The sequence below is a fragment of the Thermobia domestica genome, chromosome 18, assembly GCF_964235325.1.
Source record: "Thermobia domestica chromosome 18, izTheDome1.hap1.1, whole genome shotgun sequence".
Classification (NCBI taxonomy): Eukaryota; Metazoa; Arthropoda; class Insecta; order Zygentoma; family Lepismatidae; genus Thermobia; species Thermobia domestica.
The window spans coordinates 40,318,167-40,390,255 of record NC_137471.1 but is presented as its reverse complement, the minus strand read 5'-3'; the positions used below and the strand labels follow the sequence as shown (position 1 = coordinate 40,390,255).

General features: G+C 34.4%; 1 protein-coding gene across 2 annotated transcripts; it reads right to left on the bottom strand.

Moving 5' to 3' along the window:
- Positions 1 to 20,690: 20,690 nt before the first annotated feature.
- LOC145675560 (uncharacterized) lies at positions 20,691 to 68,911 on the bottom strand. Of its 2 annotated transcripts, none has more exons than XM_081746066.1 (2): positions 67,912 to 68,691; positions 20,691 to 26,680 (listed from the first exon to the last, which is right to left on the bottom strand). In XM_081746066.1, exons 1-2 carry the CDS (start codon positions 68,274 to 68,276, stop codon positions 25,504 to 25,506), a joined length of 1,542 nt encoding a protein of 513 aa, XP_081602192.1. In that variant the 5' UTR covers positions 68,277 to 68,691; the 3' UTR covers positions 20,691 to 25,503. The 2 variants fall into 2 exon arrangements, with proteins under 2 accessions (XP_081602192.1, XP_081602193.1); XM_081746067.1 differs by lacking the exon at positions 20,691 to 26,680 and adding an exon at positions 36,994 to 41,102 and having other exon boundaries at positions 67,912 to 68,911.
- Between the last annotated feature and the right edge of the window lie 3,178 nt (positions 68,912 to 72,089).

The following is a 72,089-nucleotide window of genomic DNA, read 5'->3' as shown; positions in this document are numbered from 1 at the left end:
TTCCTTTCGGACTTGTAGGCTGCCGAAAATATGAAAAGATGAACTTTAATGGCCTATAGCGCCAAAACTATGAGACCTACCGTAGTCGTGTCGAGACTTCACTTAGGAACTAAAATGTGCACTATCCAAAAATGCAGGTCTCAGAATCCTGCGGTACTCACGCAACAATTTTTATAGAGGGAGCTTTGCTATGGGCATATAATTTGAAGTACTCACCAACTACCTCTTTTTCATGTTTTCGGCAGCTTTTAACTCCGAAAGGAAGCATTTGTTCACCTAGGTTGATCTATACTTTTGTCTTATCTTGGTGTCAGGTGTCACCTCCCAAGCGTTGTCGGTGTTGTTTTGAAACACTCTGCATATATAAAATTGTTTTAAATTAATTTTCTGGGAGAAGGGTCTTGCAACAAGTGCTCGGGAAATTCCCGTAATTGAACGCACAAAGTATCGGAAGTGAACTTCAATAATAAAACCATTTATTTTACGCGAGAAGATATTTAATTTTATTTTAAGACATTTTGAAACATTTATTTTATAAAACATGAGTTATAGATTGAGTTGTTCTAAATTAAATTAATATATTTCCGTTAAATTAATATATTTGGTGTTCATATTTGGCGAATGTCACTGAGGGTATTGGGTTGATTTGTTCTACATTTGTTCGTTCGTCTGCCTGTACCACACATACAACAGGGTATCACTTTCCGTCTTCTAAGTTTATATTTTCAGGGTACGATACAAACTAAATCTCCTGTACAGATCTTGGCGACATACCTTACCTAAAATTTCAAAATAGCCGGTATCCACGCCGCAATTTTCTGTTTTTCAAGTTAAAATTTTCAGAGTAGAACCACAAGACACTCTACATTACCTGTATATATTTTGGCGGCGATCCAACGTAAAATTTCAAAATCACAGTCATTTTTCAAAACAGCAGTGAATAGAAAATCGTTGCAAGTTGTGACAATAATTATCTTGAAATATAAATCACATTTTAACACTTTTACCCCAAAGACATTGGAATACTTTAAAAAACAGAATTAAACCCGAAGAAAAATCAATTAAGCCCGAAAATACCCGAAAAACCCCATATGGGCCTAGGTGGGTTTGGCTTTTTCAAAAAAAGTCGAGGTTTTCAAACCCTGATTATATTGTATTTATTTTTTCCCGTTTTCATACAAATTGTTCACAACGTGAACGTATGAGTTGGAAACGTCACAAGAACATTGAATGTGTACGTATTTATACATTTAAATCTACATGCAATAATAAAATAGCGTCAATTTAAGTAAAAGAGATACAATTTTTCATTATTGTAATTTACATACAACGATATAAAACAATACAACTGTTAATAAAACCTTACATTATACATATACTAAAATATATATACACTTTGAACCTTATTTACTACAGACATTTTTAATATAAGTGATTATGGATTTGCGAGATATTCTTCTACAGAATAGAAGCAGTGCTGGATTTGATTGCTTCATTGAAACCGGATGTTTTGTTTTTTTAAAGTGGAAGGAAGCTTGTTATAAATATTCACTGCCATAGGAAAGTACTATTCTTATGCGCTTTTAAACGTGAAGACTACATTAAGATCCGACGCTTGTCTTGTAATATGCATATGAATATCAAGAAATCAGTTCAACAGGAAATTGCTTGTACCTGTCTGTATATCTTATAAATTTTAGAAGTTCATATAAATATAAACATGGAAGAGAGAAAGATTTCGAAGAAATTTAAATGGAGGTTTAAAAGAGGTTCGAGAAGAACTACAGTGCTAATAATTAAAATCAACCAAAAGTCATTCTAGTAGTGCTTTACTTGTAAATATAAAATACAGCTTGTGTACACTGTATAGAAATACGGCGCCGGTAGAAAATAGTATCTTATACAGTTGTCTTTCATATGCACTTACATATTTTATCCGTCGTAAAGCATTTGTAATTATTTTACACTTGTAACGCTTCACTTATAAACCTAAAATACATGTATATTACTTTGAATTTAATTCTATCGCCTGCAGAAATTTATTTTTTACAAATGTGTCTTTTCATGCATAGTTTTGAATTTTACCTGTATATCTTCCAAAATGTGGTGCGCCAAAAGTAATCCAGCACCTGAAATTTGAAGGTCTGAGTGACGACTGATTGATCCTCGCACAAGCCAAGCCGATTAACTTAAAAACTTGAAATTTGGACAGTACATAGGATTTGTGACGTATGGTACCACTAAGGAAGATTTTTTTTGTAATTCTACGGGAAATGGGGAATAAGGGGTGAGAAGTACTTTAATAAGGTGGCCATATCTCTGAATCTCGTAGGCTTAGATGCTTGAAGTTTTATTTGGACTTCTCATTTAAAATAATTTGATGGAAGAAAAAGGTCGGATACGCGGAAAGGAGTGAAAAGCATTTTAATAAGATGGTCACATCTCCGAATCCCTTAAGCTTAAAAACTTGATCCTTTGTATTTAAGCTCCTCATTCAAAATAATTTGTACGTGATTCGCTGATTTTTTTATATTTTAGTAAAAATTTGAAGAAAAGAGGGGTAAAGGAAAAAAAAAGGTTTCGGTTTGAAGGTTAGAAACATGGAATTTGGTATTTGGACTTCTAATTTAAAATAATTAGATACGTAATTAAGCTTTCTTTTTAAATATATGTCCTAGAAGGAAAGAAGAAGGGTGCTGACGGCGATGGAGGGAGAATGGAGCTGGTAAAAATTAGTAGACACGTTTCCGAGAGTTTTTGAAAATTCCGTATATTAGAGTGAAAGGGGCTTAAGTGTTGGTCTGACAGCGAAGCGAGTACGTTTAGAACTAGTTGAAACTTTTAGAAAGTACGTAGTTTATCTCTGCTGCATGGGGTCCTTGGTTCGATCCCAGCTCGCGCCAAGCGGTTTTTGTGGTAGACAAACCGTGTGCGTGTTTTTTCTCGGGGCTGTCCCGTTTCCTCCCACTTACTTCATTCCACTATTTCATTCATTTCTCATCATCAGCCCCTCACTTAATCTCGATATATAATCGTGGGACGTTAAACTAAATGTTTCATTTCATCTTTATTTCCATGTAAAAGTACCTGCTTCTTGAGTTAGGCATAATATTTTCAATCTGTGAACAATGCTAAACTAGTGTATTAATATAGGTTACTGACGTTATAGTGTCTACAATTCTCATATTTATGATGTGATGGACAAACACCGTGTGCTTGGGTTTTCTCGGGGTTCTCCCGTTTCCTCCCACTTTCTTCATTCTATCATTTCATTCATCTCTCATCATCACCGTCTTCTTTAGACTAACCGGCATAAACGTTGGACGTAACACTCAAAAATTTCATTTTTTTCTGATATTTATGAATTCGGATAGAACAACTTCGTGTAGGCTTTGCTTTGGAAGTAATTTGGAAAGACGTGACTTGTTCAATGCATGCCGGAACGTATCTCTCATTCATGTTGAAGTTCGCGAATAGTTTGAGTTTTCTGCATTACTACTCCCTGAATACAGCGTGGGTGTAAAGTCAGTTCTTATTTGTAACAATGTATATTTCTAAAAGTAAACAACATATCACAGTTTTATTTTCATCGAATACATTATTAGAGTGTACCACTTGGTTATGTTATATTTCAACGTATACACCCGCATTTTCCACAACTTCTAAAATGTTAACAGTATTACACGCCAGGTAAAGCTGATGCTAGTTTCTAGGATAATCTAGATTAAAAATAGGCATTGACTTTACAACCAACGTGTATATTCTGAAACTGTTAAATTATTCCTTGTCTTTCTGTAGATTTCGTAATATTTTTTATAGATGCGTAGCTTTCATCAATTCCTAATGTACAACTGCAGGGTTGGCTGTTTTTTTAAATACTTTAAATCATGTGAGCTTCATGGTGACGTCTTCACATATCGCACCATCTGCATTACGTTTATCTACTTTTCACCTTTTAATCAAGGGGTCCCGTGTTCAATTCTCGGTCGAACCACAACCCATCTTTCAAGTGTAAACCAAGTAGCGATTCAAGGTGTCCCTTTAAGCGAAAGTCTTCTCCGTGATAACCTTGGTATTTAATAAGGATGTTAAGCCTACACATACGAAACGAATCCAAATTATATATTTCTACTTGCCTGAATACCTGTTGTTTTATAAAGAACCCAAGGTTGCTTAAATATATTGATAGAAATTGGCAAAATATATGAACTGCCTACGTAGCTTCCAACATCAGCTTGGATTCGACTTTGTTTTAATTTTGTTGAATGTTATCTACATAACAAATTTGTAATTTAATATGATACGTTGACCTTAAAATTTTACATACAAATACATTTAAACTAATAATAGGATTTTCCCAATGGCTAAGGCGGGAGTTTCCCGATTTATATGTAATTTTGTATAATGTTTTTACTTGTGTAACTGCTTATCTTTTTGTAATTCTGAAATGACTGTTGACAATTATATTAACAACTAGGCCTATGTAAAGATCAGTACAACGTATTTTTATCAGGAGTCCGTGAGTGAGTCGGCAATCTCATTTGTTACCAATTAGTCCCGGTTTCTTGTCGAAATAGACAATTTCTCTTGGATGTAAGCCGAGAAACGGTTTGGATTCCCTTCCAGCATAACCTTGTTGTTGCATAATAACACCAAGACGAAACAAACTAATTTCCGTCCAAATCTAATATAAATACATAGAGTAAATTATTTAAACCAAAAAAACCTGGTTTTTTGTTTTTTTCAATAAAAGCCATGGTTTTTGCCAACCCTGTACAACCGCTTGAAAATTAGTATGTAACTTTCTTTTATTGGAAAAACGAAACGTTAGTGCAAATATTAATTTTTGAGGATGCGCCAACTGCAACTGACTCGGTGAGACTGTCGTCTAAAATCAATGTAATTTGTTTAAGGGCATCAGTTGTATGCTCTAAATTTCCATTACTATTACTTGAATGCTTAGTGTGTATTTCGTTACAGGTTTAAGAAATGAAAAACTTGGAGGTCACAGCTCAGAAGCCATCACAAGAAACGTAATGAAAAAGACAAGTGTAATAGCTGAGCAATTTAGTTGGCACGGTGCAAAAGGAAAGAGCTTTCACTCATTAATCACTAACACAATAATAGGTAAGAAACTCTCCCTACTGTTCTTTAATCTCATTTTCAGAGTGGAAAAAAATATAGAAGTTGTCATTTGAAGAGGGATACAATATGTTTAAATTCTTGTAAAAAAAAAAAAAAGGAAAAACTTTCTGGTGTTCTTTTTATTTTGTTTCGCTTTAAATACATACTATTGTGCCATGAATACTTCTCAGAATCATCTTCCTGTTAACTTTATTTCCCAAAAGCATGTACTACAAGCGGTGTTATAACATTTAAAATACTTTGAAAATCCTTATTTTAGCAAAATGTGCAATTTTCCCATCTTCAAGTGACCGCTGTCACAAACATTTTAAATCTTTTTGTAAGTTTAAGATGTAATAATTGATCTTTAATCTTTCCCTGCTTTATTATGTTATTAAACACTGCCTATTATTTTTTTTTCAGAAACTGTGTAACACAAGAGAAACGTAACTAACGATGAGATCGCGTAGATTATTGGGATATGGCTACAACATGTCATACAGGGACGAACAAGAAGATCAGTTAAGAATTCAGCTGCAGTTCCACAGAACTTTAACTGACAATTCGCAGCGTCGAAATTATAGTTAGTTGTGGTAATCAAAAGTGACATTATAAAGAAGCAAATATATATTTCTGGTTATTCAGCAATGTGATATTTCTTGAAAGTAGCAAAAAGTGGCATTTTGTTAAAAGATCTATTCCCCATGCGCCGTTGATTTGTAGAACATATTTTCAGCAAACATATATAAATATTGTTGTTGATTTTTATTTAATTAGTGTCAGTGACATAATTTTCTAGAACAAGTGTTTACAAGTTAAAATGTGAATTTCTGATATTTGAGAAGATTGTTCTTAATGTATAGAAACAAATAATACGAGCAGCATGAAGATGCTGCTGAAGAGAATTTAAATAAATAAAGCCAGAATAGTGTATATTTATATTTTTATTTAACTACTAACCGATATAAACTTATATATATGTATATTTATTATAGTGGACAGTGTAAATTATAACTACATAATGTTAGCTTGCTCTCGTAATTTTAAGCTGCTTTTATTATTATTATTATTATTATTATTATTATTATTATTATTATTATTATTATTATTATTATTAACTCAAAATCTTATTTACACACAGAATGTTTCTGGGTGTTCCACTGCTACTACTGGTATGTGGCCACGCCGTCTATGTATGTTGGGGTGTCTTATGTAATTTTGCGAGGTTGAGACTGCAAATTAGAGCCTTCACAATCATCGCGTGCCAGTTTTCAAAGCGGCTATATTGGATTTATTATTTTTAAGATAGGAAAAGGATTGCCAACAATTGTTTCTTGATATGGATGTCTAAACTTCAATCCTTTTCGTATTAAAAAAAATCCAATACAGCCGCTTTCAAAACTGGCAGGCGACGATTGTGAACACACTGATATGCAGTTTGAATATCGTAAGTCACATAAGACCCCCAACATATATGCACGGCGTTTCCACATACCAGTAGTACCAGTGAAACACCCAGAAACATTGTGTGATTTTGAGTAAAAAAAAAAAAGCTTAAAATTATGAGAGCAAGCTAACATTATGTAGTTATAATTTACACTGTTTATTATTATTACTATTATTATTATTAATATTATTATTATTTTGTTTTTATTTATTTATTTATTTATTTTTTGTCTGAGTGTGTGCGCCGCTATGGTTCCTCGTCATGAAGACAGAGTGAGGCAAAGATGTCTAAGCAGGTAAAATTGTACAGAAGAATCTTCTTTTTTCTTCCAGCTGCTATGTCACAGCCTGGCCGCCTTGTTTTCAACCCACTATTTGTTCCCAGCAAGAAGCCGTTATATATGCAGAGTGACGCAAAAGTCCGGAGCCCGTAGGCCAACTCTGTTACTATTGCAGGTATGGAAACAAGGTAAGATATGTAAGGACTCTTTTAAATTCCAGCAACACTTTTGTTTTTGTACTAGTGTACCGCTCAATAAAGAAAATGCGTTACCATACATCATGTCGGGCTACACGAATGAAAGAAGGTGTGGTTTGAAATTAGTTACACCGAGAAGAATTGAAAGGAGACACAGTGAATGATAAACATGCAAATGCAATATCCACGCCAGTGGCGTAGCAACCACGGTGTTGGGGGGGGGAGGAAGAGAGCAGATACGAAGGACGCGAAATTGGGTCTTGCACTATATTTTTCATTGTCTTTCCGTTCCCTTTGGTCCAAATAATTTCAAACCACACTTTCTTTCATTCAGTGTTGTCCAACAGTGGCAGCGTTGTACTTTTCGTTATTATTGGAAGGTATACTAATATAAAAACAAAACTTGCTGCATTTTAAACATTTCCTTCTGTATCTTATCTTGTTTTCGTATCTGCAATAGTAACCGAGTTGGCCTATGGGCTTTGGGTTCTATCATGTACTGAAAATATTCTGTAAATATTTTGTCATGTACAGAAAATATTCCCTAAATATTTTGTCATGCACAGAAACTATTCTCTAAATATTTTCTGTGATGTACAAAAAATATTCACTAAATATATTGTCATGTAAAGAAAATATTTTGGCATATGTAGGAAAATATTGTCTGCGTTATTGGTAAACAATTTTAAAATATTCCATGAGAAACATTTTAAAAAACATTCCGTTAACATTGTATAAAACGTTTCAAATACCTTTTCAGTAATGTTTGGAAATCGTACAGGAAACATTTATTGGAAAACTTTTCTAACGGCGTTTAAAATATTTGTACAACGTTTTTGAGTATATTCAGGGAATATTTTCAGTATTATGTGGAAAACGTTTTCAACAACAAATGGAATAGATTTCCTTAAGGGAAGTAGGATACATTTTCTAAAGGAAAATGATGGCACGTTTTAGAAACGTTTTGAAAATATTTCATTGCTGTGTGGGAACTGTAATCCACTAGAGAAATTCGTCATTATTACTTTGAGACACTCGTCAGATCATTGTGTGGAATCTCTGCAATGGTGTGTAATATACAAATCTCCTAATTTATGTAGAAAGTAATCCAAACGATCATGATCTTGTATTTTAACGCACGCTTGTGTTATTACTGTTTCTGAACTATTTTCTTTGAGTTGTTCACGCTGACTGGAAATTTTTGCTTCAAGAAAAAATCAAAGGTAACGATTTTTCATGTGTCAACTAATGATAAGGAATGTCTTTTAATTTAACAATGTGTTTTTCTAACGAGTACTTTCTGACCATGCAAATATACGTGTTGTGGGCCTTCGCTGTGGGATCCCAAATTCTAACTTTGTTCACGGAATCAAATCCTATATTCTGATTATCGGAGAAATTCCGTAATTTAACTACACAATTGTTTTCCGTAGCGGAAGTGCAAATACATAACGCACACATTTCTTTACATCTATGCGGAATTGGTTTTGCAATGCTAGCTACTATCTCAGGAGGTGAACTTCTCAGGTTAGAATCACTCAAAGAATAGTGTTGCGTGATTACGGGTTCAAGAACGGATTCATGCGCTTGAGAATTGAACGACGTGTTTTCAAGAACTATTAACTTGTCTGCAGCGGTAGTTTTGGATTTAAATTCATTAACCAATGTGTTACTAAACGATGCGAAAACAGAAAATAAATGTGGGCGTGTCGTGCATACTTCTAAACACGGATATTGTATATTAAACTATGTAGAACCGGCAACACTGTCTTCGTGTACGTTTGACCAGATATGGTCATCCTCCCTCATTCTGCCCTCATGAGGGCCACCATCACCCTAACCTCATCCTCATTTTAGTAGTTTAGGGTGAGGGCGACAAAGTAATTGAGGGTGAGTGTGAGGGCGTCAATGGAGGATGAGTGTGAGGGCGTCAATGGAGGGTGAGTGTGAGGGTGTCAATAGAGGGTGAGTGTGAGGGAGGGTAAGGGTGTCAGTTGAGGCTGAGTGTGAGGGAGGTGAGGGTGAGGGTAAGGGATCATAAAATTAATTACCTTGCAATTCTTCATTTCTGGAAAATATGTTAGAAAATGTAATGTAGTTTTTTTCTTAGAATTAATCGTCGTTCACAGAAAATCGTCAGATCAATATTCCATCAGTTTCATGCGCTTTTCATGCGCGAAGACAAGATGTTTCTCATAGCTTTATTATTTTTCTATATTTATATATTTTCACTTTATAGAAATAATAATTACGAAATATATAAAAATATCTACTGGAAGTTTTTGGTTACCGAAAATTTCAAAGTTTAACGAAAGTAACCCATTAAAAATAAGAGAAGTAAGAGAAGTTAAAAATATATGGAAAATAAATGTTTTTTTTATATATTCTATATTTATATATATTTTTATATATAAATATTTTTATATAAATGTTTTTTTTAACTTATATTTAATTATCAAATAAAAAGTTATTTCCTGCTTTTAGCTATATACGTACTTTTAGACTTCCAAACTACGCTATGCATATGAAAGGGAAGTCTTATAGAACGGCTGTGTCCGTCTGTGTGTCTGTCTGACAACAGGTATCACATCAAAATCGGTAAGAGCTATTGACAAGCGGTTTTCGGGAATCGATCCAGCATCCCAATAATAGGTTGCAGCTCCTTCAATAACCTCCTACTTAACAGGTACCCTCAAATCACCTTGGCAGTCAATCTGTTAAACCGGAAGTGGTAGAAATCGGAAATTTCTGGTTTCAAATTAAAGACCACGAGTAAAAAACGGTAATAGCGATCGGCAAACGGTTTTCGGAAATAGGTGGATATGAAAGGAACCACCTTAACTCCTGCATTTCTACTAAAACAGGAAGTGGTAGGATCCACTACTACTTCAGGTTTCAATATTTATTTTCATAAACTTAAAAAGGTAAGAGCTATCGACAAACGGCTTTCGGGAATCAATTCTGCATTGCCAGAATAGGTTCCATCTCTTTCAACAATCTTACTTAAACGGGAAGTGGTAGAAGTCGACCATATCTGGTTTCAACAAACATATTCATAACTCATAAACGAATATAAAACATAGCTAGCGATAGAGAGTTTTCAGAAATCGATTTAAGGTCTTAAGGGGACAAACCACCTGTACTCCTGTATTTCCACTAAAATCGGAAGTGGTATAAATTCACTACTACTTACCTAGGGATGTTTAGGAATGTAGAAATCTCGCCTACAGATTTCTGACACAAGTGACACCCAATCACCTGACCACGTTCGAAGTCCACGAGTTCCGCGGAGCGCCCCAATCTGCTCTCTCACGAAGTCTCATGACTACTGAGGTCGCTCACATGGAGTACCTGGCAGTAGGGGGCAGCACAATGCATGTTATATGAAAAACGTATGCTTTTGGCGGGGGTCCGAATACTTTTGATCACATAGTGTACCTGTGGCTAGTAGTTTGATAATTAAAAATGAGGGGGAATGCTTTGAATTTCCTGAGTGAGTATTTTCCTGAATGTGGGTGAAATAAGTTCAATTACATTCTCAGGTAAACACAATTTTATTTTTCCATGTGGGCCTGTTACAAAGTATTCTATTTTGATAGTAATCTTTTCTTTTTTTCAAATGCTGCCGCCCATTAAACTTGCCGCCCTGGGCGGTGGCACGGTTCGACCCCCCTCGCGCCGGCCCTGCTACATGCTAAAAAATGAAAGGTTAACTACACGTTAAAAAAGAAAGATTTAATTAAGATAAAATGACTAGCACCTGGTGTTACAACACAAAGCCAGTTAGCTCTGTTCTTCACTTTAAAATAAATCAATCGAATTCAATGAGGCCTTTTTCTCGCCTATTATTTTCTTTCTTTTTATTTCAGTTAGCATCCCGTTCAGCGTAACATGGGATCCGAACCACATGAGGTCCCGTCGGAAATCGAACCCGTGTCTCACGCGCCACAGGCGCGTACGCTATTCGTATAGATACGAGAGATCTCTCCTGTTAACCGCCAATCACTTTTAAAATAAATAATCTTATCAGATTTATCCTAGGGCCCAGTGGTTCCAATCGTTTTACCTGGCGCTCCCCCTTCGTAATTCCTACATACTTTCCGACCTCCTTCATCCATGCTTGTTTGTCATACAGTTTGTAAAAAAAATAACTGCATCACTTAGATTTAAAGAATAAATTTTCTTATTTGGTTCATATAAATTGTATGATACAGGATAACATATTTAAAATTTAACCAGCATGTTACTGGATGTTTATTATAACTGCTAAATTAGTTCAAACTCATTTTATCTACAATCATTCACAAATTTATGTAAAATGAAATACCCCTAGAACACACATAACTATATTACAAAAATATTTTGCAACAAACTAATTGAAAAAATTATCTTATAAGGTAACATTTAGCAAGAAGAAATATTTTTTTCTTGATTTCCAAGCGACTGAATAACACAATATCATCCTTTTTAATAGTGTCCTTCATTCAGTTCTTTGTTTGGCCTCCTTTAGCCTTCCTGACAGCCTGAATTCTTCTGGGCATACTGTGAACAAGATTACGGCATGTTAACATGTCTAAATCATAGTACCAAGTATGTACAATTGCTGCCATTAGCTGGTTCCCGTTTTCCAAACACCTTTTCCGCAGTTTCTTGTTCATAATATGCCACAGGTTTTCGATAGGATTTAAATCTAGTGAATTAGGACGCCACCAGATTCTCTCTATATCCATCTCCTTAAACCAATTATTGACTGAATGAGACCGATGGCATGAGGCATTGTCATCCTGAAAGTAGAATTTGTTCAGATTTGTCCCTGTAAAATAAGTCCTAGCTGTTGGAATTAATTTATAATCAAGAATTTGTATGTACTTTTTGCTGTTAACTGAACCATTACAAATTTCAATTTTTCCAATTCCTCGCGATGTTAAGCAACCCCACAACATAACACTTGCCGAGAACTTCTTTGTCTCAGATGTACAATTATCATTTAATTCCTCCCCCCTACGCATCCAAAGCTTCACTTCAGCATCGTTTCCAACAATATTAAACTTCTTTTCGTCCGAAAAAATCACACGATCGCAGTCTTCCTCTGTCCATTCCCCGTACCTTTGCACAAAAATGTTCCTTGCATCCTTATGTTTCTTTGTCAGTTGCGGTTTTCTTCGCGCCTTTTTCTTGTCAAATCCAAAAGATTTCAGTCTAGACACTACTGTTGAATGGCTCACTCTAATACCTAACTCCATTTCCATTTGTGCAGGCAGTTGATGTGAACCCATGCTTCTTTTCTGCAACACCAGTAACTTCAATTTTTGATCAACACTCGCAGATGTTTTCTTCTTCCTTCCACAGCTGTTTCTAAGCGAACAGTGTCCAAATTCTAGTTGTTTCTTAATGATTCTTGACACTGTAGAATGATGAACGTTAACTTTTCTACCAATTTCTGTTTGACCTACTCCTTCCTTGTGTAGGGCCAATATTTGTCCTTGCTTGCGAGGTGATGTGTCTTTCAAGTTCACGATTCGTCAAATCGATAACAATCTATTCGCATTAAATACACTGCTTATATATTTATAAACTTCAGAACACTATAAAAGCAAACACTGCAACACCAATCAGGCAAACAATCATGCAATAAGAACAATGTGCATTACTTTATCAATCTCCACCCGAGCTGCATATGCAGTTTTTTAACGACACTAGCCAACAACAGACCCACCTGGTGACAAAAAGGGGAAATAAATAACAACAAAACAAAAGACTGTGTAAGAGAACTACACAAGATTTGTTTTTATGAAAATCTATGAATGCATATCACTACTAAAAATAACTACTGTTATTCTTTAGATGTCCTGCCATACTTTTAGCAAGTGATGCAGTTATTTTTTTACAAACTGTATGTACTTCTTGTCTGGCCTTTTCTGGGATTTCTGATGCTGCATTTTATTTTCAAATCTTCAGTAATAATAATAATACTATGCTATTATATAGAACAGTAGAAGTGAGTGACTCATTATCAGGCAGACCATATTATTTCTATAGGGAGGAATGTGCAATTTACATAAAATGCTCCTTTTGTCACAAAAACAAGGGATAAGGAAGGATTTTCGGAAACGTGTATCCTAAAAGAGTAAATGGTAGTTTTTTTTCCAAGGTACTGTATCTCCCAGATTTCTGAAGTTAGGAAGATAAAACTTGGAACACCAATTTACCATAAAAAGTAACTTTTTTTTAGCTTTTTTGAAAATTCCACACCTTAGAGGGGAATTACACGTACGTACTATTTTACACGTACTATATTGAGCACATTTAAGTTTGTCGTGTCCTGATTAATTTAGTTGCTTGAGGGTAAGTGTGAGGGAGTCATTTGAATGTAGGTGTGAGCAAGGGCGAGGGTGAAGACGTCGATTGAGGATGAGGGCGTTAATGGAGGGTGAGTGTGAGGGAGGGTGAGGACGTCAATGGAGGGTGAAGTTGAGGGCTTCAATGGAGGGTGAGTGTGAGGACATCAATGGAAGATGAGTGTGAGGGAGGGTGAGGGGAGGGCGTCAATGTAGGGTGATGAGTGAGGGAGGGTGAGTGTGAGGACGTCAATGGAGGAGATATTCATTTCTTCTTCTTCCTTTTAGATCAGAACTTGTTTGTATACATATTAACAGTTCTTCATTATTATTACGTAGTATATTCGTCTTTTGTTTCTTCTTAATTTTCTTCTTCGTTTGCTAGTTCCGACTTTGTGAACTTATAAATAATTTTATTATCATTTCTTCATTTGTTTATTATTATAGATAAAATATATTTTAAATTGTTTTTAATTTTTTCATTTCAGAGAATAAAAGAACGACGTCGTGTGTGTGTGTGGTCAGCATCGTTGCACAATAAGACTCCTAGCCACGTTTCCTCACATTACCGTCATCGTCAATATGAACACTTTGTTCATAATATAACACTATTTAGTAGTATCTTTAAATAGAAAATGAAAGAACACTATAGTGAATATTAGAAAAGTGTGTAATGTGACAGTTTAATATGAAAATTAAGTAATAGTTATAGTGAACATTAAATGTTATTCAAAAACTGTGTTAAGAATTGTTTTAAAAACTTTTTTAAAAAATGTAATGCACTTATCTTAATTTTTCTCGTTTTCTTGTTTAAATATTATTATAATCTTCAGCAAATAGATTGTATTTTTCCTTTTGTTTTTAAAAAATGTGTTATTGGTTTTCTTCCATTCCCTAATAAATGTTTTTATAAACAATTAAGTAATTAAACATACATATAATAAAGCATATTTTGTATCTATTTTAACTTTTTGAGTGAAAGAATTTCATATTTAAAAATAATCCAGAACTTTTTAATTCAATGAAGAAATCATATAACTAGAAATAACAGTAATGAATTCTAACACTTTATATGTCTTTCCTTGGTAAGTTAAAACAAGTATGTGAATTCAATATTATTATCATTATAGTTTTAGTGGTAGTAATATAACAGAATTTTGTTTTAAAACTTAATTATTTATTTTAAAAGTTTTATTTTTAATTATTTCATTATTTAATTACCTTAAAGTTTTTTTTTCAAAATAAGAAATCCTTTCATGCTTAAGAAAGAGTTCTATAATAATGAATTCGAATATGAATCTTTTTCTTATTTTAGGAACAATTTAAGTATGGGAATTCATTATTATAAATAAAACTTATAGCATACAGGGAAACTATGTAGAATTTTCTTTTCATAAAACGTAAAACATTAGTAAGCTAATATAAAGGTGTATAGGTGTATCATATTTGGATGTATTAAATCAAGAGAAAACATAAATTTATTAGAAACCAAAACATTTCAATATCACTCTATTTTATTAGTATTGAATGCACTAAATGTATTACTACACTGCTTAGTATAAGTGAAAAATCATTTTCGTTTTCTTCTTTATTAACAGAAGTCCACCTCATCGATATTCTCCGAAGGTTGAGTATCGTTTTCTCCCCATTAAGGCTGTATTTGTACAGTGTCAAATTATTCATACCTTATTGAATCTATGAGCTTTGTTTGCAAACTACTTTCATTAATAAATTTAATTTTTGATTATCAACGTTCACATGCCCGTTCTTACTATTATCAAGAGACACACTTGGAAAACCATTGTTCATTACATTAATAATACTCTGTTCATCCCCACATGTATGAATTCTAGCCAGTCCTCTACATGTAAAAGACTTCGATTGTACATACTTAAGAATAGTACCTGTACAGAAGTCAATATATTCACGTAGCACGACACTGCAAGCCTTACTGTTTTTCACACGATGTTCGATACACGGTAACGTTTCCCAGAAATAAAGCCAATGAATTAAATTTAGATACACACTGTTTCAAGGATCATGTAGTGTTTTTTCTTCTCTAACATCACAAATTATTCACACATTTGTTTTCGCACAACCAGTTCGTTATTCCATCCATCAAGTTTTATAGATGTAATTTGATCTTGAGAATTTAAATAGTCCGAAACAAACGGCGTCAAATTAAAAGTTTCTCTCGTACTGACAATTTTAACTTCACTCCAAACACAAGTCCTTTACCAACGGAGATCACTGGTTCAAATGTGTCACTATCCAGTCCAATAGAAATTAATTTTGTTTCCATTGAATTAATACCATATTCAACATTCAATAAGTACTCTTTCTTAGTATGCATAGTTGATGAACAAGCACTCAGACATGTTACTCCAGTAGCTGATCAACAGAGAATAACGGCACTATCCATACAGATGACTGCGCATGCATGAAGGGGAGGGCGAAGAGGAAAAGTCATCTTGTTTCTACATGCAACCATACACTTATGATGAATATATACCAGCTCAGTAAATTCAAGGTTATGCATGCTACGTATAGATATATTAATTTTCATTCCATTATATGTTACACATACACTTCCAGTTTGCGAATGTAATAATATTGCAACATTATCTGCATCTAATATTTGAATACTGCGTCCTGATAAAATTATTTTTGCCTTCTTCAAATGTTACGCATGGTTTCCTTCCATATATCGTTGTAATTATTTCACAGTTTACAATACGAAATAGTACAACAATCTCCAGATCGTGCATCTTTGTAAAAGGTTCCAATGATGGCATATTAAGCCTATCTAATAGATTCATTGACGATGACACCTTTAATTCGATGCTTTTTTTCTTTCACTACAGCTGCTAATGGAATGACCTACGAAACAAATATGTACGCTCTACGTTCCGATGTTCGACGTTCTACATTCTACTACATCATACTGTCATTCGCAACTTTTCATCACGTGATGTTACTACTTCAGGCACACGACGTCACAGTCTCATACCCATACATATTTATCACTTGACTCTTCCGTGAAAAAACGTCATGAAACGCAGCCATGCTACGCTATGATACCAAGTACGTGGGAAGCGAATGCTAAATTCGATGCAGTGTGGTGTCAAATCCATTTTCATGGGAACTTACTTTCGTCGACTGTTACTGGCACCTATGAGTATATGTGTGTGTGTGTCCTTACTATCTACCACTTAACAACAAACTGGTTTACGACGGCTCTAAGGGTCAAACGTCAAAACCGTCCAAAGAAAATTACTACTACTGCAGTTTGACAGGACTTTTAAAAAACAATCAGTGATTTTTCCCTAATTTTCCGGTTCAGGTGTACGATACGGACATGTGATATCGTTGGAAAGTACAATAGTTGATGTATGATAATAGGAAGAAAATCAATATTTTAGTAACTGTTAGTGAGATACAAAAATTATTCTGGAGGAATTTTGAATTCGGATGAAATTGCATTTATTGCGTGAAAATTATTTTTATTGTGGAAAATGTGTAAAAAATATCTCAAAGCATTAAAAAGTCTACCAATCTCTCGAGAATCAAAATAATGCAGGCAAATTATCTCTAATAGTTTGCTATTTTAAATATTTTACCTTAAATTGGTAGTTTTGCTTTTGGTTTATCGTCCTCTAAAACCACTAAAGGTTAAATTTGCTTACATGTGTTAATTAAATTTCAAACTTGTTACTTGTACAGATTGTCAAACATAGTTTCAACTTAGATATTTGTGCTCATTTCGTCTTAATATTAGTAACATTAACATTAATAATAATAATAAATTATATTCACTTGGTAAGCAAAGGATACGTTAGTTACGACAAAACAATAATATTAAAGTCCTTCGTTTAATAATATCTTTTCATCAGGTGGCAAAGCTGTTATTTGAGTGAACAGTTCAGTGGAACTACTTCATTGTCATTTCGGACTAAGGTCAACCTGTTGAGTTGAACTTGTAGAATTACATGCTATCGAGAAGTGTACTTTCGTAGCGGAATATTAATATATATACTTCAACTAGACAACCATATTGGCCAAGTTTTTACTATAATCATTTCTTTGAAAAAATTGATTTATAAGGAGAAGGTTCCTCGAAACAGTTTATCAGCAGGAAGCAGCTCCTCACGGACTGAATTGGTTATAAACTGTGGTAGTACTGAATTTAATGTCCTCCGTAGCGAAGCTTGGAGAAAACGTGGTAGACAACGTCTAACCATTAAAATATTATGGGCATTAGATTTAGGTCTTTTGCTAACTTAAAAATTACTATATGTTATTTTCTTTTTTTTAAAAAAAAATAAACTAGATCCTTTTCTAGACTGCTTGGATATGAGTAGAAAAATTGTACAGCGTCTAACGAAACCCTGAACATTGTCTCTATTGTGCATCTGTATTTGTTGTATTAACATATACAAAGCTAGAAGTACGAGCCGTGCAAGATTAAGGAGCCAAATACTCGCTATGTTGAAACTTACATTACGCTGGCTGCTCGGTCTATTACAGGGTTGTTAGATTAATTTATTTTAAGCTCGATTCGTAAGTGCCGGAGACACTGACACTTTCCTGTTGTTGTTTATTCTAAATCATCTTGGAGCTCCCTTTATGAAATGTTAAACTCTAATGAGGTTCCGTTGAAGTAGTATTGGATTTTTTCTATTTTGATGTTCGTTTCGTCTAATATTCGAATAAAAATATCAGGCGCAGTGTGGAAATGATATATTGAAAAATATACTAATGTATAGAGAGTGACACGTACAAGTTAGGTGGTTAAGGTGAGTTTATTTTCTGTGTAGATGAGTTTCTTGATAAATCTAGTATGGAATAACTATCGTAAAAGGTTTCGATAATTTATTTTCAAGTTTAGCGCCCCTTTTCAGCAATAAGTTTATACAAGAATACAGATTAAGGTGGAATCGGATCCACCATAATGACAAACTTTTTAGCGCTGTCCGCATGTATATCGAAATTAGCACAACGTGGATCAAAGGTGCACGCGCTATCCACTATTCCAGTGGGAAGAGTTGTTTCTAAAATTTCGTTAGCAGCTCACTCGAAGGAAGTATCATACTATTGTTACAAATCACAGAATGGATCTTAATATCTTATAATAAAATAATTTTCACTAAACTTTGATGACCTGCGAACGATTTTTTTCTTTTTAATTTCGCATACACCAAACCAATCCGAACTAGTATTGGAAATCTACCTGTTGTAATTTACTATGCTGTTGCAGATAAATATCGCTTGGGCAAGAAAATATGATTTGAATATAAAATCATGTTATAATTACACTTTTTGCTTTCAATTTTGCGAAATGTTGTATTATTGCATCCGTATTCATTTTATTGAGTATGTCTTTTTCATTGTTCAAAAGAGGTAGTAATTGTAATCGTTCTTGAGATACAGTTGAATTGTAATATTTTTTTAATTTTAACTGAACTTGTATCATGCACAACAAATGAAAAAGTGTGTGCATTAATCGATATTTAATTTGTCATCCATCCAGTGGCGGATCTTCAAAATCAAGTCCTTCTGCAAGAATTCTTTTCAGGGCCCATAAAACAATTTAGTATTTTTATGTCATTTCAATCCCAGATAGCAAAAATGACTTGCAATAAACTTGCAGCAGATTTGCAATTCAAGTCTGGCAAACTTGCAGCAGACTTGTGATGCAAGTCTGCAAGTTTGATGCAAGTTTAATGCAAACTTCCTAGTTGACGCTCTTCGAACTTGCAGTACGCCTACAGTGCAAGTGTATGGTAAGTTTGCAAAGCAAGTTTCAGTAAGGGGTTTACTTGCACAGCAAGCCTACTGCAAGTTTCGACTTGCACTGCAAGTGCACAAGAAGTAGGCAGCAAGCTAGTGCTGGTTTGACGCAAGTATCTGCAAGGATACCACTTGCACTGCAAGTCTACAGCAAGTTTGTAGCAAGTCTTCTGCAAGTATATACTTGTATTGCAAATCTACAGCTGGTCTTCAGCAAGTGAGTGTAGTAAGTCTTCTGTAGGTATATACTTGCATTCCACTGCATGCCTTTTACAAACCGAACATTTACTGTATACGAACAATCACACAGTATAGTTTTCTCAACAACTTTGTCAAACAATACACGTTTTAAATATAAATTATCTTTACATACTGGATACTTATGTAATTATCTTAATTATCCACTTGTTTTAATGCTTCACACACTTCGCACCTGCTACAAATGGTGGCCTGGCAGGGAGATTTCTAAGATTAGACTTTTGTGCCACCTGTTGGTAGAAACTAGAACTGACCACACTTGCTACAAAGTTGCAGCAAGCCTCCAAGGCAAGTAAAATCTAGCATGTGAAAATCAAATTACGACATTTGCGGGTAACTCTTTCAAAAGGTCTGTAGCAGGTGTACAGTACACGGAAAGTATAGCAAGTTAAAATCAAAGATAGTGAAAGACTTGCTGCAAACCAACATGCTATTAGGTATATAGGTAAACATTCGAAATCAGTCAATGAGTAACACAATGTTAACACAAGTATTGGCGCCCCCAAGATTTGTTTTTTGGGTCCGAATGTGTTTCGGAGTAACTTGCAAAATGCAAGTACTTTTGTGTATTTTCCCCCTGAAATTGTGCAAATTTTCTTAAAAATTAACTTCTGACAGTTCCAGACTGTCGGAGCCCCTGCGTTGGTGAATCTCGGATCACAAGCAATTAGTGATTCAAAACTCAACTTAGCAATAGGACTATTACCAAAGTTTAAAAATATCGTTCCATCTGAATTTAATAGGAGAGAATGGATTGATAATAATCGTTACACTGTTATATTGAAAGGAGCATAGTAAAATCTTGTGGATTTCTAAACTAATGTTATCTTATGGAAAATACCGCCCCGTCTTTTTAATGATGGGGTATGAAAAATTATTGCTATTAAATAATAGGTTATCATAAAACATATTGTTAATGTGTGTTGAAGAATAGGGTATAATAAACCTGTTGTTAGGATTGTAATAAAAGCCAGATATTTTTCTCTGGCGGCATGTATATAAAGAAAATAGTGGAAGAGGGTATGAGAAATTTGTATGTTGCCCTTTGGTAGTATGTAAATAAAGGAAAAGTGGAAGGTGTGAGAGAAGAAACTTCTATTTTATTATTCTGTAAACAAAGGAATAATTTGAGTGGTTTATGGAGAAAAGTATTTTGCTAGAAAGCACTTTGTTCTCCTAGGGTCCTTTTTCAAAAGGACGAGGCGGCTTTTCTTCGCACGCCATGTTGAAAAGAAAAGAAAATGTTTAATGTAAACATATATCTTTTTCCCAGCGCTACTACAACTAAGCGGTAAACATGAAAAAAATAATATTTTTGTATATGTAAGAAAGGAGTTTGGGTAGCACAATACACATGTATTTTTTGTTCTTTATTTTGACTGGAAATGTATACAAGCGATAAACATAAAAAGAATAATAAACTTATTTTATATAAAAGAAAGGATGTATGTAAGAAGAATATACAAACAATTTTGGTCAATGATTTCGACATGAAATTGATAATTGTAAATAAACACAATCCTGATATAATTAATATAATTGGTAATTATAATAAGAATAATAACAAAGTTATTGATTACAAAAGAAAGGAGGGCACATGGGTACTAAACACATATACGCCCTTATTGTTTGATATAAAAAATTTACCCGCATTTTTACCCCCATTGCTTTTAAGCGATAAAGGATAATAAATTTATAATATGCAAAAGAAAGGATTCATAGTAAGAATACATATGTTTCTTTTTCCCCCAATCATGACTGGAATGTTGTTACCACGAACAAAACATATGTGCATGTATATAGCCACAATGCAATTAAGCTTGAATTAAATAATGCCTGATAATAATAAAACTAAGTATCGCTGTTATATTATATTGCTTTAATGTGTATGAAAACAGCCACCCGTGAACTTACCGTACGCATACCTTGAATCCACAGAAAACACTATACGAATCATAGGATGTTGACATTATTGGATACTGTGAAAAACTTGTTTGAACACGCACCCTGGCGGCCTGTCCCCGAGATACGGCGCAGCGTGGCCCGTGTTGAACGGTTCACGCTCGGGCTCGTGAATGGAAAATACGCGCAGACCTTCGCGGATGTGTGACCTTCGTGGAAAAGAATGATGTTGTGTACGCTTCACGTAATTGATTTCGTCAGTATCGATTTTTCTTTAAATTCTTTACTTTGAAAGAATATGGAGTATCTTTGGAAGTGTGGTATCAGAAGTAGCGACTATTCAGGGGGAGATTGCAGCGGCCATCGAGCTTGAATGAAACTCTGACGTTTCGTGGGGTGATACTCAAGAAATAATTTATATTTCCGACGATGATGTTTAACTTGGATCTCATCATGCACGTAAAGAAGAAGGAAGAGATGAAAACGCTAAATCTTTGCCACCATCGCGGGATCTTTCTCAGGAATTGAATTTCGAGGAGGACGACGTATATACAATCAGTGATTCTTCAGAACCTCGTGGGGAATTCCCATCATTATTAAATAATAATTTTGTGCATATAACAACGTCGATATGGAGTGTGTAAAGGAATTTATTAAAAAGTGGCAAGCTTATTAATATTTACTGTGGAACGGATGTTTTAATCACGATTCTTTAAAGTGGGAGCACATGTGTGAACTTAAGAAAAATGAGTGACTTTCAGGAAGTGGCTGTTCACATTTGAGGAGAGATATTTTATCAGGAGAAATTTTTGCCATTTATGCAGAAACGCATGAAGTTATGAAGAAAGGTGTTTGCAATTTAATATTGCATATATCTTCTTTCCGCATGGAAAAGTTTACCATAAAGAATTATTGAATATTTTATTAAACAAGAATATGAAAGCTATATAACCAGGTAGCGATACTCAATGAACTGTGAAGATACATTATTTATATTCTGCAGTGAACGGTTATATTATCAAGTGTGAATATTTTAACGTATCGCTATGTTACTATTTGCAAGAACATTTTGAAGAATATCATGCTTTTGTGAAATGTTTGCATGCCTTTTCACTCGATGGTTTTCCATTTTTTGCGCTGCGCTTCTTATCTTTTACTTGTCGTTTGCTCTACAATTTTGTTGTATCGTATGCAAGGCATACTCCGTGTTAATTATTTTTTGTATCGCTTTCATTTTATGAAAACTCACCTTATTTTATAAATCGTATGCATAACATACTTCATGTTAACTTTAATTGAATCATTTCCATTAGAAACTCAGAACAAATTTCGTGTCCCGTAGCATGGGGAGGGATATATAAATGTCACCGAAAATGACCAATATGAAAGAGCACTTTAGTGATTGAAGAAGTGACGGACACATTAGTATTTTCTTTTAGTTAATTTAATTCAGCAAAATGGGTAATTGATGCTAGTTATAAAATATACATGAATTATAATATTACTTGCCTGTTGCTAGGAGTGTAAGCGGCAGCAGCGTTTGATGCGTATTTTTTTACACAGTGATACATATAGAAAAGAAAATGATTAAGAAGAAGATAAAGAGTACGCAAAAATTATTAAACGTTATTGAAAAATTTATTTGAGTTCTAGAAGAAGAAAAAGGAGAAGAATACGTACGAAATAAATGGACGCAAGATCAATTAATGGACATAGATAATGTAATTGGGAGAGTAGATAATGATGATCGTGAGAGATAGGAAGAAACCCATAAGAAAGAAGAAGATTATGATAGAAAGAAACACATAGAAAAGAAGAAAAAGTGAAAAATAATGAAGTAACGTTACGAACAGATGTGATTGAGGAAGAAGGAAAAGATTCAATTTATTGAAATTGAAATAGAAGATCAGAAATATAAAGATTTATTGGAAATATTTGAAAACGAAAGTAGTAGAATGATAGAATAGTCATTCTGCTGTATACAAAAGTAAAAAAGTGGTTACAAGAAGAAAGAAAAGATTGCATCTGATGAAGAGGTAATAAATTTAACGTTCCAGGCACGTGGGAGCTCTGGGGACGCAAGTAAAATCGTATCGTTAGATTAGTAAACGCTATTGTTAATTGAATAGCTCACGGGCAAAAATGCCGTCGAGAGAATTTTCATATAGCGGGCAAAACAATAAAAATGTTCAATGGAGCAAAATATTGTTATTGGCCTGGCTAGACGACATTTGCGAAGCGACTCACCGTGTGTTATCTCACTGCTCATGAAGAGCTTGTGCGAACCGCTAGCGAGTTTTGAAAACACATTAGCCTTTCCTTATGGGGACTGGGTTTAGCAAATCAGGAGTTGAAATGAAGATATCAAGTTGGAGTGAGAAATTTATGCGTGAATAAGTTTGATTTTCCCTGACTCGATACACTTTTAATGATCAATATAGGTTATAGTTACAACAACTGTAATTGAAACAATACAATATTTTACAAATACAACCAAAATATAAAAATTGCAGGAACAAATCAGATTTTTTAGTAAAGGATTATCATTACGTATAATAGGTTAATATTTTTTCCCGTCAGTAGTTATTTTATAGTCACTAGATGAAAAACCGCTCAATCTGTAATTTGTGGTATCGTTTCTCTGAGCACAGGAAATATAAAGACGTTGTTTTCGGAACGCTGGTGAAAAAGATTCATTTTGACAGCGAATGGATGTATTAAATATACCCTACAAATTCTAATTGATTTGCAGAACATCTTTTTACGTTCAAAACACTAATTGTACAAGAGATTATTATATAAAGGCAAATTATTAGTTATAAAATTACCTCATAATTTCGGTGGTTTTTTATTATTATTATAGCTTTTTTAAGAAAAGGAGTGGTAGTGGCAGTAACCTGTGATTCAGTTTATTACCTCCCTGTAATATATATACTATAGAAGTGTGCGGGAAGACTAACTGAAAAATTAAAAAAAGCATCGAATGGGATTCGAAATAGACTACATTACACAAAAATATACTACTTAGCACGCATGGCTATCGGAAGAACTAGAGAACCTCCTTTAGTTGCATTAATAGAGAACCAATTCCTTAACTACACTTGTTTTTTGACTATCTCTAATTTTGTTAGAGCAGTATGTGTGTTTTCTTTTTAAAAAAGAAAAAGTTTTCTTCCTTAATACTAAAGTACTCTTTGAACTAGAAGTATCATTAGCTGAAGTAACAAAAGAGGAACTGAGAATTTCAAACAGCAAACTGCGAGTTCTCTTTAGTTTTTTTCATTCCGAACACTTCTCTAGGTCAGAATGTGTAGTTGCCAAACTTACAACATTAAGGGACTTAGAAAAATCGGGCGAGCAATTTTATTTTGGAGAAGTGTACAATATATCCAGAAAATCCCAATTTTTGAGATTGTTTCCAAAAAATATCTTTTCGGGAATTTACCCATAATTAGTACTAACGTGTGTTTTAAGGTATGAACTTTGACTAAATAATTTTCCGCATTCTAGGCACATGTGAGGAATATCTCTGGTATGGATTGACATATGTGTAGTGAAACATGAAGGTAGACTAAATCCCTTTCCACATTCATCGTATATGTGAGGTTTTTGTTCAGTGTGGACTAACATGTGTGCAGTGAACTTGACCATACACTAAATCCTTTTCCACACTATTGGCATATGAAAATTTTCTACTGTGTAAATTAACTGTGTGGTAAAGTTTGAGCGTATCAAGACCGCTTAAAACGTTATTAGAATTTGAGCATTTTTCCGCTGTGTGGATTAGAATGTGTGCATTCAAGTTTGAACTTACACAAAACCATCGTCCACACTCTACAGATTATGGATTTCTCACCTTTGTTAGTCCACATGTGTGTTCTATGTCTGAACTTGGAGAAATACCTTCCACACTCTGGTCATGCGTTAGGTTTTTCGCCTGTGTGGATTTACATGTGTAGCTATATTTAAACGTACACTAAACCCATTTCCACACTCTATGCAGATGTGGGGTTAAGCCAATGTATATATCAGCGTGTGTTTTGAAAGGTCAGGACCATGACTAAATCCCCATCCGCATTCCCGGCACGTATAATGTTTTTATCTTGTATGGATTAACATGTGTCTAGCCAAATGAGAAGATTGAGTAAATCTTTTTCCATTTTTTTTTCATTTGTGAGGTTTTTCCCCTTTGTGGATTAACATATGTGTAGTCAAATTTGAACGCGAACTAAATCCTTTGGCACACTCTTTGCATGTGTGAGATTTTACTCGTGTATGGGTTAACATATGTCTAGTCAAACTTGACCGTTGAGAAAATGCCTTACCACAATCTCTACATATGTAAGATTTTTTTCCTGTGTGGATTAACATGTGTTTAGCCAAAATTGCACGATGATTAAATGACTTTCCACACTCTTGGCATGTGTAAGGTTTTTCTCCTGTATGGATTAACATGTGACCATCCAGTGTTGAACGTTCACGAAATGCCTTACCACACTCTTCACATATGTGACATTTTTCTCCTGTGTGGATTAACATGTGTTTAGCCAAATTTGAACGACGATTAAATGACTTTCCACACTCTTGGCATGTGTGAACTTTTTCTCCTGTATGGATTGACATGTGTCCAGCCAAATTTGAACGTCGACGAAATGCCTTACCACACTCTTCACATATGTGAGATTTTTCACCTGTGTGGATTATCATGTGATTAGCCAAAATTGCACGATGATTAAATGACTTTCCACACTCTTGGCATATGTAAGGTTTTTCTCCTGTATGGATTAACATGTGACCAGCCACTGTTGAACGTTCACGAAATGCCTTACCACACTGTTCACATGTGTGAGATTTTTCTCCTGTGTGGATTAGCATGTGTCTAGCCAAAGTTGAACGTTGATGAAATGACCTACCACACTGTTCACATGTGAGAGATTTTTCTCCTGTGTGGATTAACATGTGTCTAGCCAAAGTTGAACGTTGATGAAACGACCTACCACACTGTTCACATGTGAGAGGTTTTCGTGTTGTGTGGGTTAACATGTGTGTAACCAATCTTGAACGTACACTAAATATCATTCCACACTCCCCGCAGATATGGGATTTCTCACCTGTATGTATTATCTTATCGCTTGGCAATGTCGATCTTTGACTATAGGGTTTAACACACTTTCTGTACGTGAGACGCTTTTCACTTTTATATGTTAGCATATGTCTTAACAAAGGTGATCGATTAAATCCATTGCCAAACTGCTTTGGAGATTTCTCATCGGAATAAGATAAGGTTTCTGTTACTGCAATAAAAGTATTCGCTTTTCTGTGAAAAGCACATTCGTTGTAGCGCCTGCAACAAATTCAATAAACAAGGAAGAGTGAATGTAAGTAATTAATAAGCAAAAACAAAGAAATGAAATTATTCTTTGAATTACAAATTTTTGTTCTATTAAGACGATATTTTGTAGGAATATGTAACCGAGAACTACGGAGGAGTTTAAACATCTCTCTATTCTCAAAATAAGAGCACGTAGTTTTCTTTGTTATGTCAATTTGTACAATTGTTTGGATATACGATATCAGAGTTAACTCAAAAAACTACAAACATACATATTTTGTGCTATGTTGAATAAATATTCCATTATTATAGTAAAAATAGAGACCCTTGTCACTAAAAATATTTATATATCATGAATTTTGTGTCAGGAAATTTAACAATCGCAAGAACTTATCGCAAATTGAGCTACAAAAAACTTACTCTGACGACAAAGAAATAAAGGAAGAGTATAACAACTTTTAAATTTTTCAGGAAAAAAAATCATTTGAATCAGTATATAATTTTTAGCTGTTTCCATTACAGTCTGATATTTTGAGAAAATAAATTTTAGTAGGCCCTGCAATCTTTGCGTCTATTGATATATAAGCTACGTGCTTACATCTGGTACATATTTAAGCCCAATTATGAAATAAATACATTTGAGAAGCAGAGAGTTTTCAATTAATTGTAATCTTTATCAATTTTTTTTTTTTTTTGACATACATGATATCATGACTACGGAATTTCACGTTAAGGGATTGTGAACAAGCATTTTCACCTTCGTCACCCTTCGATTATTACTAGTGCCTGTGTTTGTGCTCAAAACATAGAATTTAAATTTCTTATAACCTGGTGTAATGCCATTCGGAGAAATCAAAGTTCTCTACTGGGTTTTGAATGTAGCTGTTACAGTATTTTTTCTAAACAATGTTCCTAGAGTATTATTAGCAAACACTTTAGTCATTATTGTTTTCTTACGTTAAAAGTAAAAAGGTACATGTGAAGATAAATGCTAAAATCTGAATACCGAAAAATGGAAGAAATATGTTATCCATCACATTACAAGAAACAGGAAGCTGAAATGTCTGAATTTTTTTCTAATATGTTGAGTGTCAACAATTAAGTGGAATTTTAACATGTTAAATTCATTAAAATGGGTATTATAAGGAGGAAAAAGGATTAAATTTTTACGTTAAAAATTATAATCTGACGAGTCTTTCTCGTTAGAGGGAGGACAGATGCATACTAACTTTTTACTTTTAAAATGCTGTTGCGTGAATCGGTGTTTTCGGAAATACAACATTCAAGAGGAAAAATATGAATAATCTACATGGTATATCTCAGTACACAAACTTGACATCCAGCTAATCTGGTATTAACTAAGGAAATGGATGAACTGAGTGAAATTAAATTTTACAGTGAAGCTAGCACCTACCAAAAAACTTCTTTCCTCCTTTTTTTTTCGTTACTGTCATTAGAATGAAGATCCTACCAGTAAGAGAAGAGATTTGAATTTTACGGGTAAATCAGAGTATCTGACAAGTGGATCATGTTAGAGAGGTGAAATTTGTCCTATTAAATCTTTACTCAATACCAGCGAACAAGTGACCTACGCCGTAACAGATCAAAACGGGCAATTTTCGTAAATTTCCTAATATATACATTTACCATGATATAAAATTAATATATAATATATAGATCTCCATCACACATTGTCTGATGCAGTTTAGTGATCACATTTTTCTAGCATATTTTAAGAAAACTACGTTTCAAGCGGATGTTGTGAAATAAGCTGTAAACCCATATAACTTCAAATCCATTCTTTAGATGTTTTACCACGTGCAACGTCAAAAGCAGTAAAAAAGCATGTAGTGTACGACTTGAGAATTGTTTACTGGAAGACAAAATATTTTCATAGTATCTCTTTCAAACAACGCCTTTATCCGTTCCAAACGTGCTTCCTTACTGATATGGAGCATTATACTTCTGGAAAAAACATCGAAGAATCACTATTTCTTCCTCAATAATTCATATTTATATTACCTGTTTCATTTAAACCTTACTAAAATACAATACTCACTGGACGAAGCTTATGGACAGTCTTCACTAAGTATGTCTACGTAGCTTGAGGGCGTTATACATAATATGACTTTTTTAAACACAAATTTGAAGGAATAAATATTATGTAAAACTATATGGCTAATGTTGTCAAGAACACTGGACATTTATAAACCCTTACAAAGTAAAACATAAAAAAATAATTCACAATTAAAATAGTTTTTTTCTTTTATTTTTAATTTCCCGACTTCATGAACACATTCCGAAGAAAGTATACATTTTATTTACGTTGTCTTCGTCAAAGTGCAATCTTTTATGCAGAAATGCGTCTTGAAACCGGTCCACATCTCATTCAAGTAAGAATTAAAATCACGATCCTGCACAAATCCTGAACCAGGGCAATAAGCGTAAGTTTGCTGAGGATTTTATTTACTGAACGATCTGCGAAATATCAAAGTTGAAGTTAAGCATTGGTTTTCTGCACATTCTGTTGTACAGGTCAGGTGTATTCAGGTGTCTGTTTCGCTGGTTACAAGCCGGTACAACATACTGTGCACACGTTCGCGAAATTAGGAATGAAGTCCAAATGACTCAAATATTTTGAAAAAACGTGACGTTCATTTGAAATTTTCATAATAATTTTTACTGTTCAATTTTAGCAGCAAATTTAAAAGCTCAAGAAAATAAAATATATACTTCACCTTAAACTTCAGTATACATTCGGGTATATACAAAACTCATTCACCCAGTATTAATCAAAACCGAAGTCCTACACGCCATAAATTTAAATTCTCAACTGGACATCATCCTGCATTAAGCCATGATATCTTGGATTATCATTACCTATTCTTAGAGTATCTTAATCTAAAATATTATCTTATCGTTTTTGACATAACAACGTTTCACAAGATTTTTACAGTTCCCGTGCGTATTACTAACGCAAGCCAAATGACCCGCCTATCGTAGAAATATCGGTTTCATTCAGTAAAAATATATGATGTTTTACTATTGTAAATGTTAAATATAAATACGTAAACTTTCCTTTCATTCATCTCTTGATAAGTAAGTTATTATAAGTTTAGCAGTCTTTTTCCTGCGTGTTGGAAACATTCTTTAACCCTTTCAGCCCTCATCTACATAATTGTGCAGGTAGATAGAATCACTAATATATACAATATCGGCCGAACAAGTACAATTGTGCAGGTTAATTTTTTCGAAAACTACTACTACTACTAAAAAAAAAAAAAAAAAAACTGGATCATATTTATGAGGATTGGTATATCATAATAGATTAGAAAAACACGTTTCTTTGTTCCCTTTTGAATATATTAAAAGAAATAGTCCGGGTGGAAAGGGATATAAATCGATACCCTGGACTTGTGACAATTAAGTTTAATTAATTGAAAGTGAGATAGACGAGAAAATCATCGTATTCTCAATTTGTTCTTTCTTGAGAATTATTTACATTTGAGATGACATTTTTAAATCTAGTCAACTGATATTTTCTCCCTCTTGATCGATTGCAAGTATAACTGTAGCTGCGTGATAGGTCTATTCTAACAACAAAATTTATTCTATTGATTACAGCAACAACTAATAATTACTTAATTATTATACATCCAAAGAAATTTCTGCTACATCGTGATATTACTAGTACTGACCTTTAGAATTTTACAAACTAGTAAACTTAGGAGACACACATATCAATTAAAGTTAAATCAACGGGACGAAACTTTATTGACATAAAAATGCATGCACTAAGAAATATATCATTATATACTTAAAAGCTGTCATAAACAGGAATATAACTCACGAACTTACGCTCTTGTTTTAAGTCCTGGGCTTTACCAGAGAGCTAGTATCTTCAGCTTTTCTATGTAAGCTAGTTAGTACAGTAAAGAAGCGGGCAAAGTATTGCATACAAATGGAAATAAGGAAATAAGAAAGTGTTTAAAAATCTCACAGAAACATTTTGCTTACACTAAGACAACTATCACCATCAAATTCAAAATGTTACAAAATTTCTAAAATATTTGCATTTATGAACAAGTGTTACGGTGTTAGTGGAATGTGTGAAATAACCAACGTACATGTCGGAATGGTAAAAATTGTCGTGGTTAAAACATACATCATTGGCTGAAACACAACAAAATAACAGCATCCTATGTAATAGGATAATATTTCAAATCAGGATAAAGCTTTAAATTGATGGCAGTGAAGGACAAAATTCTGAAGACTCCATCTTTTCTTTAACCATTCACATAACTTCTGCCAAATATCCGTTACATAGCTATTACTCTTATGAACCTGATGGGGTGTATTAAACGTGTTATACCATACCCAAGTTAAAAAAGTTTATATCGTTTCACAGTGTGAAACTAGGACTTCCAAAATATGCAAATTCAGTGCTCAAACTTGAATTAGTACATCTGTGACAACTGGTTTCAATAGAGTAACAAAATCGAAGATAGAATCTCTTCCTTGTACACTGGATCCATCTCAAAAAGCTATTACTAGTTATCCATTTCTCTTTTAAGTCTACAGAGATAAATGTTGAGAAAGTACTTAATTTGTAGCACTTTCGATTTGAACAGAATGTTAAGGTAGGAGATAGCACGTATTGTTGGGACGCTGATCGCAGAAGAGCTTATAGATATTTTATACAGTTTTTCTCTATGAAAATCAGATAACAGATGGACTAATCATTTCCAAAACAACATCTCCTTGCTACTACGGTTTCGCGTATCTTGGACAAACCAGTTTTTTCACTCAGTAACCCCCACAGGACTTGCTCGGTTCCTCACTAGTGACGGGTAAATTCCGGGAATATTCCCTGGGAAAATTCTCAAAAATGGGAATTTTCCGGGAATTTATGTACAATCACAAAGTAAATTGCATTCTAATACAGTGAAACCTCCCTTAACGGACACTTCTCAATAACGGACACCTCTATAATGCGGATATTATTTTTTGTCCCGGCAAAAATATATGTCCTTTTATGGAACAAAACCCTCCCTTTAGCGGACATTCTCAGATACGGACGCGGACAGTCCTTTCCCCCCCAAACGTTTCAATAACCTCTTCATAACGGACAGGAATTACTCTCGGTTCTGCGATACATTACCGTAGACAGAAAAGTCTTTTCCTCACAAGTGTATCTATCTGACCTGGTAAACCATCATATAGAACAGCTTCAAGCTGAACTTGAAATTCTTCTTTTTTCTGTCCGCAATAAATTGCTTTCTGGTGGAAATCCTAGGAAACCTTCAATAAGCAACAACACTCATGCAGGGTCAGTCGTGTGGCCAAGAATTCTATGCGAAAGATCTTCCCTTCCCTAACAAATTTAGCCCTTTTGCCTCTGGGCTTTGCATCTTTCCCGACAATTTCATAGATAACAAAACATTGTTTGTTTTACAATAACATTTTCAACGAGCAATGTTTCCTCTCTTACTTTTTTGGAGGGAGGGAAGCAACATTTTTCTTTTACTTATGGTGCTGTAACAAGCCTGGGTTGGAGTTCTCCCGGCTTCCTTTTTTTACTTTCTCTAGTCTTTGTGATTGGGACCAATAAACAAATGCACTCTCAATAACTTGCCTTTTCATCCATTCCGCCAACGAAGATACCGCGTCAGTACCAAACACATGTTTCTTCCGCAACTGCACTGAGGATTCTCAGAGGACACTTGCTAATGAGTTTTATTGCCCTTGTAGAGGAAAAAGCATGCCTTTTTCGCTAAACAAAAGAGTTTAGCCAGTTAGTTGGTTCCTAACGCATCTTTTGAGAAGGTTCTGAGAATATGAAATAAATGAAAAACGCTTTGCCTCCCGCTTTCCCCTCTCATGTAGGAAAATATCCAAACATCTTCGGCATATTATTCTTCATCAGTTGATGCAGTGCAAAAGAGTGCCGTGTTGTGCGTATAATTTGTGGGTTTGTTACATTTAGTTAAGTACGATGGCCGCGAAGCGGAAGACTTTAACAATACGCGAAAAAGTTGAAGTGATCGAGTGGGTTGAAAAAACGAAAAGCAGTGCTCGGGTAACTGCCGAGAAGTTTAATTTTGGTAAGACTAAAATTAGTTCCATTCTGCAAGAAAAGGACAATATTTTAGAGCAGTGGCGTGAAAACGGCAGCGATAGTAGGAAAAATAAATTTCCAAAAAGTGAAGGTCTAGCTGTCGATAGTGTTGTCTTCGAATGGTTTTCAGTAGCAAGAAGTAAGAACATACTAATTTCCGGTCCTTTAGTTCAGGAGAATGCTAGGGAAGCAGAAAAAGAGCTAGGGTTCGAAAATTTTAAAGCGTCCAATGGCTGGCTGGAAAAATTTCGTACCAGGCACACATAGCTTTTAAAACCATGTGTGGGGAATCAATCGACGTTCCAGTAAAGCAGGTTGAAGACTGGAAGGATAAACATGAGTCCATTATTTCAGGCTATAGTGAAGAAAACATTTATAACGCAGATGAAACGGGTCTTCTCTTTCGTGCTTTACCTCAAAAGACATTAAGTTTTCGCACTGAGAAATGCTCGGGTGGGAAAATATCAAAGGAACGATTAACTGTGCTTTTGTGTGCAAATATGGCAGGGGACAAAGAAAAACCATTAGTTATTGGGAAAGCAGCAAAACCTCGCTGTTTTAAAGACATTGACGTTAGAAAACTACCTGTAGAATGGACAGCGAACAAATGATCATGGATGACAAGGGATATCATGACAGAATGGGTTACAAATTTTGACAAGAAAAAGGCAAAGCAAAAAAGAAAAGTTCTACTTTTCCTCGACAACGCTTCTTCTCACCCACAACTAAAATTAAAAAATGTAGAGTTAATTTTTTTTACCACCGAACACCACATCAGTCTGTCAACCACTGGATCAAGGTATCATTCGAGTATTCAAAAGTCATTATAGGCAGATGATACTCAGACGTCTTATTGCAAAAATGGACCATTCAGTTTCTTCTACAGCACTCAGTAAATCGATCAATGTACTCGATGCCATTGGTTGGGTAAATTTGGCGTGGAAAGCAGTGAAAAAAGAAACCATTCGGAACAGTTTTTCGAAAGCTGGGTTTTCTGCCCCGTGCGAGCCAAACGTGGAAGACGTAGTGGGTGATGAAATCAAAAGTTCTATCCAGACACTTCTCGTACAAGCTGGACTTGGAAATGTTGAGGCGTCCGATTACACGTCTATTGATAAAGATTTGTCAATTGAAAACAACGGTACAGAAATCGCTAAAATAGTAAACAATGTGAAAGACAATGAGTGCAGTGAAAGTGAAGAGGAAACAGCAGAAGGAAATTCGTTCGATCAACTCGAGATAGCAAACTACAAATTGGCGTGTCAAACAGTTGAACAGTTAAAGAAATTTGCCATTAATCGCGGTGACACAGAAGCTCTCCAATTGATCCAACAGTTACAAGCAAATTTCGAACAGAAACTAGTGTCCATAGGATGTACACGGCAGACAACTATTGCAGACTTTTTCCCAAGAAATTCATAGTTGGTGAGTTTGTTCTCAACATTTTCAATATTTAAAAATAATACTGTATGCACTTATTAAGCTATTTTTACTTTTAGTATAGGCGGTATGTGAATTAATGGATTTTTTACAGGGTGATGACATGTACTTAAGAAAATTACCATGCACGCATTATCTTTTGCAATATACAAATATATTAACACATCCCCAGCAATATTATTATTTAAGAATTGAATTTCTCCTTCATCCCTCCCCGTAATTCAAATACTGTACGTACTAAATACAGTATTTTCATATTGAATTTTACGTATTTACGCTCATGCATAATGTTTTTACTGTATATTACTGCATACAATTACCGTTGGGAGAAATTAAATTTCTGAACCTCTCTGTAGCGGACACCTCTCAATAACGGACAAAAATTCATATCCCATCGGTGTCCGTTATTCAGAGGTTTCACTGTACTATATTTCCATTTCAAAGTTAAATTCGTTTCTATATCACAGTATATTATTACTACTGTCCCCAGAAGAGTCTTTAAAATGTATATTCTGAACGGCATGGTGTTATTTTATTAACATTTTATTATATTTAGAGAATAGAAATACATGTATACTTATTTACAATATGTTCTATGCAAGTAAATATGTGTAAAAAATGGTATAGTAAGTCCAAATACTTTTAAACCGCTAAACAATAAATTTATATGTAAGTGGATTTTCTATATTTGACTCTACTATTGACATTATAAACATATTAAATTTTTAAATGTTATAAACAAATTAGGTTCGGTAACTATCAGAAGACACATGTCCCACCATTTTATCAAAATTTGCGCATAAATATTTATGTTCACAATATGTGCAAGATACTGATATCTTTAAAATTTTGCACGCAACATAGCCACACAGGATCTTTCCTCCTACCCATTTCTCGAAATTTTCATGCGTTAATTCACATATAAGAGATGTCCGAGTACCTCTGAAGAAATTCGAGTCAGATAGAGGAGACAGACCGACGTCTATTACTAACGGTGGTTCGAGGATTATTAATATTTCATATCTATTTCTACATAATTTCTACACTACTTCATAAAATTGTTCCTTTTTATCATTAGTAAATTAGTACTCTGCTACTTTTTAGTGCAAATGGAAGTGGAACTTTAAAAATCATATTATTAGTTATATTAATTACAGTCAACGAATTTTATTTTTTTAAACCTCCAAATTATTTAAAACTTAGAAGTAAATCATAATGAATGAAAATAAAGTAATTGGTCGTATGGTTCTTATAATTTGGAAGATAAAGTAAAGAAATGGAAATAAATTCCTTCCCGGGAATTTATATGCCAGGGAAATAACCCGGGAATATTCCCATTTTTTATTTTCCTTTTTACCGGGAATATTCACACTGCCCATCACTATTCCTCACCACGGTCAACACAGCCTTCCACTGTACTACCTACAGGATCGGAACATACAATACCTCTCTCCAGTTGCCACTCAATGAATCTGCTCAATGCACTTAACCTAACCGTCTACCATCCAGTTTCGTGGGATAACATCTGTTAGACGATCTAAAATGTAATATTGAGAACAGGTGAAATTAAGATCTAGTCCCGTATATTGGTCACAATGAATGTCATGCACTTGCATTACGTTGTCATGATTTTCTGAAAATGGAAAATGTACTAATGGTTTGCACTAACACATAGACTACTTTCGTAAACATTCCACATTCTTCAGTTTTCCTATTCTTTGTTTTCTTCTCCCAATGTTTCCTTTGGTACCACCAGCTGGCAGCATAATCGGAGAACGGCGCACACAAGGCGAACTAAATGAATTTGGAATATCACCACTATTGATCACCAAGCGCAAAATATGTGTTTGAGTGAAAAATGAAATTAGTCGTAAATTTGGAGCAGTCACATTGGCGGTCGAAAGGAGTGGACATGCACCATTAAAGAATTGTGAAGGTTCAAGATCCCTATACCGTGATTTCTCTTCAACTGAAAGCAACATTTCAAAGCCAGTACAGCAGTTCTCTTGGGAATTTTGTAAGTACTTTTGCTGGGCAATCATTCATCAGATGAAAGTGTCTTATTTCAACGAAGAAAAATAACGAACTTATGGGACACTTAAATACATATAAAATGAACTCATGGGGCATTCATATGTAAAGTCTTTCTTCACTTGCAGTTCATTCACTAAGGCACTGTTACTAGGATAAACAATGTCATGTGCATGTCATATTTTGATAACGAATATCATGATTTGTTTTTAATGATGTGCGCTTTTATTACCAACAATAATACAAGTACATCATTAAAAGCTTAGTATATAATAGATGCAAACATAAGAGATGTAAAACATTTAATATTTTATATTAACGTTATAACGTCTTTAATTATTTATTTATTTATTTTTTTTGCATTCATAGAAAATTTTTCAGAGTTAAAATCATTGAATCATCATAAATACGTGTCAACATTGCAAAACAACTAAAACTTTTATCTATTATTTTGCATCAAAACATATAATTTACGGAAACAAAAAATATTGATAATCACTTTTTCTAAAAATAGATGCAACTTCTTCAAAATACAGATATAAAATTCACATGATATTACGAATAGTTGTGTTTATCACGTAAGTAGATGAAACATACATTAATTAAAACAATGGTACTTTAATATTCCACAAAAGAAAATAAGTGAATTTACTATATATATATATATATATATATATATACTATAATATATACTATACTATACTATACTATAGTATATATATATATTATACTATACTTAAAATTGTATATACATAAGAAAACATTTTCAAACTAATTATACTGTTTTAACGCAATTTACAAATAAGATAATTATAAATGAGTACTATAGGTTACACATTATTATCATGCAATACTCATAGGAAATAAATTAGTTACCACTCTTTCGTACTGTTACGATAAGAATGAGACCGGATAGAGGTAAGTCTTCCACATTTTTACGCTACTCAGCGTCTATCCACTTAAATTTACAAGTCTACCTTCCCCCACCATACATTTCAAGTTTCTTCTCAACACTTTCGAATGGCAAAAAGACCTTCTACTGAGGTAGGAATAAAAAATACGGAAAATGAGCCCTAAGTTTAAAAACAAAATAGAAGGGAGTTGCCATACATAACAGAACACTTATCTAATAGTATTTCCAATAACAGAAAAAAATCATTCTAGTAAACTCAGAGTGTACCTTAGTTTACACCAACAATATCACATAAACGCTAGGCGACTCACTTCATACTGAGGGTGTTTAAGATCTTACTACCATTTACAATAACTTGTCACATAAGCATCAAGGAGAATAGAGCCACTCAGATAACTGAGTTTTCAGCTCATATCTCTTTTAAGAAATATAACATTGCTAGAAAATTATTTTACATAGAATGTTCTTTAACATATAATCCGCGGTTCTTACATGTCACGTCTATTCAACTTTGGATTTAACAAATGATTTAAAGTCAATATGGAAATGCGTCTTTGACACTCGAACATTCAATTATTGTAAACACAAGTCACATTTCAATAGCTCTTTCAGCAGTAGCTGGACATTAAACTTGTTACTTTCACTTGCGTTAAATACAAATTAACTTTAGTGACATTCGAAAAATTTATATTTACCAGTGTTTCAGGCTCACAAGAATCTACCTTTTCGCTGTTTTGTTTAACAGAATCAAATTCTTTTTCACGAAGGTGCTTCTTAGTTAATTTTAAAAACATATTTTTAGTTTTTTGAGTGCGTCTCCACACTCTCATACGATCAATAGAAAGTACGCTACTAGATTCTCCACTCAAAGGATCTATAAGTTCAAAAACTTTATCTGGGATCCTAATATTCCATAACAAAGGACCTTTATAAAGCATGAAGAATTTATTAATCTTTTTATTTACAGCTGACCTCGAACGTGATTGCAACACAAATACTAAATCATTTTCTTTTATTTTATATTTTCCTTCCTGGGTTGCGTTGTATTTTATATTTCTTTTTTCAGCTTCTCATTCCTACTGCAGTCAGCCATTATGAGTATGTTCTTCCAATATATAGGTTTGTTTTCGTCAACTTTCGTTTGTTACAATGGCAAAATGCTTCAATAGAGAATAATTAGGTTTTGCATGCAAGTGAAAACTAGCAGGGCCGACACCTAAACTACTTTATACATAATAATTCAGCAAACTACAAGTTGGGGAATGTACCTCTCTTAAGAAGAATGGTCTTAATTACACAACAGTTTAAACAATCTTTTTGTTTCTCTATGAATTCGTTCGACACTAGAGCTTCTCAGATGGTAAGGAGTTTTGAATTGTAATACCATATTCTTCGAGTTTAGACTTAAATTTAGCTGATATAAAATATCCACCATTGTCTACCAATATAGATTTCGGAATTCACATGGTTGCAAAGTAGTAATATTCTAAGCATCTTAAAAAACAAATCATGGTGGCATTTCTAATGGGAAACATCGTTTAATATCTACCAAATGCATCTAAAATTGACAATGCAAATTTATTTCATTTATGAGAAGATCGATAAGGGCCTAATAAATCAATTGAAACCATGTGAATTACATTCTTTACGGCAACAATTTGCAGATGCAAGTGGCTGGCGGTGAACTTTCAAACTTCGTATGTTTACAAATAGTACAATCTCGTAAACAGTTGCTAATATCTGTGCGCATAGATTTGAATTACAGAAGTCGCTTACGTAACATATTTTAAAAAATGCCCTTTTTCAAGATGGAATTTCGAATTACATCACTCAGAAGTGATGAAGAGATACAAGTTTTCCAATGGTCAGGTAAATGGTAACTACGATTTAACAAAATACCATTTTCAATTTTGTAGAATTCACCAATGCTGCAATTCTTAACTTTAACATAAGAGTCATTGGGGTTATCTAAATATTTCATGATATTTTCGTACTGTGGATGTTTTTTCTTAAGTTGGTACCTTTCAGTTTCTGGAGACAAAATGATTCATAACAATGCGTCGCTAGATTGATTACCATGGCCCTTGATATACAGAATTTGTACGTCAAATTTCTGAATTGTATACTCCAACGAGCAAGTCTAAAAATCCACTGTCTCGTTTTGAGCAAATATATCCAAGAGCTATGATCTGTATAAACTTTTACATGTCTTCCATACAACAATTGAGTCTAACGTTTGAGAGCAACTACAATTGAAAGTCATTCACGTTCAGTAAAAGTGTAATTTGAGCGAAAGCGCAAAATATGCGCTTTAGTGAAAAATGAAGTTAGGCGTAAATTTGGGGCATTTACAATATATGTTATTATTTTCGTCATATAGCGATAAATGTTGAAGCCGGAGAGGGATAATTTTAACCACTTCCGACTTGAGCAGAGCTTCAACGAGAAAGATAGATCGTTTTCTAAGCAAGCTGACTCGACTGTAGAGAAACAGATATCAATATCTCTTACCATTTTCTCTTTACGGAAATCAGTACTGAAATCAGAAGTAATAGTAAGTTTGAAGCACTTGGAGGCTCTGGTATAGTGCTGTGGACAACAGAGATATGTTAAAACGTTTAAGATGCTAGAACATTTCCACAAAATGCTTCGCACTACCAATGACCGTTTTGTTTTGTGGCGATAAACGTTGAAACTAGTAATGGTTCATTCTAAGATCCAGTAATCGTTCATGGTTCATCTTTGTATTGAATTTGAATGCAGAATCGATTACAAGAAGTTGCATCCTGATAGATATTGTCATTCCTCTTCTAAGAAAATAAGTATTGGAATTGGATGTAATAGTAAATTTGAACTACTTCCGTATTTGACACTGTCAAGAATAGTCATTATATATTGTATTGAGACGCTCACTCAATTGCAGAAAACTGATTCCGGTTATATGGTACCTTTCTTATTCTATGGCAATAAAAGTTGAAAAATATATTGAAACCGGATGGAATAGTAAATTTGAATCATGTTCGTTTCTGGTAGAGTTCTGTGGGTAATCACGATATGAACACTAAACATTGAATTGGTTACAGAAATTCAGCTTTAGCTATTTGTTACCTTTTCCGTTCTGTAGGGATAATTGTTAAAATCGGAAATGGCTAATTAGAAATGCTTACGGTTTTAATCGAGGGTGACGGAGAAAATGGACCTATTCTTAAGAAGCTGAATCAATTGTACGAAATCGTATCTCGATATCTTTTACCATCCTTACTCTACAGAAATCAGTATTGAAATTAAATGTTTAGAAAATTTCAACAACTTCCGACTTTGGTAAATTGCTGTGGCTTGTGATATATTCACTAGAGACCCTCAATCAGTTGTACAAACTGTTTGTTAATGTCTATTACGGTTTCCATCCTATGACAAATACTAACACAATAAGTGGTTAATTTCAATCGCTCTGCTTCGAATACATGTTAGCGTAAAATGTGCAACCTTATCTTAGAATGCTCAGTTGATTGTAAAAACGCACCTCCATAACTCACCATGATTGCCATATAGAAATAATTATTAAAACTTAAATTTATAATAAATTTAAGCCACTTCCAGTTTTGGTAGAGCGTTGCCAAGAGTCATCTTATGTTTGACTATCAATTGTTTACTGGAAGAAGTCTTCTTGCTGTTTTCGTTCTCTGGTGATAAAAGTTCAAACTGAAAGTGGCTAGTATTAACCAGGTATGATTTGAACAAGATTCTGATACAGAAGATGGAGCCTATGCTTGAGATGCTTCATCCAATGCAAAAAGTCGCTTCATGATACTTTTTACAGTGTTCATTCTTCAGAAATAAATTTTGAAACCAGAAGTACTAGTAATACGCAGGATAGTAACGGTATGTTGTTTTGAGACGCTCAATTCTTGGCAGCAAACCGCTTTGTTCACCTGATGGAAGAAATCGTGAAACTCAGTAAAAAACAGTATACGCTGTGATGTTTGTAAACATATATTACATACTGGCAAATGTAGCAGTGTGAAGAAAACTGACATCAAAAATAAATGGTCTTGTATTTCATGTGTTGATTTTGTAATTCAAACAATTGATGATCGATGTGAGGTGTCAAATTTTCAAGCAGTGTTAGGTGAACTTCCTAAAATATATGAAGAGATTGCTACATTACGTAAAATGATTGAGATTTTAAGTAATGATGTCCAGAAATTGCACCAGTATTATAGTAATGAATCGACTAACACACGTGAAGTAAATAATACGTGGAGTAAGATTGCGCAAGAAGGTGCTAAGTCTAGTGGCTTAAATGGTAAAAAAACTAGTAGACCTAAGCGTGGTGAGTTGTGAAAACTGTAAAATTTACAGTAGTACCAAATGTTCTTCCCAGCTGCGAAAAAATGGTGTGAGCAGTACCCTAAATTTAGAGGATCTAAGTGCAAGGGTGGAAAATGTGTCAGCTGCAAAACTGTCATGTACATCACCAATCAAGAATACAAATAAAGTTGTAATGTACCATTACAGTTGAAAGTAATGGCTACTTTTTTTTACTCACCCTGTACCTAGTGATTTTTTTTAAAATTAGATTTCGGTTAAACTATACGATTTATTTATTCTCTTTACTTCAAATTAAATGTAATGAATCGAAAGGTTTCATTAGTAATCATATTTTAACTGAATAATACATTTATTTATATTTTGATTAATTTTAAATCCCATTTTCGCATATACAAGTTGAATAGTTACAAGGTTTACCATTCTGACGTCATACCGAAATATAGTTCCGCCATTGGATATAAATTTTCTTAATTTCAGACCAATGTGGATTTTGGCCAGGTACCTAAACTTTCCCTCACCCCCTCTTACTAGTCTATAGTCACTTTCATATCCGGTTATATCTGGATTTGACAAATTTCTATTTGCTTTGTAATTTCCGCGGCTTAAAGATTTTGCCCTGATTGGAGGAATCCTTCAACCCCTGTCGTTTTCGGCGCAATATTATTATAATAATCGAAGACACATTAAGAGGAGCAACATACATTTTCTTACGGTTACATATCTGTTTAAAAGACCAGGATTTAGACGAAAGTAAGGTAAAATTTTAGTTTCTCTGCAATAGTAAACGTCGTACGACAATTTAGGAGATGACAAATCTACATTTTTGTTAAGTGAACTATAAAATAAAGGAGAAATAGGAACCAGCTTTTCAGACGCCATATTGCTCGTTATCCGAGCCAAAGCATAGACAACATAGGAGAGTGATTGTTTAATTTTTTTAAAACTCAGTTAGGGATTAGGGAAATACAACCTGGTTTCGTACATATATTATATTGTATACTTTGAATGTGATTTTCTTTTTATTAATCAGTAACTACATATACATCTTAGGTTTCATAGCGGTACTACTAACTATTAGAATGGCAGCTTAATTTAACAAAAAGGGCTCCTATTTCTCTCTCCAAATTGAACCAGTTCTAGCGGGGGATGGGTTAGTTATTGTTTGTTTTAGGGCCTTTTCCCCTTTCAGGGGAAGGGTCCCTCAATAAACCTCGTTAAGGTGCCCCCAGGGCATCAATCTTTAGTAATCATTTTGTAAATAATTGGTCAGGTCAATTGGACCTAGGGTAACTCTTCTCATTTTGTCCCCCTAAAGTTTAATAGAGTCAACTCTATATACCAACAAGGGAGTACTTTTCCTCAATATGCATGTAATTAAGGTGCTTGTTTACTTAGTAGTTTTTATGTGTAGTATTTATAGTGGTGTGTGTAGTTAGTAGTTCTGTGTGAGTGCGTGATTTCTACTGTTAGGACAGTGTAGTTCACATGCGTTAGTTTAATACCATTTGTCTAACTCAAAGCACACTAAACGAGAGTAAATATTAGATTTCTCATTAATAAGTACAAGTATATATTTCAGTACACGGTAAATTATGTCTCCACTACTGCGCCATCGTGTCCGTTTCCGCTAATCAATTGTTTGTTGACATTACGTCATCGCCCAAGTTAGTGATCTAGATTGATTTTGGCCACTTATTTCTAAATTACATCCCGTGGACATGGTTTTCGATTCAAATAGGTGTACGTTTTGATGAAGTAGCATGAGATCTCGTAGTTCTGAAAATTACAGCTTGCTAGGTCAAGTAGCAATCGAAATATCCACTGAAATCAAGAATGCTTATTTTCTTAATAGAAGTAAAGCCCATATGCTGTTACTGTTTCTTTCAAAATGTAGTATTAAATTCTCTTTTTCCGTGGCTGTAGAAAAATTCCATTGTTACTTTAGTTTTATCAGCAAATCAGAAATAAATTAATCGTTGACAATTGAACTTTCAGTGAATACACATACGATTTTGTTTTCCTGTGAAGTAAATATAATTTGGGTGCTTCGAAACAGATTCCGTGGTTCGATGAATGTTATCGTGTAGTGGTTTAAGCGTGACAGATTGTGATAATTATATATTTATTAGTGCGTAATATAAATATGTGTATGGCCTGCGTGTAAAATGTATAAAATAGGGTGTCTGTAAAATATTACTTCGTGTGGAAATGAGTAAATAATAATTAAATGTAACGATATAATAATAATACGATTATAATCTGAAATGAACGAGATGATATGACACCTATATTTAAATGGATAGGCCTAGTGTATATTATATAGTGAGAATATGAATATGTTTACTAAAAATCTCTCGCGTTTTGACTTCTACACCAGTACATTCATCCAACCGAGTTTGCTATTTGGATAGTAAAGTGTAGTTGGGAATTGTGTGTTACTTCGCATTTAAGGACCTCATTAACAGCCCCGGATCTTAAGCCCTTCAACAGATAGGGTAGCATCATGTGGGAATTACTTTTAAAGGTTGACAGAAATGATAATTAAGAAAAATAACTGCTATATCCTGTGATCAACGAAAAGTACAGGTTTGGTCACTCGTACCTTTAACATTCATTGACTTTCCGAGATTTTTTTCTTCGTTGCTTACCTTATTTACTGTGCAGTGTTCATATAGCAATGGATCGGGTTATCCGATTAAATCAACCGCTACTAAATTAATATTTATGTCCATCGCGTACCCGGACGTCGACCCTAGTCCCCTTAAGTATTTTCGTTTCTTTTCTTAGTTTAATTAGATGATGGAAATTAACGACGTCCCGGATTTTGCCATGTCTGCGCAGGGTAGCCATCGGTGATGTTTGGTCACTGAAATCACCGATCCAAAATTCAGTTAATTTTTTTTATTTTGGCAAATCACTAATTAGGGATATCTTAGCTATTATTTTACTCTAATTTCATTACTATTCTGGACTTTCTTAGTTTCTAAGAGGTCGGATGATTTTTTTTCCTTTTTGAAATTCTAAATTAGCGCCTTCTCTAACCTTCCGGCATGGCCGGGGTTTCCAAGGTCTCAACCGGATACAGCGAGGAGGGGAATTTCCTTAAAGTTTTCCTCTTTGAAAATTCCCTTGCGGGCACGGACTAGTTGTGTTTTTGGAGATAACTTTTGAGTTTACGTATTTAAGTAAACCACCCTCTTTCGGCATATGTGAACTTTTTGGCTGTGAGTTGTTATATACATAAATTCGACCATTTATCTTTCGTAGTTGTAGTGTTCTGTCTCCTCTCTTTTTACCTATCCTTCTTCTATTCCTTCTCTAAAGTTTTTTTTTTATTTTTTCAACCTTCCCCCCGGTTCTGAAACTCATGAAAGCATAGAATGGTTATATCACTTATTTTGATCGTATGTGCTAACTGAGACATCGAGGAATACAATCCGTGGAGGTATTTCAGCACAACTCAGGACCATTTTTACGATATTCAATCCACCATGGGAGGGGCTGACGAGAAGGTACACTATGATTTCAGATTTCCAGAAACTTACTTGTTATTCATCGATCATACAAATTATATCCATTGACTACTGATTTCTGGTTTTCTTTATATTGATTGGTTATATGGTGTATATATTAGTCGTTTGGGCCAATTAGTTTCGAATAACCGTGATTTTTTTCTTTCTCTGTATATACATATATGTACTTACATAGTTTGAAAAGTTACGTGCCTGCTCTATTTGTTGTATTTCCACCTCTTATGTCAACTTATTAAATAACACCAACTATTTCTTTATACGCGGATTTTAGTAAATTGAGAATTATTATTGATTATCGAGTTTACATATAAAGTTCAATGTTGCAACCTTATTGAAAAAAAAGTTTTTGTTAATCAGGGTTTTTGTTTATTTTGAGCCAAGCAAGTGTGAATACTTGTTGAATATAAAAAGGTTATGTAGAATTTAAACGTCGACAAAATATTAAGATTGATATTAAAGTGAAATTTATTATATTGAGTAATATGAATATATATATATATATATATATATATATATGCGAGTATGTATGTAAAGGGCTCCGTATTTACCCTGGTTGTTTTAGGTTGCCATAGATTTTTGACACCCGACATTGACCAATTATTTGTGATGTCAAGTATTACCGCGTAACTCGTAGTAAATGACTCCTTACTGATTTGTTAGTAATGTTTGTAACTATTCAATTCTTTAATACTGTCAAATGTTGCATGTAAATGGAACAAGTAGCAGGTCGTAAGTAAACAAAACCCTAATTCTTATCCAAATGTATTTTGCGAGATTATAGTGAAATCAGTAAACTTCGAAACAGTGCGCCCCGCCAACAAACCCTTCTATCAGTAAACTATGAAACAACTCCTTCCCCTACGATTTGTCGTTCGTCAGTTTCGTGACGAAAATCTCTTGACCCCACGATCTATACTTGAAATAGAAATTCAGTGATCTTAATTTGAACTGATTTTGGTTAATAATTTAGTAATGTGAATACGGGACCTAGATAGGTCCAAAGACCTAATTCCATTGAAATATCATATAGTATTATGGAAATATGTTCCCAATGTCTGTGAATGGATTCGATAATTTTTCTTTAGTCTGAATTAACTTTGAAATTTTATATCAAGTGCGTCAAGTGACGAAATGAAAATTTTATATATAATATGAAGAAACTAATTTATTTGTCTGTAGTTAAAACAAAAACGACTAAATACTCTCATGGACACCAATTACAGTGCGTAAAGAGAGTTGAAAAGGAGTTACTATCGGCGTGAGAACAAAGACTCATAAATTTGTCGAAATTTCTCCTCTTGGGGCAGACTCAATAAAATGCTACCAAAGTGTTTTTTTATATTAATTAACCATTTAATATTTTTTCTTTTCTTTTTCACCATGATATGTATTGTACTGAATTTTAAATATGTTAAATGTTGACCTTTGATTTTTTCTCCCTCTTTTGTTTTTCTTTTGTCGATTTTTTTTAAATGTAATCCAATTTTTTAATATCTCTAAAAGAGAAATGTGTTATTTGATATTGTTGAAAGTAACAGATTTCTGTGCATGCCTATGTATTATTATTAATATAAATTTTTTTATTCATGTATCAAACTTTTTCTGTTATGTCAAACTAAGATTTCTTTTCTTGAAATGTAATAAATGTCTATAGAAATGTAGTTAGGTTAGTTTAATTCAATTAAATACAACCTGAAGTATACATTGTCCTGTATGAATGTGAGTGTGAGTGGAATGTAGGTTTAGTATCAAGCGCACCAATTATTTTGACATATATGTGTGACTTACTACAATTAATGGTAGTTGGCAATTAAAGTCTTTGAATGTCAATACTAACTTAATTTAAGTTGGCTCTATGAAGGAAGCGAAAAGGACCGAAGTAACCTGAACGAATGATCATCATAGGAGAACTTCGAGAGTCAAAATTTTCGACAAATAGATGTGTTACTCTGACTTTTTTTCTGTGGTCGATTCTAATATGCCATAAACTTCGTCATTTATCTTTCAAATGTTGGAAATTAGTCAACTTTCGGAGATATTGAATATACTGTTAAATTAAACTTTCTCAGCTATCTCAGATCTAGATTGGGATAATTCGGTAGTTGGGGTTACATGGATCTAGGTCTGGGAAGTATGGGTTGACATGTGTCTACCTTTGATCACCTTAATACCAAATATTCACCCAGTAGCTATTGGAAATGATCCCAATTCGATAATTATTCACTTTCCTTCACCATATTTCTCAAAAATATCCAATAAGAGTTTCCCTCTTTCTCACCTTCTTACTTTCCGTCTTTTCTCTTCTATTCTAACTTCCTTTTCCTTTCTTCATCTTCTTCTCCTATTGTGAATAAAACTGAAAAGGGGGTCGTGACTGGGAATTCCATATATAATAAACACGGTCATGTATTTATTTGTTTTATTTTACTATCTTCAGAAGTCCGATAAAAAGTTTTCTCATTTCGATCGAACCTAGTATTTTCGAAATTAAGAAATGGATAATATATTCCAATATAATTAGACATAAGCCTATAGCTTCATGAATATCCCCACCAGGGGTGAAGGGTTCCCACTCACGACTTATTCCATGCGCCTCATTTGCACGATACAGGGTTTCCGAACCCTCATATGTTACAGATCTTTCTTTTTCTTTCTTTTTCTCCTTTCTTGCCCTTTTCAGTTTTAAAGTGACTAATGTAAAAACAGTTGTAGTACCTGTTACTGAACTGATTAATACTACAAGAGCTGATAAGTTAGTGACACCTACACAAAACCGGTATAGTGTGTTGATGGAACCTGATGTTGATGAAGTACAAGGAAAGATGTCTCCTACATGAAGAATGATTCGGGTTAGGTCATCTGTGAATAATGCAGTAAAATCTACATCAACAAAGGAAGTAGCAGGTAAAATTGTTATTTACTCTGATAGCCATGGTCGTAATATGTCCTCTATGCTAAAAGATAAGGTATATAATGTTGGTGTACAAGGTTTGGTTGAACCTGGCGCAAATCTTTTAGAATTTACCCAACCTATCATGGCATCTTTTGATAAACTCACAAAAGAGGATACGGTGATAATATTCGGAGGCACAAATTGTGTCAAAAAATGAGTCAAAAAATCTTATAGACATACTGCGTCAAAGTTGCCTTATATGACACATACAAATGTAATAGTTGTAAATTTGCCTTATAGGCATGATCTAGTTGATTTTCGTGTGTAATCCTTATCTAGAAAGTAGGAATGAAAATGTGGTAAATTCCTTTTCAAGTGTGGAAGAACTTTCTTTACTTCATAGCCAGAATAATTATACAAAGGACCATTAAATATTCATCGTCATAATGTACAAGGGCTTGGTACAAACGCTGAATTATTAGAAGTGCTCCTGGATAAGTTAAACAATATAAACATTGTATCTCTTTCTGAACACTGGCTTGATAGCAACCCAAAAAAATTAGTGATTTTTAGTAAGTTTAAGTTAGCATCATTCTATTGTCATTCGGAAAGGAAGCACGGTGGAGTCTATTTATAGAAATGATTATGTAAACTATACTGAGTAAGATATAAGTCAGTTCATCTGTAAAATGCACATTGAAGCAACGGCTCTGAAACTAAATGAGTCTAATTCTTACATAATATGTCTAGATAGACCTTACGCTGGCGATATGTCTATCTTCTTTAATAAATTAGAATCCATGCTGAATGATTTGTTTGTTAAACCTCGAAATGTAATTATTTGTGGTGATGTAAATATTGATTGGTTAATTGACTCGAAGTATAAGTCTCAGTTAGAAGTTTTGCTGAACACATTTAATATGCATGCCGTTATAAATGAACCCACGCGATTTGGAAAAACAGCTTTAGATCAGTTCATAGTTATGAAAAATCAACCAATAAATGTATCACGTGTGTTCAATCCTGGTTTCTCAGATCATGACGCTATATACGTACAATTACAATTGATAGATAAATTCGTTAAAAATAAAAACTATACAGCCTTAAATAGATACTTTTCAGAGTCGAATATTCAATATATGTGTTATTTACTAAGTCAAGAAACATGGGAGGAGATATATAAATATAGTTCCACGGATGAAAAGTTTACAGCTTTTATGGACACATTTTTAAATTATTTTAATGTTGCTTTTCCCCTAAAAAGTCGCACTATTTCGAAACGCATTGATAAAAGTTGGATTACAAATGGAATTAGAAAATCCAGTACGAATTTGATGAGATTTCATAAGATCCTTAAATATAGTAACTTTAAATCTGATGATTTAAAGAAAAACATACAACTGTATAGGAAAACCTATAAGAAGGACATAAGGGCAGCAAAATTAATGCAAAACAATAGCTTGGTTTTAAATGCCCGAAATAAGACTAAAGCAATGTAACAAATAATCAATAAAACTCTTGGCACAAGCAGGCCTAAGAGTGTAGAATATCTTAAACTAAATGGTAAAGTTATAAACAATCCAAAGCAAATTGCATATATATATATATATATTTAACAATCATTTTGTGAATTCAACTCATCAAACGAATAATACTGATCACTCAAAAATAATGCAGAAACTCCCAAAACAAGGAGAAATAAACACTGTTTTTATATCCAGTTTCTGTAGATGAGTTAATAAGAATAATTAAATGCTTATCAAACAGCAGTTCTTCAGGTATGGATGAAGTTCCTTCTATTGTCATTAAAAAATGTGCGAAATATATCATACATCAACTTTGTTGCGTTATAAATTTCTCGTTAGAAAACGGTATATTTCCCACACTACTTAAAAATGCTAAGGTTCTTCCAACTTTTAAAAAGGGAGATGAAAATGTCATGACAAATTATCGACCTATCTCAGTGCTATCGATATTTTCAAAAATATTTGAGTCAGTCATGGCAAAACGTCTTAGCAAATTTTTAATAAATCATAATATTATCTCGACTTTTCCGCACGGATTACAGAAGAATAAAAGTATTGATAGCGCTTTATTTGATTTTCTTACAGATGTCCTGAAATCACTCGATAATAAGAATTATGCTATAGGGTTGTTCATCGATCTGTCAAAGGCATTTGACAAAATTGATCACACTATTATGCCAAATAAATTGTCTGAATATGGCATACGTGGCGTAGCTAACCAGTGGTTTTCATCCTACCTAACAAATAGATGCTAAACTGTTCAAATTACAAAAGTTGAATCAAATCGATCCAGCATTTTCTTCTCAAAACAAACAAAAATTACCAGAAGTGTCCGTCAGGGCTCTATTTTAGGCCCTACTCTATTCATAATTTACATAAATGATCTGACAAAAACTTTACACGCAACAAAATGCATGTTATATGCTGATGATATAAATATAGTTATTACTGAACAAGACCCAAATGTAGTATTGGTAAAGACAGGAAAGGTTATAAGCAAAATAGTTACTTGGTTGAATGCAAATAACCTTTCCCTAGATACAGATAAAAAAGTCGCAATAAACTTTCGTTTTCCAAGAAATAATCCATCCTTCCCTTCGCTAAACATTAATGAAAAACAAACTGAGTATTCTATTGCAAAAAAATTACTTGGTGCTTACATCGATGATGGTTTGTCTTGGCCAACCTATGTTAAAACATTAACTAAAAAATTGACTACTTTATGTTTTGTGTTCTTTAGGTTACAAGATACTGTTTCACGAAATAGCTTATTATCGATACACTATGCAAAAGTTGAGCTCCTCCGTGGCTAAGCGGTTAGCGTACGCGCCTTTTGCGCGGGAGACCCGGGTTCGATTCCCGGCGGGAGCTCATGTGGTTCGGATTCCACGTTAATCAGTAGGTCCACGTCTCATATAGCCTCGCTGCTGAACGGGACGATAAACTCAAAATCAACTCAACTCAACAACTATGCAAAAGTTCAATCACTCCTCAGTTTGGAATTATTTTTGGGGGGTCAGCCGTATGCAGTCAGGAAACATTTCGGATACAAAAGAAAATACTACAAATAATATTCAGGCTAAATAAAAGAACACCATGTAAACAAATATTTAGATCACAAAAAATTTTGACCCTTCCAAGCCTATACATATATAAATCTATACACTTCGTGAAACGAAACAAACAGATGTTTATACAAACAAGAGATATTCATGCATACAACACGCAGCAATTAAACGACATTTACGTAATACAACAAAATTACTCATAGTACCAAAAACATGTTTGTTTAAATTGTACGAGACTTTATAATATGTTACCATCAGATTATAAAGAGGTAAATTTTAATACTCAAAACAAAATTCGTACTCTGTTACTTTCTAAAGCATATTATTCAGTTCAGGAATTTGCAAATGATAACGCCGTATGAATATGATGTGATTATGTAACAAATTTAACATGTGATGATTGTTATAATGTTGTCCTTCAAATGGTATAATAAGCTGTAATTACAATTTGCATTTATGTACATGACAACTCTAGAACTTATCGGAGATACTCTCCATATTGTAAGTGAAAACAGGCAAAATAAATAAATTTGGTAATTGGATTTCCAATTTAAAATAATTTAACACGTGTTTCAGCATTTCTTTTATATCTTAATAATAAAGGGGAAGGAAAGGGTGAGAATAGGAATTATTACTCATATAATAGCATATCGGTATCCCAGAATCTCTCAAAGTTACAAACATGATATTCGGCTTTAGGACTTCTCATTCAAAACAAAATCCCTTAAAGACAGTAAACAGGAATACCCAATATCTTTGAATTAAAATTGAAACCAGAAGTTGTAGTAGATATCTACCACTTGGTGTTATAGACTATTGATTAGAGTGGTTATGTAATATATTCTACGGACGCTTAATCGAATACAAAAGCCGTGCCTATCTATTGCCGTTTGTCATATACAATATTGTTCAAGAAAACTTTGCCACTCACCTCTTTTTTAAAAGGTCTGTAATCTTACCAACAGTTAGAATTAAATCAAATAAATGTGAATTTTGTTTGGTCGATTAAGAAGTTTATTTAGAACCACAGCATTATAATTTCCTTTAGCGGTTGCAAGAATATCATCTTTCATAGCAGGGTGAGTGGTCAAGATTTCTTAAACAAGACTGTACAACGATGTACGTTAAAACCTGAAGTGGTTGATTTCTAACAATTACGTTTGATTACAGGGTAAAAGAAGAGATGGTACCTATTTTAAGAACGCTAACTCATTAAAAAAACTTTTCTCGCTGTCTCTTATATGTATATTAAATTGAAACTGGAAGTCATACTGGATTACCAGGGTGTCTATTGGTCACGAAAGGGGTTTTAAAAGTCATGAAGTCAGAAAACGGTCATGAAAGTCAAGAAAAAGTCACGAAATTTTGCTTTTGGGTCACGATTCTTTTTATCTGTAAAAATATAAGTACATACTGGAAAATGTTGTTCTATAAAACGTCATAATTTACCACCAAATGGTTTTAGACACTACCAAATCACAAGTAAAGCACGCTTCTATCACGTGCATCAAAATTGGACCAAGTTGCACTCAAATTCGCTTTTGAGAATTTACTAAATTTAAATTTAAGTTAAAGAAAAGGTAATGAAATTTCATTTTGGAATTTTAGTAGACACCCTGTCACTTCTGATTTTATTAGAGTGTTATGGATAGACAAAATGTATTCTTGAGATGCTCCGTCGATTGTCGAAAACAGCTTCTCGGTATCTATCACAGCCTTTGCTCCACAGTAATGAAAAGTAAACCGAAACTTGTTGATTTCTACCGCTTCTAGTTCTATCAAAGTGTTAAGGATAGAATTGAAAGGTGTTCTTGGAATTTTTTAGTCGATTTCCCAAAACTGCATCTCGCTATATATTACCGTTTCTCCCCGTTCAATGTTAAAGCGGGAACTAATATATTTCTGCCACTTTCTATTTTAATACAGTATTAAGGATGGAGTTGAGAGGTATTCTTGGGATGTTAACTCGACTGACGGAAACCGTTTCTTGCTATTTATTACCCTTTTTGGTGTACAGGATCAACGTTAAAAGCAAAAATGGTTGATTTCTACCACTCCTGGTTTCTGATCCACAACCTCCTGGTTAATGATCCTCTACTAACGAACTCTTTTGAGATAATTACTCTAGCTATCAATTGGAAAAAGCAGAAGTCAAATTCAGTTTCGTTCAAGAGTTTCGTGTGGAGTAACGGACGGGATGGACCAAAGTACTAACTGTACAATATTATTAGAAACCTTACTCTCTAATAGATATATATTTCAGCGTTTTAGATTGTGATCTAGAAGGGAAGAAAAAGGGTTTGGAAGAGAATAAAGGTGTATACTACATATATTATTATACTAAGATGTTTATATCTCGGGATCCCGTAAAGTTGAAGACATGAAACGTGGTATTTGAACTGAAATTGGTATGCTTCCAGATATATAAAGTGCAAGGCCATAGTTCGAACAAATACGGTGGCCTGGGAGCAAAGCCCCCAGGTATTTCAACTGAAATTCAGTATACTTGCAGGTATGTGAGATGCGAGGCCGTAAGCCGAGCAAACACTGCTGATTGCAGGTTTGAGATGCAAGGCGTTAGACCGAACAAATTTGCGGGTCTGAGGGCAAAGCCTTAAGCGAACGAAGGCTTGTATTGAATAAACTCTGGTGAAGACACTAAGGAGGCTCACACAATATTTTCCTTAATTAGTAATGAAATAGGAAGTGATAGTAGATTTATACCACTTTCGGTGTTAGTAGAGGGATTGGATTGGTGACACAATTATATTCTTGGGATGCTTAATTGATTGCAGAAAACTTCGTCTTGCTATCTACTTCTGTATATTGGTTGATATCTACCAGTTTCTTTTAGTAGAGGGTAAAGGATGAAGATGAAGTGTATTCTTAGTCGATTGTAGAAAACCGGGTTACGGTTTCTGCTCTGCACTGATCAACGTTAAAACCGGAAAGGGTTGATGTCTACCACTTCCGGTTTTAGTATAGGGTTAAGGATGGAGATGAGAACGGACCGTTAATCGATTATGGAAAACAGCGTTTTGTTATCTATAACAGTTTTTCTTCCAAAGCAATCAACGTTAAAAACAGGAAATAGTAAATCGCTACCACTTCCTGTTTTAGTTGTAGGTTTTAAGAACAGAGATAATATGCATTCTTAGGACGCTTAATCGATTTTCAGAAACAGCTTCTAGCTTTCTACTAACGTCTTTTGCTCTACAGTGATTAATCTTAAACCGGAAGTCGTTGATTTCTGCCACTTCCCGTTCAAGAGTCACCTCCATTAATTTTAAAACATTTTTTCCTACACAATTATGTAACACTTGGTTTAATTCCAACTAAACTTGATACATATATGTCTTACAATCTGGAAAGAAATACTCGGGAGGGTAAGGAACCCCTAGCATCCCAAAGAGCTGATATTTTTCTATTTAAATTAATGATCGATATTCGTGTTGAATCCATAGTTTTTGGGTCAGTCGCTGATATGGATAACGACTGTTTCCATGCCGTTCAATTTCATCCCTGAAGAATCGGGATGAGTGACATTCTAAAAGTAATCGAAAATTACGGATATTAAAGGCGAATCCATAGTTCTCATTAGTGCTAACACGAATAGTGGTACTTTTGATACAATTTAAAAAGAAGTTAGAATGCAACTTTTGAATTTAATTAATGTAAACTTATGCATTAAGAAAAACTAGACTATTTGCTATCCAAAGTTGTTGGTGCGATTGTAGAGTTTTTAAAAAGTATTTTTAAAGTATACTTTTTAAATAGCACCACGGATGGGAGAGAGAGAGAGAGTGAAAGATTTCTGGCCTTTTCAACATATTCTTGAAAGCTTATAAAGGTTTTGTTAAGATTTTTTTATAATTTTAATTTATGTTTGTTTCTTATATTGCAAGTACACACAACTTGTAAGATGTAAATACAACTTAATTTTGAAGAGACTCGAAAATGGTGACGCCATTTCCGTTGTTCTAGTAGCTAGCACGCGCGCCTTTCGTGCACGTAGTCACACGTTCGATTCCCAGTAGGAGTCTCACAAAATTTGGACGATTACTGTGTTTGAATTTCATCATAATCTTTGAGTCTACGTCTCATATAACCTCGATGCAGAAAGGGAATCCTAAACTTAAATAATTAACTAACACGAAACCGATGAGAGTACAAAACTCAAGGTTTCGGTAGAAAACTAGCACAAAAATTTGGAACAGAAAAAGTATCAAGTATCCAGTTGCAGGGGGAGGGAAAGGATGGGAACACAGACATAAGACCATAAAACACATTATTGAAATGGCAGTCAGTGATGATTATAGAGGTTGCTCTTGGGCCTAGAGCTTCGAAATTCCCTCTAGCGCATTTCCCGAGCGTGCTCAATCTGAGTTACCAGAATTTTCACAGTACTATATTCACCCATCGTTCACTCAATCCCCCGCACTGGAAAATCTGACATGAACATTGTCTCCTATCGTGCACAATACGAATTACATGTATTTTTGCAGTACTGCTTTTCACCTCTAGTGTAATGAAATTCTTCCACGAGAAAATCTGTAATCAACACTCAGGCACGTAGCCAAGGGGGGGGTCCGGGGGTTCTGACCCCACCTTCGAGACCAGAAATGAAAAAAAATAAGGATAAAACAAAATAAAATAACAAAAGAAGGATCAGCGTCAAAAAATTAAAAGAAAACCAGAAGGAGCTTTTGCTTACTCTTTCTTATGAGGAGATTTGTGTTACTTGCAATGTGGTGGCGAGGTAAGCGAGGTATTCTGGAAGAGTCAGGGAACTTCAAATTTCAAGAAAAGTTATAGAATTCTCAGAATTCCTGCTACTAGTCAGGGAGATTTCAAGCTTTCGAAAGGATAAGTGCCGTTGTGTAAGAGCGTGGACATTTTTAATCATAACTTTTCGTCATCGCATACTTGCAGTATCAAACATGTTATTTCAAGGACAATTTTCTGTTGCTCCTTTTCCCTGTCATTTGCAACCGACAGTAGTTGACGGAATAATAAAAACAAAAAACAAAAATATGTTGAAAGAAATTTCTGTTAGCATTTGATTCTACAGAGAAAGAAACGCATATATTGTAAAACTAGTTGAATATACACATGTTTCGCACAGGGGCTGTATTTGGGAGTCAACGCCTGTGGGAGTACCACCATTGATCTCAGCGACCGCGAAAACTATGGGTTTGATACTAATATCGGTAATTTTGGGCTATTTTTTACATGTCTCGGTATCCACTCCCCGCTGACTCTCGGCGCGCATACTTGCAAATCATCGCTAATGGAAGTGTCACCATTGATTTCAGCGACCGCGAAAACTATGGATTTGATATTAATATCGGTGATTTTGGATTACTTTTATATGTCTTGGTATCTTACCCCCTCCGGTGACCCCCGGCCCGGAGCCGAATAGCGTGAATTTGGAAGTTAATGCGACTGGAGTTTCACCATTGATTTCAGCGACCGCGAAAATATGAATTCGCCACTAACAGCTCAAGTGGTAGAGCGTTGGCTTCGCATTTGGGAGGTCGTGGCTTCGAATCCCGCTGTCTAGCATCCTGACTGAGGTTTTCCAGGGTTTCCCTCATTCCTACCAGGCAAATGCCTGGATGGCACCTACTAAACAGGCCCTGGCCGATACCTTCCCAAATCCTTTCCATTGCTAATGTTGTTGGATATTCAATGTAGAATGGCCTCTGAGCTGTATCTGGTGATTGTTAAATAAATAAAGAAATAAATATAGGTCATTTTCTACTACTTTTAGGTCCCGGTAAACGCCCCTTGAGGCCCTCCTGGTTCGAATTTCGACAAAAACGTTTACCTCTGGTCTGGAGCCTGGTCCAAGGTATTCGTGACTAAAAGTTGGTAACTCTCGGTCCATTTGACTGATTCCTAAGCCGGTTGCGATAAACGCCCCCCTGAGACCCCACTGTTTCGAAATTTGAAAAATGAAACGCTTCGTCTTGATCTGGCGCCTGGCCACTGGTAACTCTCGATCCACTCGTCTGGTACCCAGCCCGCACACAGACCGACAGACAGACATACACACAAACAAACTCTTTATTTTATTTATATTAGAAGATAGTTTACAAGACAGTATTCAGTATGTACTTTGTATAATAATTGAGGTCATAACGAAAGGAAAATTGTTATATTTGAATAAACAGGAGAAGGACGTAAATATTGCAAAATCTATTTCAATACTTTTTTTTATTATTTTGCTCGAAATTTCTTCATAATTTATTAAAATACTTGCCAACATATCCTCATTTTATTGTCCTAGCAAACCAATATATGTTGATATTAAAGTAGTTTAGATTGATCGAACTCCTGGGCCTTCAGAATTTCATGTCACTCCTCCCCATTCTTCGTTAGGAAATCCTGGCTAAACGAACCAATATATGTTCCAGTAAAATAGTTGAGAGTGATCGATCCCCTTTTGTGATAACCACAGTATTTTATGTCACGGACCCCCCCCCCCTTCAAGAAATCCTGGCTACGTGCCTGCAACACTGTCTGTAGCTACGTCCTCGACTAATATACATTTACAAGTACAGCTTTATTTTTGTATTTTTTTCAACAGTTAACCAATTTAAAACCGTATTATAATTCAAAGTACTTATTATATTTCTATCGTAAACAAGAATATGTAGTTAACTTCTTAAATACTTCGCTCCGCGGGAACCCGTTCAGCACGTGCAACAAGCAAAAACATGTTTGGCGTCTCACAAATGACAAAGGACAAAAAAGATAAGCAAAAGCAGCACAGCAGTGCCTTATTGCAGTCAGAGCTGACAACACAGATTCGGTCGTCACTTACGCCAATATACCTACAAGCGGTGAACAAGAGTTATACAGTTACAATATACGTTGTGCGACATCTTGGGTTGCAGTTTAAATCCACTACTTCTGGAGCACAGACACGCTACTTTTTGATCGGCGGATCTGGCAACGCTGACTCAACGATTTAAATCAACACAATGTGAGGATTGGTCTAGCGGCTAGCACGCTTGACCGGTTCGCGTGGTCTCTAGTTCGATTCCCGGTGGGGGTGCAGTTGAACGACCTAAATGGTTCGGATTCCACAATAATCAGTATTTCCACGTCTCCTTTAGCTGTCCTAGCATAATCGTTGTACGTTACACTTAAACAAACGAACCAAAAATCAACACAATGTGTATTACTAACAGGAAATCTTTGAATAATTACATACAGCTATATGGTACGGATCGAGTTTGAGGTGATCCGTGATTAAACTAAAGCAAGTGAAATGCAGTTAGGATGTAATTAGAACTCTTAATTAAGCACGGTTTTAATCTAAAGTGTACACCGCCCTAAGGCTTTGGAGGTACAACTAGTGTTAGTCAAAATTTTTCAGCTACATTTAATTTCAATTACAATTTGCAATTACATGTATTGCTCGAACGAAAACTTCGACATTAACATTATAAGTATCCCAAATACAATGAAACCGTCGTGTTTTGGAAACATTCTTTCACCACAAAACAAATTACGCGTAATTTTAATTTTGTTTTACAGTTTAGCTACGTTATTTGCCCTATATTTAGAATAATACTTAGCAATTTATTTAAGTGGGCAATAGTGCTTAAAATAATGTAACTGAGACTTCTAATTAAAAGCACCAAAAACGATGTTGTAATGTCATAGAAGCAAAGGAAAGCAACAATCATTATAAAAGTTTAACACAAATACGTCATTTTAAGCAGTGTAACAATCAGTACCCATGCTTTGTATATCTGAAATGTATTGAAACCACAATTGTTGTAATTGGCATTATGATCATTTAAGTCTTTCGCAAGCATCTACATGATGAAATGTGATATGTCAGCGCGTTTTCGAAGTCTTTAAGAAAAGTTAAATTTGTCATTTAACTTTGTTCCTTCCTTCATTTAAAATACATTATACCATGATCATTGAATTTGACGATAAGATACAATTATGCGCATTCCACCGTCCATGCCATTTGAGTTATTAGAGATCTCCAAAATGTTTTTAGTGATACTGTATTATCCTTTGTTACACAGAATAAATGTCAGTGGTATTGCGATGTTATTTCGTATCTAAATTAGAAATATGTGAAATTTTACATAGTGCAATTTGAAAAAATACAACTTTAGGCTATGTTAGTAACACTACTTGTTTATCTAGTAGTATTGCAGAGTATCTAGAAGAATTTCCCCTTCAATATTTCACACAACTTCGTACAAAATTTCAACATCCTATATATATGTAAATATTGCGGATCCAAAAAGAGGGCTATAGGGATTATAGTCCACTTGACTGGTATACACTGCATATACTGGATAAAATGGGCTCCAATCCTACTTTCTTTACACTGGATAAAGCGGCAAGCTATGGTTTAGCCTCTCCCTAGTTCATGACCTGGATCCGCAGCTATATATATATATATATATATATATATATATATATATATATATATATATATATATATATATATACAGGGAGTTTCAAAACAACATCGGCAACGTTTGGGAGGTGATTCTTGACACCAAGGTAAGACAAAAAGTATAGACCAACTTGGATGCGCAAATGCATCCTTTCGGAGCTATAGGCTGCCGAAAACATGAAAAAGTGAACTTTAAAAGCCCATAGCTCCAAAACTATGGGACCTACCGCAGTCGGGTCAACACTTCACTTATTAGGAACTAGATGTGCCCTATCTAAATATCCAAGTCTCAGAATCATGGGGTACTTCCGCAGCAGTTTTTATGAAGGTTGTTAGTTGGTGAGTACTTCCAATTAAATGACAGTAACCAAACTCCCTCTATAAAAGTTATTATGTGAGCTACCTTAAGATTCTGAAACATTTATTTTCGGGAAGGGCATATAATAGTTCCTAAGTGAAATCTTGACCCGACTACGGTATGTCTCATAATTTTTGAACTAGGGACCTTTAGATTTCACTTTTTCATGCTTTCGGCAGCCTATAACTCCGAAAGGAAGCATGCTCATGCTCGTCTTTACTTTTTGTCTTATCTTAGTGTCACGAATCACCTCCCAAACGTTGTCGGTGTTGTTTTGTATGAGAGAGGGATAATGCTATATATAACAGCAGTGGATTTTCTTTCGAGAGAGGCTTGAGGAACGAGTAAGAAACATTTGTGTCGTACGGGCAATGCGAAAAAATGATCACAGATATATCTTGGGAGAGGTTTGACCCCGGCATCCACCCCTAAATACGCCACTGTTAATCAGTCAACTGTTCCCATATTATCTAACACAGCAAGTTTTTTTTAGTAAAGGTAGTTTTAACAGCTATCAATATCAATATTCGAGACAAGATCGAGTCTGTCCTAAGTCTCGTCTCGATTTATACAGGTTTGTCTCGGTGTATAAAAGTCCGTCCTGTTCTCGTCTCGGTCTCGGTACCAACCCTAGCTTAAAAGAACTAGTTTAAAACAAAAAAACGAAAAATGCTCGTAAAAACGTATGTGTTCGTAATAGTGATAGGGAGAGAGAACATTACTGGTGGGAGGGAATTTAAAAAATGGGAATATTTCCGGGTTTCTTCCTTGGCCTATAAATTCCCGGGAAGGAATTTATTTCCATTTGTTTACTTTATCTTTAAAATTATAAGAACCATATGACTAATTACTTTATTTTCATTTACTATGATTTATTTCTAGGTTTTCAAGAATTTGGAGGTTAAAAAATTTAAAACTCTTTGATTGTACATTATATACCTAATAACACAATTTTATAGGTTCAATTTCCATTTGCAATAAAAATTAAGGTAATTGTTTAGTATTGGAGGGCCAAAACTAGCAACAAGTAGGATGATTTACGGAAGAAATGAGTTGATAGTGGTATTCAAGTAGTTAAGAAGGTATCGAACACAATTTTTTTAGGGCAGTAGGGGATTTGTACAATTCGTAGAGGTAAGTTGAAGTGATTTATGTGAGAAATGAATGTGAATTGTTGGTAACGAAGACAGAAAACGTTCCATGTGGGGCTCTAACCCGCCTTCACTCGCTAACGCTCACTCTGCAATGCTGTATCGTAATTTAACGTATGAAACCATAAAATAACCGCATCGGAATATCGCAAAAAAGCAGGTGCAAAAGGTGACCCCAATGCTAAACCACAGCCAAAGTAGCAAAGTATTAATTTACAAATGATGAAAAGAAACCATTTGGTAAAGTAATGTAGAATTATGCAGAAATAGAGATGAAGTACTACTAATAAACTCTGAACCACCGTTAGTAATATACGTCAGTCGGTCTCTTCTCTCTGACTTGAATTTCTGAAGAGGTACTAGGACTTCTCTTACATATGAATTAACGCATGCAGGGGCGCCGGAACCGGGGGGGCAAGGGGGGCAGTTGCCCCTCCTGAAATTTCCAAAGGGGGCAAGATACCCTTTTTGCCCCCTCACTTTCAGACTGTAGAAACATCACACAACACTGATTATATGAACTAAATTTTGCTTTTTATAGTAATGTGAAAAAAAAATATCTATTCCAGATTCATCTTTCTCTTTGAAACAAGAGACCGGGCGCTTTTTCTGCCCCCATGTTAGACAGAAAGAGTTAGGAAAAAGAATTGAAAATTCTCTTTATTTTCATTGGTGTACATTCTCAAAACACTGTAAATTCTTTTAAAATTTTTGTTTAAGTAATCGTAAGTTTGCAATATGAAACGAGTCGTCGAGCGAGATTTTAAAGTTTGAAAAATATAACAGTTTAAATGAGTAACAGGACATTTAGGAACTAAATACATTTCCATAAATTTAAATTAGTGTTCTTACAAACAATATGCAGAGTGCAGTAAGATTTATAGTGAGGAGGAAAAATGTATAAGGTACGATTAATAATTCAGAGCATATGAAAAATGCGAACTCTATTGTCGTTCCGTTCGTTCCTTTCACTAACATTTTTTTTTCGGAGTGAAAAACATTAATATATGGCTATTTTAAGTTGTTTTCAAACGTATAAATATATATATAAAAAACATTTTCCACCGTTTCGTTTTTCGACGTGGGAAGGGTGGGACATTATGTATCCTTCTGATATTTTTACGTGGGACCTTTATGTCCCAGTGGTATTGACATGAATGATCATCTTGTATTTTCAATTATGAAATGTATATTGGCAGAAAAAGAATTGGGTCGTATTTATGATTACAAATATTTTACATTTCGGAATCCTTTTCCAAATTACAGTGCATGCAACCACTACTTTATCACTAGTACATTGTTCCTCAGTTTCATCTGTTCCATTATCAATTTCATTGTTCACGTTCACTTCCACTACTATCTATTGGATAATATTAATAAGAATTCTGTGAACCATTAGCGGGCTTCTCTTTACCAGTGGAACATCGATTCATAGCAATAAAATGTGGTAAATTACAGGGGTTCTCTGAGAATGTATCGTGGGACACATATATCCCAGTGGTAGTGAAAGGGTTCAGATATGAGTGCAGAAACAGAACCTCTATTTCAGCTCTCCTTTCAGACCAAGTTTGTAAACAAGAATAAGAAAGACAGTCACTGCTTATAATAACTAGTAGTGTTAGATATTTAGCTCGCAGTGGTCAAGCAATCAGTGGACATTTGCATAGTACGGGTAATTTGATGTCACTCCTGGATGAAAGAAAAATGGATGTGCCTGTTCTCAACCAATGGATTAATCGACAGGATAACTGACTTAGTGCTGATTGAAAGAATTTTAAAGATTATGTGACATGCAATATAGAGAGACTTGGTAGCAGAAGTTAGTCTCCATTTTATGCAATCATAGCCGACTCCACGACTGATATTTCAAAGAAAAAACAGTTGTATCTGTGTGCGCTGTACCCAATAAAATATTTATGGAAATGATCACCCCACATGGCACAAAATCGGAAACAGAATTCACGATCCAAGATATTCTAACGAAATCTAACCTGAATGCAGAAAATATACGCGAACAGTGTCATGATGGTGCAGCTATCATCTCAGGACGAGTGAGTGGTGTGCAGAAGATAACTTCGACTCAACATCCGAAAGCTGTATACATTCATTGCAGTAATCATGCATTAGATCTTCCATTGCAAGAAGTAGCACGAAAATGCGAACCTTTGTGTGACGTGCGGGCCATAGTGAAAGACGTTTGAAACATCAACCTGGATTCTGCAAAACGATAGACAATATACGCACGCCGACATTGTTCTTGAACCCTGTAAAACTATCAACAAAAGTAATCCTAAACATTTATTACCGTTTGTCCTACTCGCTGGTGTGTTAGGCGAAAATCTCTAATCAGATTTCAATCTACTACAAACGAATTCAAATCACGTTCGAAAAGAATCATCAGTAATACAAGTGGTCCAAACGATGATCAAAAAGTAATTCTAAAAGGACATTTGAAAAGAATGAACAAATTCGGAATGATATTTTTTCTAATAGTCAGTATACGTGCTTTTGTACCTTGCGGACAACTGGCGAAAGTGCTTCAAAATTCTGAAGCTTCTGCTTCTGGAGCTAAAAGAGCAGCAACACTCTGAGCAACGAACGGACAGTACATTTGAAAACATCTAAAAGGAAGCAAAGGAAAATGCAGACATACTACACTTAAAATTGTCCACTTCATCAAGACCAAAGAGAACACCAATTAGGTTGGAGGAGACTGATAATCCTTCTATAGCAGCTACTCTAGAACCTGTATCAGATCTTCGAAAAATGTACTTCGAAATCATTGACTCTTTGTTGAATGAAGTGCAGTGTCGTTTCAATCAGCCAGGCCTCAAACAACTCATAAAACTCTAGAAGATACTTTCTGGAGGAGCTATATGTGCTGGTGGGCTTCTCTCAAGAGAATATTTGAAGCAGGAATTGGGAGTTCACTTGTCGGATTTTAACCTGGATAGATTATGAGTCAGCTCAGGCTGCTTCCACCCACTTTGATGATGACTGAGTCGCTGATGACGATCAGAATATTAAAAACTATTAGTGCTGGAACCCCAACTGTTCGCAGTCTTCTCGACCAACTTGTTCGTCTAGGGACTTTCGTTCTCACTATGCCAGCTTCTTGAGCATTTGCGAAAGATCATTCAGCTATTTGCGTACAGGGGCGTCATTTAGGGGAGGCAGGGAGAGGCATTTGCCCTCCCCCCCGAGTGAGATTTATGTAGATTTTATCAATAGAATAGTAGTAAGTCAGTGAAAAACGCGAAAATTTACATATATCAAGGGTCTTGGCCCCCCAAGCCAAATCTGAAATGATGTTACTGTTTGCGTGTAGTCTAAAGACATAGACTAGAGGTATTTGAGGATGTCCATGACGCAGGAAAGATTGGCTCATCTGCTCTTGTTGCATATGTGTAGCGACCAGATTTAAACACCATTGCAAGAGAATTCATATCAAAGACAAGCGAAAGAAAAGATACTATTGGTCAATTTTGAAAAGAAATAAATATAGAATTACGTAAGTGAAAATATTATGCGTATTATAACCAATTATTTAAATTTCGAAATAGCACTTAAAATTCAGTATAAACTTGAATTATTTCTTATTAATTGTGTCGTACTTTATTAGTGTGAAGTGAAGTGAATATAATGAGATTAGGAAGAGAGGTGAATGTAATAACAAACTGGATATACTGAAGTAAGTTTAGTAAAAAATACAAATAACTCTGGATAATTAGCGTAATTGAATTTTCTGTATAAATTTTATGAAGTCTTTAGTGAAAATTCCATTTTTTCCATTTCTGGTACGTGTCAAGTAGGTAGAAAATTTTTTTTTCTTATTTTTACTTAATTATGTAGCCTGTTTTATAATGTACACCTTACTTTCTACTACAAGGTGCTACAAAGTTTGTAGTTCTAAATAGCAATTTCTAATATTACAGTGTACTACAACACCGGAACTGGATTTTTAAAAATATAATTTTAATTTCCTCGTTTCCAAGTGATTTAAGTAGCTTTAAGATTTTTTAATAATGTCCGGGTGACCATGTCCAATACAGTTAAAAATATGTACCAGTATATAAAATAGTAAAATTTGTACTTCAAAACAGTCATTGTGAGCAGTACAAATTTTAGAATTTTATGTTTTTAATTTTGATTTCAGTGGTTGAAAATTTCTGCACCAGACCAAAATCCGGCACAAAACTGACATGGGATTAATTAATCTAAAGATGTAAACTAAGATGCCTCTAATAGATGAAAATTTCACTCTCACGAAACTGTTTACAGCTTCATTATATTATTATTATTATTATTATTATTATTATTATTATTATTAACCAATCAAATCAAATTATTGTTACATTACAAACATATATTCGTATTATCTTACCTATGTTACATTCCCGTGTCTATTTTCTAGACAGCAGTTTGCCCCCCCAGCTGAAAAATACTTCCGACGCCACTGAACGCATGAAATATCGAGAAATGGGCAGGAAGAAAGGTCGTGTGTGACAATGTTACTTGCAAAATTATAAAGATAGGGAAGTATCTTGCAAATGTGAACATACATATTTATGCGACGGATTTCACAAAATTGTTTATAACATTTTAAAATTTAGTATAATATCAGTAGTAGAGTCAAGTTTAGAAAAGCCACTTACATGTAAATTTAAACTTTTTAGTGGATTAAAATTACGTGGAATTACTATACCATTTTGAAACATATTTACTTTCATAGGACATATTGTAAATAAATATCCATGTATGCGTACTCTCTAAATATAATAGAATAGTAATAAAATAACATAACATTTTTCACTATATACATTTTAAAGATTCCTCTGGGGACAACAGTAAAACATACTGTGATATCAAAACGAATTTTTTTTTTGGAAAATATAATATAGTAATAGAACGCAATATTCCTTGTGATTGTACATAAGTTCCCGGAAAATTCCCATTTTTGGGAATCTTCCCAAAAAAGAAAAAAAAAACTTCCCGGGAATTTACCCATCTCTATTTCGTGAAATCTTCATGAAGACACATTTGTGGATTATCACGTTTCACTCCCGTATATGGTTCGTGGTATAGTCAGAACTAAATTCCCCATTAATAATTTAAAGAGATTAATCTACAAAAGCAACTTCTCTTTTTTTTATAAGTTTATGAATGATTCTTTTGTGATTTTTTAATAATTTGTTATTATTGTTATGCAATAGCAATCAAAGAAAATTCCAAATGTTGTATCGTTTTAATAATGTTTACTTTTGATAAAGTACATTGATATACCGACCTTTCTTTTGGGGAAGGAATACAAACCCCTCGAGAGGAATTTCTTGAAATCGTAAGTATTTTTGGTATCTATTTAAGTATAAATGTGTCAGAGTTAAAGTGGACTCAATTCACTTTTATCACTGATATGCAAATTAGGTCGTTGTATTTTTTAACTTGGATTAATATAAGTCGTAGTGAACTAACTTGGACTGAATTAGTTCTTCTGTACTCTGCAGTACTTTGAAATTGTTCATATGTAACTCTGTATAATGTTTCACGTGTGCTATTGTTTATCTTTTTGTCCTTCTGAAATGACTCTTGACAATTATATTAACAAGTATGTAAAGATAAGAACAAAGTATTTTTATGAGGCATTCTTTTTGAGAAGTCGGCAGGCGTATCACATTTTCACCAATTAGTTCCAGTTCCGAGATCTAATGGAAGACAATTTCTCTTAGATGTAACCCGAGAAGCTGTTTGGATTCCGCTTTAAGCTCATGTGACCCTTTCCAGCATAACCCGGTTGTTGCATAATAACACCAAAGCGAAACAAACATTTCTGTCCATATGTGATATAAATACCTGGAGCAAATTATTTAAACCAAAAACCCTGTTTTAAGCGAAAAACAAAAAATGATTTAAACCAAACAAATTAGGTTTTTTTCTTTTTGTTGTTGTTGTTGTTTTTCAATAAAGCAATGCAAGCAATGAAAGCATTTCAGGAAGTTACCTATAAAATATTTAGGAACGTACAAATACATATTTAACACGTAAGATATGTAAGTCTACGCTATATAAAGTGTTCTGCTCTATGCTCGTTTAGGTATAGGTCTATATTTACCTTCGGTGACCCGCTTTATCCTATCCGACGCATCGCTTTGTTTCCAGTTGGACCAACATCCTGCACCCTTCTCTAAGTTACTTAGCAATCTTGTTCTTTTACCGGCCATCTAGCACATTTCGTTTGTACAATAATCCATGTACCGTGTACGTGCTCTAAGCACCTTAAGTAAACCTGTATGAAGAAATGGAAGTCCATACCCTAGAAATGATTGCTGAAAATACAAAACGACTACCGGTACTTCTTTAAAAAGAAATGAATATGAAATGAATTTATGTATGGACCTGTACAATTACTGAACATCCATTTATGTTAGAATTCTTTTTTATCCTGTATTTTGTTAATGTCTTTCGAAGCCCTCCGGAAAAGTGAGGCTAGACTTGTTCAAGGTACATCCTGAGTAAAACCACAAACGTCCATAGTTTTTGTTCCAGTATAACAGATTTCACGTTTAAATTTTCAAAATTTTAGAAAAAATTTCATTCTCCCGATTTTTTTTCCTTGCAAAAGTCTTTATATAAATAAAACACCATCGTGGAGCACCCATATTGTAAATATATACAAAAATTGGTTAGAAATGTGTAATCAATAATAAAGTAATTATTATTTCATCAAGGTACGAACTACTTAAGATTTGTATGGATGTTATCCATATTATTATTATTATTTAGTATAGGCCACAGCTGGTCTAGCCATTCTGTTTCCAGATTGAAGATTATTAATTTACATCTCCGATACCTAAATATTTTTCATGAAGTATTGCTTTTAACCTTTAAACTTTCCGAACCATATTATCAATCTGAGCCAGTTACTTTATGAAAAATTGAACATTACCTTTTTGGTCCAACTGAATTTGAACTTCTTGCTGTTAATTGTTGGGAGTTCTTATAGTACGATGCGCAAGTCTCTTGAACCGCTATTTTTCTTAGCGTTTCTATATTACTTTCAAGTGCAGGATGATCTTGTGCTGCAGATTTTGATTTCACCATACCAACGTTTAGTTTCGCATCTAAAGAAAACATAGCTGCATCCTTCTCCATTGTTTGCTCTCCTTCCGTTGTAGATAATATTAATTCTTTGTTGTCAGTCATCAGTTCGTATGTCCCCCCTTTCCCCTCGAGTGGATCATCCTGAGGTAAGTCATAATCAATTTCTTCTTTGCACGTCAATTCCATCTTAACAGACGCCAGGCCAGCCATTATGACTTCAAATTTAATGAGAATTTGACCCTGTTCTTATACTTCCCTTATATTTTATGCTGCCAGTGTTAATGAAATGATTTACAAGAACATTCACAGAAACAACTTTATACTTCCAATCAATCAAATGATCAGGTTTTAATAACGTGCTGTATGTAATTGACTTTTGAAAACAATAGGTCTTTTTCTTCCTCTCTAGTTTAATGATTCAGGTAACAAAGACAATCGGGTAGTTATTAAAAGTATTAATCGTATAATAAATTAATAAAAGCGTATTACATAACGAAGAGTTTTTACGAATAGATTAGATAAGTGTAGGATGAGAGGTTTTTACCAAATCCCACAGTGACACGAATCAGAAATACGTTTTAACACTTGGATCATGGTTCAGGTTCAGATTCAAGGTATTTTCCTTCCTTCTCTTCGGAAGTTTGGATCCTGAAAAAAAAAGTAAGTACTGTTTTTTTTTATTTAACGTTTTCCATTTTCTTTTTCCACCAAAATTCAAGAAGTTCTTTGGTTTTTTCCATTTCTTTCTCACTTAGTTCCCTTCCATTTACATTAAAGCCTAGCCTCCAAGCTAATTTAACCAAATTTCCTTCCTCTTTCATTTCATCGATCCATTTCCATTTTTCTCTGATTTTTTGGGTTTCTTCACATTTTAACAATATGTGTTCTAATGTTTCGTTTTCAAACATTTAACTCCTAACATTTTTTTTCGGGTCTTCGTAAAAAGCCCTTCTGTACTTCTCGTTCAACCGTTGTGATGGGCAAAATACTCATTGACATAGCTTTCCTGTTCTGAAGCACCTCGACACCCTAATGCTTCTGAGCACTAAACTCCTTTTGAGCACACAGCTCCTCCTGAGCACCAAGCTCACTTTAATCTGAGCGCACACATCTCCTACTGAGCACTCAGCTCTTCTAAAAGCTCCTTCTGAGCCCTACTAAACACAGCTCCTCTTGAGTTTCCACTGAGCACACAGCTCTTCTTGAGCTTCCACTGAGCATACAGCTCCTCTAGAAGGTTCTCCTGAGCTTCCACTGAGCTCACAGCTCACTTTAATATAAGCACAAAACTCCAACTGAGCACGCAGCTCCTACTGAGCACTCAGCTCTTCTAAAAGCTCCTTCTGAGTCCTACTAAACACAGCTCCTCTTGAGTCTCCACTGAGCACACAGCTCTTCTTGAGCTTCCACTGAACATACAGCTCGTCTAGAAGGTACTCCTGAGCTTCCACTGAGCTCACAGCTCACTTTAATATAAGCACAAAGCTCCAACTGAGCACACAGCTCCTACTGAACACTTAACCTCTCTAAAAGCTCCTTCTGAGCCTCATTGAGCACACAGCTCCTCTAAAAGCTCACCCTGAGCCACAACCGAGCACACAGCTCGTAGTGAGCACCTAGCTCCTCTATAGCTCCTTTTGAACCACAACTGAGCACTTAGCTCTTCTAAAAGCTCCTCCTGAGCCCAACTGAGCACAGAGCTCCTCTAAAATCTCCTCCTGAGCACCAACTGAGCACACAGCTCCTTTAAGCTCCTGCTAAGCTTCCACTGAGCACACAGCTCACTTTAATATGAGCTCAAAGCTCCAAACGAGCACACAGCTCCGACATCTGCATAGGATGTATGATTCTTCAGACACCACCTTTGGCTATATTCAGTCGAATTAAACTTTACTTATGCACCTATCCTCGCATGATCTTATCAGAGAGTCGTCGATCTTTTTCAAGACTGCGCCATTGTTACACCTGTTAAAATTGTTTATGGTGAGTGCTGCTTTATACACTTTAGCCGTAACGTTTACTTATAACGTTAGGCTTAAAAGTTAAGCCTAACGGCATATAAATTTTTCCACATATATAACATCCCATTAAAACCAATCATTGTCAAAATGTACGCGAAAGTATACCTTTATACAATCTATAATTCCATGTAAAAGATGATATAAACAAAACCATATTTATAAAATATAGAACCATAAACTAACACTTAATATATCATAGGAAAAACTATATAATCTGAATCTAAACAATCCTCATAATACACTATTCTCTTTTCTTCTTTTAAACATCATTACACTTTTGCTATGTGTAGGTATTTATTACGGCACTTATATCCCAACACTCACCTATAGTTTTTCATCGACGACAAGGTAAGCTTTCTTGTATAACTATTTTATCATCCATGGGAACCAGATATTCATTTCGGCATCATACAGTTTCTAGTAACTACAATAACATTTTTGCTGCTCATATTTTATTGTATAGCATGAATCTTCGCTGGATCAAGCGACAAAACTTCACTCCAGACAATCAATTGAGTAGGATGTTTTACGGGCTATACGATGCATTCTATTTCCAAGGGTTCTGCTGGAGCTTGCCTTACATATTTTGACCTTTATTTTCCTTGCATAAATAATAGTTCTATTACTGAACGCTACGCAATGAAATGTTTTTACTTTATTTTAAAAGTGCATAAACTACATCTTAAATACTCGTTACTAATAAATTGGTGACTGTTATATTCGTGGTTTGCCATATTAAGTGTAAAATTAACATACTGTATTTGTGTAACTTTCTCTGTTGTTCAATGGTCTAGTTTATAACTCAACCCTCCGAAGTTGTCTCTTCGTCATAGCTGGAATAATTTTTTGTTAGTTACAGGACCTCCATGCCTTTAGACCTTTTCAAATATCTTCGCACACTTCTCAGATTTTTTCCAATACTGGTAGTCTCATTTACGACTGATTTTTTTGGTTGTTTTCAGGTTAATTCTCTGTTTTGTAGTACTTTCTTAACGCAATCGATCAGTGACCTATGTTTCAGAGCTCGCTTTGGGCCACATTTTGTCTTCAACCATCCGTAGATTTCCTTTGGGTCTTTCAGTTTTTCAACACTAATATGACATACTATTTTATTTATTTACTTATTTTTAATTTATGTATTTTTTCTATAAGTGTAAATAACACCTCATTGTTTGTTCATTTCGAAGAAAAAATAGTCCTGTCCTTGCTGATTTTCTTTAACAACTTTTTGTCTTACACAATTTTGGTAGTCTCCTTCCGTATCCACCTGCCCTAAAGTTACCTCTTTCGGTACTTTTGCATCTTCCCTAATTTCGATAGAGCCCCTTCCCAATAGTCTTTTGAGTGATTTTCGACTTGCGAAAATGTTCATCGGTGATCAATATTATACATATTCCTTTAGTGTAGCAAGAGAGAAAACAGGAAAGTAAAAACCACCATAATTCTTAATGTGACTTAACCAAAATAAATATAAGGGATGGACTTTACAATAATGTAAATGCTCAAAATGAACGGCATTTCGCTTTTTGAGATCAGTGTCTGAAAGAAATCCATAAAAGACTTGAAAAATCTCGTAAATTCTAAAGGAAACAAATACGGATACCACAGATGCTAGTCATTTTCCGGATGTAACTAATACCGTATTTTCTCCTGAAAAGTTAATCTCTCTTTTTTATTTTGTCTAGTTCCAGTACTGAAGAGCTTCTACCTTAGTAAGAAATTTCTAACAGTTACAATTAATATTGTGATATTTACATTAAAAAAATATTTTCAAATTACTCCTTACTTTTAACTGTTTCTGTAGTTTGTATATACACTGAGTTCTCATTGAATTATGACCACCTCTTCTTACACGGAGGCATGGCCAGCAGCCATGCTCATCACATATCCACCCCGACTCGGAGTACTACAAAGAAATTAAGCAATTAGTTTAAGATCCCATGAAGGTCGCAGTGTCTCCAAGAGACGGAACTACAGGAGTGTAAGTTGACACCGCGGGTCG

Bases quoted from the DNA above. Each gene is read 5' to 3' on its own strand.
- LOC145675560 (XM_081746066.1), bottom strand. From the start codon at position 68,276: ATGGCTGGCCTGGCGTCTGTTAAGATGGAATTGACGTGCAAAGAAGAA. The intron at 26,681-67,911 runs GTAATGTTCAAT...AATTTGTTGCAG, and splicing joins AATTCAGTTGGACCAAAAAG to GCGCTACAACGAATGTGCTT.